The sequence below is a fragment of the Perognathus longimembris genome, chromosome 7 (genome assembly GCF_023159225.1).
Source record: "Perognathus longimembris pacificus isolate PPM17 chromosome 7, ASM2315922v1, whole genome shotgun sequence".
Taxonomy (NCBI): Eukaryota; Metazoa; Chordata; class Mammalia; order Rodentia; family Heteromyidae; genus Perognathus; species Perognathus longimembris.
Window position 1 is genome coordinate 66,115,827 of NC_063167.1, and position 70,722 is coordinate 66,186,548.

The window sequence follows — 70,722 nt, forward strand, 5'->3', positions numbered from 1 at the left end:
AATAGATTGCTAAGAATTCTCAGATGTTTTTTCCTCATCAATTTAACTTCATTAGATAAGTCCCAACATTTGAGTGGTGATCAGAAAGTCAAGCACATTGGGTCAATGCACTTGAATTCTGAAATACATCTATAGCACATCAAAAGGAGTTCAGGATGGCAGTCAGGAGCAGCAAGACAATCTGATAATGGGACTTGGTTATCGGTGTCATAAGTAAGCAAATACAGCCAGTCATATACGTAGGAGTTAAGCCCATTCCATGTTGTGAATTTTGGGTCATGTCTCACTCCCATCTTGTCCCAGAGTATCTGACACTGTGAAGATAAGGCCAGTTAGTAGAAGACTATATGCAAAAACACCTTGAGTAAATGCTGCAGCTGATGTAGTAAAATTAGATTCTCCCCCAGGGCTTTTCCTGGAATAAGTGTTGCTGGAGATTGAAGGACATGTACTGTAAGTATGTCCAGATGCTAGAGAAAGTGAGCTCTTGTTAGAGAGTAAGCTTAAGATCTTGTGTTGGCTTCTTGGGCTGGCACCCCTGCCCAGTATAAAGGTGTAGCAAATGTGGACAGAAAGTATACAAGGCAAGCACTCTTGCCACTAGGCCATATCCCCAGCCCAGACAGAAAGTACCCACATACTAGTGAAGAGCCTAAAGAACTCACACCTTATTTGCATTATCCTCACATCCTTTTTGTATTATCTGTGAATTAATGCTTGACCACTTTTTCCTCTTCCAGGCAAAAGTCCCAGACTGTGGATACTGGGTCACTAAGGGATGCCTTCGGACATTTGGTGAAGGAGAGCGGCCCACATTTGACAATGACTGGCCTTCCGAAGGCTCTTTTCAGATTTGTATCCTGCCTGCTCCATCGTTTTGGTCATAATTGGCCCTAGTGATCCTGACTGGTCAGGATCCATCATCCATCCATACATCACAGTCTGGATTGATGTAGTGGTTGACAATCCTCCCTGGATTAAGAAATTTCTAAAAGGATTTAGGGCTCCTAAACCAATTTTGGCCCTATCAGACCCCCTAAGGGGAACGTAAGCAAAAGCTTCCTCCAGTCCTCCAGGCTACTAAGGACCCAGTGGAAGACTTCCTCTTTGTACCCCCTCCTTATCCCCATCCCTGGTCCTTGAGCCTACTCCCCCTCCTCCTCTATCTCCCAACCAGTGGGGCATTCCTCTTGTCAGCACCACCACCACCCCCCCCCGCCCCCGCCCAATACTCATAGTGGCTTTAGTTATGCAAAGCCTAGTCTTTGGACCCTCCACCAGCTCCCTGCACCAGGGGGAGGCCCTGGCCGAAGATACATGTCCCCTATTCTACCTCTGACTTTTACAATCGGAGGCATCATACTCCTGCTTTTTTGAACAGCCTCAGGCTGTGATCCAGCTTTGAGAGTCCATTTTCCTTACTCACCCACCTACTTGGGATGATTGCCAGCAGCTCCTGCAGACCGTTTACCACCGAGGAACAGGATTAGGTCAAACAAGGAGCCCAGAAATCTGTTCTTGACACTGATGGTTGCCCTTCTTCAGATCCTGAATGCCTAGCCTAGGTGGTCCCTTTGACTTGACCTAACTTGGACTACAATGAGGACTAAGGTCAGGAGGTGATCTCCAGTTCCCACCAGGCTCGTAATAGGCATTAGGCAAGCTACCTGCAAGCCAACCAGTATGACCAAGGTAGGAGAAGTTCTTTTGAGACCACATGCGTTCCCCCTCAGCATTCTTTGAATGCCTCATGGAGGCCTACCAGGTCCATATCCCTCTAGACCCAGAGTTAGCTGAGAATTGAAGGCTTGTAAATATGGCTTTTGTTAACCAGTTGGCACCTGATATTAGAAGGAAACTACAGAAATTGGAGGCTTTTGAGAAAAAGTAATGTCACAATTGATGAAGTAGCACAGAAAGATTTTGTAAATCACAAGGAAGTAGAGATTGAAAAGAGAAAGGAAGAATGAAGACAGGTAGAAAAGGCCCAAGAAAAGAGGATCATGAGGACTGTCCTAGCAGTTATTGAGGCAAAGGAGAGAGAGGGGACAGGAAGGTTACTGGAGGAGGGAAAGGCAAGAATATGGCTCCAACACTGGGGATAGGCCGACTCCTCCTAGAATTCCTTTGGAGAAAGATCAATATGCTTACTGTAGGGAACTAGGCCATTGGGAGTGAGAATGCCCACAGTGAAAGGAACATTCACAGACAAGACCTAAAAAGGTCATTCTGAACTTTAAGGATTGGTGAGGCCAGGGTTCTAACCCCCCCCTCAGAGCCCATGGTAAAACTCGGGGGGGGGCGGGGAAGACATTGAATTTTTAATAGATACCAGTGCTACCTATTCAGTTTTGAAGGAAACGGAGGCAGGCATTTCTAAGGGAAAAGACCCAAATCCAGGGAACAATAGGAAAAGTTGACTCCTATCCTTGGACTACTGCACAAATGGTAGACATAGGTCAGTGAACAGTTAGCCACTCTTTTTTGGTCATTCCCAATTGCCCATACCCATTAATGGGGCAAGACCTGCTTTATCCAGTCAGCTAAGCTTTGAAGGGAACTCTGTCTCTTAGACACAGGTGACAGGCTATTTTGCTCATTCTCAGTGAGCATGCTCATTTCAAAGTCAACTCATCTGGTTGACTGACACAGAACAGCCCCAACTAGGACAGGATTTGGCCGTAGTTGTACTGACATCCCTTCAGTGTCACATTGAAGAGAGAGAGGAAAACAGAACTGAATTCAATATATGTTTTAAATCAACCACCATATGGACCAAAGTCATTTAGTAACAGGGTGATGAGAAACTGAAGTAGGTTTAGATAAGATCAGCCTGATCCCAGTCACTAAACTTAGGACCACAAATGGAGAAGTTCACAGTGGCTCCATAGTAAAGAAGCAGACACAAACGAAAGGCCAGCCTCCCTACCAACTGATCGTAAATGCAGAAGCACACAGGAAAATTACCCCAAACAAGTCAGCATGTCACAGACTACAAAGTTACAGATATCCAGCTGCTTCTGCTTCTGCAAAATGTTTTTCCCTACCCGGCTTCCATGCCGCTCCCCATGGCCCCAGCCAGCACGGCCTGGGCAGGACTCGGGGCCTAGCTTGATCCTGACTCCCAGGCCTGTCCCAGGGCACCCCCAACCCGTCTCCCCGGCCCACTTTACCGAGCTCTGTCACCCCTTGCAATCCTCCCGCAAATTTCCATACCCCTGCAACTGCAAGGCCACAGCAGACAGCCTGGCGACCCTGGTCCCAGGGAAGATGGTGGTTACTACCTTGCTGAAGAGTGGCAGACGGACCTCAGTGTGGAGTCTCCTCACTCACCCTGTCAGTTTCATTCCCTCCTGCCAGAGGCAGGAAAGTGTCGCGAGGGTTGGAACTCCGTCTTTCCCTGGGCCCACCTATATCCCACTGTCAACTTTGTCCCACCCAGTTCCGCCATGCCAAGTCTGCTTCAGGCTTCGGGTGGGCAGAGCTCGGTGCTCCCGAAGGCGGTGGGTAGCTGAGGCAGTCGCAGTGGTGGTCGCAATGGGGAAGTCAGATTTTCTTACTCCCAACAACCATCGCCAACAGAATCAAATTCAAAGGACTTCAGAAGTTGTGCTGGTATTGCCACATGTGACAGAAGCAGTGTCAGGATGAGAATGGCTTCGAGCGTCATTGTAGGTCTGAGTCTCAGAGACAACTGTTGCTGGCTTCGGAAAATCCTCAACAGTTGATGGATTTTTCAGAGGAGTTCAGAAACGACTTTCTAGAACTTCTCAGGAGACACTTTGGTACTAAGTGCACAACAACATCGTCTACAATGAGTACGTCAGCCACCGCAAGCACATCCCCATGAACTCCACTCAGTAGGAAGCGCTGACTGACTTTACCAAGTGGCTGGGCAGGGAAGGCTTGTGCAAAATGGATGAGACACCGAAAGGCTGGTACATTCAGTACATAGACAGGGACCCAGAGACTATTCGGCGGCAACTGGAGCTCGACGATGAAGAACACACGGCCAGTTTATTGAAGAGCAAGTGAGAGGAGGTGTGGAAGAGAAAGAGCAGGAGACCCCCGTTTTCACGGAATTAAGCTGAAAAAAAAATGAGAAAGTTACATTTAATCCGAATAAAGGAGCATGTAGCTCAGCGGGAACATCTTCCAAAACAAGTAACTTGGGGCCGAGTGCCCAAAAAACCCTGGGATGTTTAGCCTCCATCAAAGGAAAAGACTCCTCCTAGAGCTCAGCTCAGGCTAAAGAAAAATCTGCACTGGATGAAATCATGGAGATTAAAGAGGAAAAGAAAAGAATTTCCCTCACTGACCACTGGCTGCAGTCTGAAATTATTGTAAAGATTATAACCAAAAATCTTGGGGATAAATATCATAAGAAAAAGGGAACTGTCACGGATGTAATTGACAAATATAAGGCTGTTGTAAGATTTATTGATTGTAGAGATAAGCTGAACCTTAACCAGACTCATTTATAGACAGTAATTCCGGCATCAGGAAAAAGAATTCTAGTTTTAAATGGGTAGCAATGAAGACACCCTGGAATCCATCAATGAGAAGACCTTTTCAGCCACCATCACTATTGAAATTGGGCCTTTAAAAGGATGGAGAGTTGAAGGAATTCTTTATGAAGACATATCTAAACTTGCCTGGTTGAAAATTGTTAATACATTAAAATGACTCTGAAGCGCCAATTTGATGTTTGCCAAAGCATTGTGAGACTCTACTGTGTTAGGGTATTTCTTTTGCATAAAACATGTTTTTATTTAAGTATTACTGTATATTTGTGTAAAGTTATGGCAAAATTTAACTGTCTCCCAAAGTACCAAAACTGTAATTTTTTTCTTGTTGCTTTTCTTTGTAATATTTCTGTAATGATTTTTTCTTCATTAAAGAATGTTGTGAAGTGTTATATAACACACTTTAGAATCATAGAATTGGATGATTTTTAAGTATATTTTAGTAGTAAAATAGCAAGGTTGAATTATAAAAGTTCTTAAGTCCCCCAAAAAGTTGACTAGAAACTTTTCATTCCTCTCTCCACTTTGTAAAAGCCTTGCCTCCCCCCACTTCCCTGCCCATGGTGCAACTTCCATATACCCTCTTAGCTAGCATGCCTCTTGTAACTTGACCTCTTGCATGGCCTCATTAAAATCCTGTAGCCTCAATGATGATTGAGGTCTAGAATTTCAAGTGTGAGCTCTGTGTCCACTGGTATTAACTTGAGTTCTCCATCTGAATGTCACTGGTTTCTTCGTCTGTCACTGAATATACTTTTCTCTAGCAACTTTACAGTGCTTCCCTCTGCTCTGTTCTGAGTCCAGCCATCATCCACCCTCACATTCTGGGGACGAATTATGCCAGCTTGCCCACATAACCCCACATTTGTGCTGGTTGCCCTAGGATTAGTATCCTTTCTTTTTACATGTCCTGATTTGGACACTCCCAGTTATTGTGATAGCCAAAGAGATAGGCCACTTTCACTTCATTCTGAATCTGCCTTGGAAAGCAAATTAACTAGTGGATTCCAGCTACAGCCAGTTTGGAATCTGCCAGGATCAGGAATATGCACACCTCAAGAGATGATCTTGAGGTCAGTGATTACACAGAACACAAAGGCTGGCCAGTTCTGCCCCATACAGTGTTATTCCATGTACCAGAGGCCCTATGTGTTTGCTTTTCTCCCCCAGAGCTGTACTGAAGTCTCCGCGTGTTCCTGCCAGACTTGAGTGACCTACTCTTACCCACCTATCCTCAGTCCCTTTATTCTTGAACCTAGTAGTCTCACCATCCACATTTTTCAACTTTCTCCATCATGATAGATGAAAGACCAGTAGCCAGAGCTATTGTTAATGTTGGTGAAGATTCTTGGCCTATGGGAAGAAGCCAATAGTACCAGGTGACAAGCTGTTATATCTGTCATCTTTTACCTTTTGTTCCTCTAGTATTTGATAAAACTACCCTGTTAATATCCCACAAATGGAATTAAACTAAAAATGTTTCTGTACAGCAAAGGACATAGTTACTCACCTAGAAAGATAGCCAACAGCCTGAGAGAAAGTTACCAGCAATACATCAATGGCCTAATATCCAAAATATATAAGGAACTCAAGGAACTAACTGCTTCCAATTACTAAGTGAGCAAAGGAGCTAAGGAGAGACTTCTCAAAAGAGGTTAAGAACAGCATGAGAAAATGAGGAGAGGAAATGCTCATCATTCCTGGACATAAAGGAAATGCAAATCAAAACAATTCTGAGATTCTGTCTCACCTCAGAATGGCCAACATTGTGAATTTGAACAAGTGTTGGTACGCTGTGGGGGAAAAGGAAGCCTATTGCACTGTTGGTGGAATGTAAACTAGTACAAGCACTCTGGACATCAGTCTGGAGGTTCCTCAATAAACAAAACATACATCTTCTTATGACCCAGTCATACCACTCCTGGGTGTCTACCTAGATCATCACAAGCCAGGATACCATACAGACACTTGCACATTCATGTTCATTACTGCACTATTCAAAATAGCCAAGTTGTAGGGCATCTGATCTGTTTCCACAATAGATGAGTGGATCCAAAAACTCTGGTATCTACACACAGTGGAATTTTATACAACCATTAGAAATAATAAAATGCCATTTTCAGGGAAATGGATGGACCTAGAACAAGTCATGCTAAGTGAAGTAAGCAAAGCTCAGACTGATGCTGCATGTTCTCTCATATGGAGAAGCTAGACCTAAAATACATGGGAACATACTTATGTAGGTCTCTAGGAATTCACACAGTGAGACCAAAGGAGGATGCTTTTAGAGGAACAGAAAGGCCACAATGCCTATGTGTGGCTGGCCATACCAAATACTTATTGAAATGAACTCCAGAATTAGAGAATGTTAAAAAAATATGTATGCCATTGTCACTGGAACATTTAGATGTGTAGTTGTAAGGGCTCTTGGTGATGCTTCCCAAAGCTGAATTACTCAGCTTTCCCATAGGTAGCTAAAGCCCACCGAGTTGAACATCTTGCTACTATAAAACCATAAGAATTCAGAAATCCATGGTGTGGCTGCTAATTATGGGATCTTCTTTTCAATAGGTCTTCATGACTAGCAGGTCCCTGGTGTTTCACATCCATGTCAACCCACAGTATCACACTGTCTTGTGATAAAAACCTTATGTGTTCATGGGAAATCCATTTTCAGGAATGAAGCAGAAGAGAAGGTGAGGGCATGCTTTCCTCCGCACAATACACAGGTTTTAGTAGGAGGCTTCTCTAAGTGGTTCAGGTGCTGTGCTAGCCCTGTCTGCTACAGTGGCCATGTTACTTCTGACATTCCCTCCCAGGTTCCTCCAGAAAAATTCTGAAAGGACAGTCATCTCCCCATGCCCACTTCTGGGATACCTCTTCTGAAGAAGGTATGGTGCTGCTACACTGAAGTAGCTTCTACTATTTATATGGGTTTTCAGTTTTTACAGATTGACCTCTAGCTCTTTAAAGCTTAGTTGCCTATCACCCGCAGTAAGTTCCTTCTATTCAACTAGTTTGCCTCACCCCACTCTCCCAACTGGACCTGAGTTGCTCAGCTGTTGGTTTATTTGTAACAATAAGCCATTACATTGTTATCTCTTTTGATTGGCAGGGATTAATATTCAGGGCACAGGACACTTGGAGGCATCTTAATAAGTGTACCATTAATCATAAATAGCAAGTAACCTATCTAGGACACCAAGCAGATTAATCTGTTAGACATAACAAGAAGTGAGTTTATCCCCCTGACAAGGGGACACTTGCTACTAAAAACAAGGAGGTCGGAAGTCAAACATACAGACACATCATCCTACTGTAATTCTTTCTCCAGCAGCTTTTCCCAAGTGCCCAGGAATGGTATTCTCAGTAAAAGAGGTTCCATTACTTGTTAAGCTCTAGAAATTACTCTTGATCCTCAAGCCAGTTTCTAGTCTCAACAATTAGTAGGTATGAAGAAAACAAACTCCTGAAGGCTAAGGCATGGCTCTAATGCTCACGCCTATTGCAATTGTTCCTCCCAGAAATTAGATTACACATTGCTATTTACTCCAGTTAGCAGCCAGAAAACTCATTAACCCAAAACCTATGACTTTACTCATTCTAGTAATCACTATTTGCTGGCTAACTCAGCATTATTTTAGGCTTCCATATAAATCTTGCACACACAAGAAAGAATTGCTCTGGTGGTTGCCTTTTCTATGGCACAGGAATAAGATGGATTGAGACACATACTTACAATGTTAAGGACATAGCCTCTTCCTTTGACTAGAATCTCCAGTTGTGCTTAGCTACGCTTCTATCCACACAGACAATATCACTAAGAAAGTGGGTCATCAAGTGCAGTTTTGGGGGTTTTTTGTTTGTTTTATTTACAGTGAAGAGCCATGAGTAATATTCTGTTTGTCTGAAGGCATTGTTTCTTCTTTCATCTGGCCTATGTAGTTTCCTGTTCTCATCGCTACTGCTAAACATACAGTTCTTGAGATAGTTCTCCCACAAAGGACTCTTCCCAGGCAATTGTGGGCCTCTGGAGTTCCTTGTCTTTAAGCCAGGAGAAATACTTCATTCTGTATTTAAGGTGCTTGATTGTTCCTCAAGCCTTTGTATCCTAAGAAACAGTAAGAAAATAGCAAGTAGCAGCAGGACCTCTGCGGCTCCTTCAGGGACTGGATTCCAAGACTTCTCGCTTGAAGCTCCAGATTATTCTACTTCTCACTGTTTTAGTACATCATAGGTAAGACCCGGCAAGAGGCCAGAGATGGCAACATCACAGCAGTGGTTGCTCTTAGATGCTTTTAACTGCTTAGGATTGAACATCTCAAGAAGAAAGACTTGTGAAGAAAAGTGGGCACAGTAGAATGGATAGGTTGTATGAGGTCAGAAAACCCAGATTTATGGTCTGTGAGGACATGTGTGCTTTAAGACTACGGGCAAAATGTCTGTAAACGGGGCTTTCACTGTCCCTACAAGCACAGTGCTGTGCTTTGCTGGAGCTCTTGGTACGATACCTGCATTTCAGGAGCATCCACTTGTACAGGGCACCTCAGCATAACCATCGCTTCTTCACACACTTATGGCAATCGTAATCTGCTCTGCTCCTTCCCTCTCATCTCTACCCATGAGTTGTGTAGTTCACTTTCATCAGCTCAATGCTGCACTTTTTCCCTTGAGTTCTGAAACCTCCCCTCCTCCCAAGAGGGCAATACCTTAGACATCCTCCAGAAGGGTAACTGGAACAAAAACCCATAATTGAGATTTTTAAAGGATGGCCTTTTAAAATCCTGTGTGTCTCCCTTTTAATACTCCTATCCTGCCACACACGAAGTCAGATGTGAAGTCCTGAAACTGAACAATCCTCAGAAAGTGAAATTTCTTGGCCAAGTCCAAGAAGCCCTTTATGAGCAGATTATTACAAATGTTACCAAGATAGCTGGTCAAACATTTGCTCCTAATAGTTAACTGTCAGATGTTGGCAAAGCATCCTGCAGAACCAGGACATTGAAAAGAACAAGCTACAAGTTTCACAGCAGTACCCTGTGGACCTGGATTGCTGGCTCAAGAGTTTGTCACCTAAGGAACATGCTGCATACAGAGAGGCAGAGACAACCCATGCTAAGAATGTGGCCATGACATAAGGCCCACGTGCCTAGGTTCACTAGCCAAGCATCTTACAAGGATGTGGCAACCAGTGTCAATGCTCTAGGGGTAGAGTCAGAGTTATTTGTGTCAACTCATTGTTTTCAAAGATGCAGAGAATGAAGGAATATGGAGAAGAGGATGCAGGATGCAACTCTAGAATATAGCCATAGAGACAAAGATGCGGAGTTAGAGAACAGTGGTCACAGTTCATCTTCCTAGGATTTAGATGCCATGCCTTGTGTTCACCTATTAGTGGTTAGGAAACTTCCCAGAAAGCCCAGGTTTCCCTGTCAAAAGAGGAAACTCTCTTCCCACTGAGCTTGGTACCTTCTGGCTTTCTTAACTTCCTCCCCACTCCCTCCCAAATACCAAGAGGTTCAGGCTGGAATAGAATTTGAACAACTACTTTGTTATAAGGTCCATAAATCTGGGAGGGAACTTGAGAGAATGGCTAAGTAGTACTAAAGTGGGGAAATGGAGGTTAATAAAGACATTCCTAGAGAAAGTATAAAAATTAAGGCTTCTAGAACAAGATGATTGAGCTGGTGGCAATGAGGCAGCACTCAGACTCTTTCTAAAGTATTTTTTAAAAAATATCTCATTTCCTACCCTCTAACAGTGGGGATACCCATGAGACTGTGATCCTCGCTTATCTGAAGATTGTCCTTGTGGTCTCTCGCACACTGAGGGGGGAACATTTCAGGGAGGGGAAGGCAGGTCTGGTGCCTTAAGTAAAGGTACAGATTCTTAGTAATTTCTCCCTGTCTAGAGTTGGAATTCTCACAACTGGAAATGGGCAGTCACTCAGGATACCTATTTCCATATGCATGTTTTTAGTCAAAAAAATTTCCTCACTCATTTCAAAAATGGATTTAATAAAATGGGGCTCAGAGTTAGCTCAGTGGTAGACTAGCTTGCCTAGTATGTATGAGGCTCTGGTTTCCATCCCTAGGCATAAAAAAATGAAAAGAATTTCATTTCAGTGAGCTCCTGCATGGAAGCAATGACTTAGGAGTTTGGGCACTGTGTCTCCAAGTGGTACCTGAATTAATTTCAGGCAAATTCCAAGTCCTTCCTGCCCGTCTAGGTAAGTTAACCTAACATATACTTTCCAGAAAACGTAATGTAGAACGATAAATTCTACTACTCTGATCAGATTTCAATTCATGCACCAGCACCATGAGGAAATTTGGTTTACTAGCATCTTTGAAAAAATAGGCTAGTAACTTAAACGTTACCCTCAGTATAACTATTTTGGTGGTTTATTCTCATGAACATTAGCATAGTAGCAGCACCCCTTTTGGAGAAAATCATCCAGTTTCAGTGTTCAACTTATTCACAAAGTTCTTTTAGTTTTTTAAGTGAGAAAACAAGAACTGTACATACTATTGTGGCGATGACATTTTATGACCTGGTATAGATCATCTTCTCAACATTTATCATTTTGTGGTGATACCGCCAAAGTGTTTCCTTCTTTTTGGAGTATCAATTGTTAAATAGCTTAGTGATTACAACGGTTGTTGTTTTCCCATTTCTTCTGCTACAAAACATGGATGAAATACCCAGAACAATACTAAGGGAAACCAATGATACGAATTTGTTTGATGAAATCATTTCATCAAATAGAGACTTGACAGGATTTTCATTCAGAAGAAAATGGATCACAAAGTAAAGAATGACTAGTGGTAGAAGTCTCAATATGGGACTTTGCAGGCCTCAGTGAAACTCGGATCAAGTGTCCTGGGGCTCAAGGCCATTGGTCCCACATTACTACCAGTAGACAAGTCTTATGAAATGAATGTGGCTTGTGTAAATGTGATTGCTCATACAGAAGAATGCTGTATATACCCAGAGAGACAGACACGTTCCAGAAAACCTACTCAGTAGCTACATCTTCAGATTCTGGTACCAGAACCTCTCATCCAGGAGTTTGGTAAATTCCCAAGGTTCTACATAGTCCTTAGACAGGCTAATGGTCTTGTGTAACTGTTCAACGATACATAATCAGGATTAGAGTGGCTATGTCATTACCCACACCTGACAGGCATCTTTGGTAGTTAAGTCCAGCTTGACTTAAAGCTCAGTCACACCTGAGGACAAATGTTCACAAGTTCTAAAGGAATCTTCTGGAATGATCATCCCAGAATCTTGAGTTTCATCATCCCACCCAATGAATTCATTCTTGCCATCAATTCTTGCCACTATTGAAATCTGTAATATGGAGGTCAGACTGGCTCCATCTCAAGAGTTAGAGAGCAGAAGCTGACCCCAGCTCTACTAAGACCTCCCCTGCCCCTGAGCTCCAGGGTTGAGGATCCTGCCTGTGTCTGCTCAGAATCCTTGGAAGATCCCCATAGCTGTAAACAATAGTACCCCCGGCCCCATGGGGAAGGGCATCCCCCTGCATTGTGTGTCCCGCCAAATCAGCTCACCAATTCTAACTAGAATTGGTTGGGTCACAGATACTATGAAGCGGATTGTAACTACATTGTCCACCTGCGTGTGACCTGGCACGCTCAGTAAGTGTTGTAACCTCATTGGTCACCTGTGTGTGGCAAGCTTGACCATGTAGTATTTCTAGCATCTTGTTTTGATGGGCATGCCTGGATTCCTACAGGAAGTGAAGTCCCATCCCCAGGTAATGGGAGTTCCTGAATCCCAAGAGAGGGGCAGGCACATGGCCTATAGTTTACTGAACCTGTCTGTCAAGTGCTTGGAACTGGGAGCTTCCTCTGACCCAGCCCCCTGACCTGACCCTATTGAGGTTCAGCTCAGCTCAGGCACCATTACACCATGCCACAAGTGTCTGGTCTCTCTCACCCCCATGGTGTCCCAAGTCAGCTCTCCATTGGAACTGAATCGGTTTGTTGGTACTTAGAAATCTTCCGGAAGTAAGTCTCTGTGCCGCTGTCTTTTTTGTGTATTATGTTTTTCTAAAACCTGGGACAGGTCCATCTGGAACTTTCCCAATAAATCCATCTTTTTACTTGAGACTGAGTAGTGGACTCTTGGAGGGATGGGGAACCCCATTACAACATCTACTTTGGGTGAAATGTACCATGAGGACAAATGTTGAGCCACAAGTACACATTTCCATTTTGTCAGGTGCCCCACACAAGTTTCACCTCCATTATTGCTAAATGACCAAGAAACCAAAGAAGCAAGCTGTAGCCTAATGACCTTGTACAACACTGCACTTGAAGATAAACCCATCCTTTCCATCAGCAAATACTAGCTGAAGCTATGGCTCTGCTTTAAGTCTATCCAGGAGAGGAGAGCTTTCTTCCAGGACATGAAGTAGTAAATGCTGTCCATTGGCCCCATCTTCAAGAGAAGTTCAGGATTGTAAGACTCAGAACCTCCAAAACATATGTTGAACATGGCAAAAGCATAAAGCATTCTCAAGTTGCCTTCCAAAAGTTGGTTAAGTATGAGTGCAAATCCATGGGAGAATCTTGCATATGGCAAGATTTCATATATCTTGACAGATAGTCCAAAGAGGGAGAAATGAGTCAAATCTTTGACTTCACCTTGCATCTATTATGGGAGTCTACTTATCTTTCAAGGTAGGTCACTGGCCAAGATGATAATTCCTGGTAAAACAATTATGGTAGCCTTTGGAGAAGGATTAAAATTAGCTGTGTTTGAGTCCAATATCAGTGGGCAGAGCTGTACAGAGACCTTGGATATCCTGATGCCAGAAGTAATGCAGGAGCATACTGCAGGAAGAAGAGAATAGCTCTTTTCTGATACAGATACACTACAGCCCTGACCAAGAGCCACTCAAGAGGGTTAAAGACAGAGTGTAGCACTGTGGCTGCATTCTTTCTCTAACTATATCTCTTAATTGCAGAGCCTGAGCACTTACTCTCCATGGACCAGATCCTTCACGTTGGGTTGAAGAAAGTGCTCCTTTGAATCAGGAATGGTAACACATGAGACTTTAAGCCCAAGAACCCCACGTACTTTCTGCTCAAAGGAACCATAGCAGATGGGTGTTCATGTCAGGTTTGAGCAGGATGCACAGTCTGGGTTACCCATCAATGACAATTTTGCCCATGGCAGGCTGGTCAGCACTAGCTCCACATTCCCTAGAATCCCACCCTCATCTTGGCCATTCATTTCCTCCGTGTATCAGCACAAGCACAGCTCTGAACATAGGAGCCCCATACCAGCCTAAAACCCAGAAGACTAGGCATTCATTCCTGAACAGTGGCAACAATGGCAAGCATTTAAAGGACAATGCTGCCTTCATCCGTGCTGTGTCACTTCCAAGGAAACCTGTTTCAGTTCAGTGGGAGCATGTAGCCTAAACAATTACAATAGTGTCATGCAGATTTCTCCTCCAAGTCTGAAGCTATGTCAGAGACAAGCCTGACATAGGTATTAGGAGTCATCTCTGTCAAGTATGAGACCTCAGCCAATATGAAAGCATGGTCTCCTGCTGCCGTGTTTTAAAGTCTGTCACTGCTTCATCTTGGGGCTGTTAGGGAGCGGAATTTTGTGTCTAACCAAGCAGTTTCTGGCTTCTGTACAAATATGCTTTGCTAAGAAAATTATATTATCACTTACCTACCCTCTCCCCTTGGTAAGTAAGTAGTAACCTCACAAGCTAATCAATAAGCTCGCATTCTGCTCAACCGGCCCCCGCAGCTGGACATCCTGGTCTGAACAAACAACATGTGTTAACTCAGATAAGGGTCATTCCCTCATACCAAGGGCCGAAGAGAAGCAACTCAGCATGTACTCCCTGCTAAGGGATGATTGGCTAAAATGTAAAGGAATTGGCTGCCTGCGTGCAGACCTAGTTGTAATACTTTGAATTTACTGGCTGAAAAAGTGCGGGTTCTGTTGTAACGGACTGTAAGGTTCTATAAAAAGTCACCCCCAAGACTGCTCGGGGCTCTCAGCCACTGACCCGAACCTTGCGGATCTCGAGGTCATGTGTACCTGCGAGCCCGGGCATGCCTGAATAAAACCCTCTTGCTTCTTGCATCCAGTGGTCCATGTTTGTGTCCTTGGGTGCGGGTCTCTGAGGGTCTTTCAGGGCCAAACTTCTTGTGGCTACTGAGTAAACACACATGGCACAAATACCAATTCAAGTATGTTCCTTTGAACATTGTTCTCAAACCAGAGGTCAGAAAGTGAGTCCTTAAAACTGTATTGCAGGCCTGGTGTCTCCTGCCCATTCACTGTTCAGAACTTCTGTCTCCATTGCTCTAGTAATAGAGCTAGTTGCAGGCTGCTGACAGCTCTCAGATACTAGGATCCTTTCCCTCTTCCTCTCAGCGTTTCCCCTAATACTTCACTGCATGCTTAGTTTTCACATCAGGCAGGACCTTGATTATGGCATGCCCTAAGTTTATAGAATTTCTTATACACCAGAAGCTTCAGTGATCCTAAGATTTCAGAAAAGCTTTTTTTTTTGAGGGTGGAACTGGTCTCACCCGCCCAGAGGGTGGGCAGAAGAATTTATTACAGTGACAAAGGCGGAAGGGGAGGCACTTGGGGTGACTGGTTAACTGAGCTGGGCTGCCCATCAGGTGATGTCATGAAACTTCCTCTGTGGGCGGGGACCACAATCCCCCAAGGGCCAGGCCTCCGCCATTAGACATGTGGCCAAATCCGAGAGGTGGGGACTGCTTGCTTCTCTTCCAGTTGAGGTGGGAAGGTGGGAGGGGCTCCCTCCCACACTGCCCCAGGTTTAGGGGAAGGGCAGTGTCTTGGATCTCTGTCGCCCCTGCCCCCTCAGAAAAGTTTTCCAAACCTGTTTTGACTATGCAGTAACTCTGACATTAGCTAAAACTATATGTGAAACTGTGCCAAAATGCCTCATTTACCTAGGAGTTGCAAGAAAATCCATCAGCTTCCAGCAAATCAAACCCAGCAAGGACACACATACCATAATGCCCATGTGGAATTTATTCCAGGAATACCTAACAGATTGCACATCACTTTGCTAGATTCAAGGACGGCAAGGGCTGGGTTTGATATTTATGCAGTAGTTGAGTACAAAGTGGGAATACAAAAAAAACCCTTAGCTTGTAGAACCTTGCCACTCAGCTACAAAATATTGGTTGTAATATCTTTGTCGCCGTAGGATTACACAATGAGACAACACTGTATCTCACCATTTCTTTTTCTTTTTTTTTTTTTTGCCAGTCCTGGGCCTTGGACTCAGGGCCTGAGCACTGTCCCTGGCTTCTTCCCGCTCAAGGCTAGCACTCTGCCACTTGAGCCACAGCACCGCTTCTGGCCGTTTTCTGTATATGTGGTGCTGGGGAATCGAACCTAGGGCCTCGTGTATCCGAGGCAGGCACTCTTGCCACTAGGCCATATCCCCAGCCCGTATCTCACCATTTCTACCTGTCCCATGAGAGGCCAAAGCCATTCCAAGAGGTCACCAAATAAGTTATGTAAAATTAATATTTACATGTACAAAATGTCTATATACCTATTTCCACGGGGAAAAGAGGCTGCAAGGATTACAAGAGAGCTCTTTACACCCATACTGAAGTCTGTAAATAGCTCTGTTGTAATAGTTACAGCATTCAAATAGCCAATGTAACCTCTTCCATGAATGAAGTTCTTGAAACAAGGCTTAGAAGTGGCTTCTCAAAATCCAGGTCATTTTTAGTGAACAAGTTATATCAGAATGCTTCAGATGTCTGTTGTCATGAGATCTGTGACATCCAGACTGTAATGGACACCGGCCCACATACAAAGCCACATTGGGGATGGAGGAAATGCCAGAAATAGACTTAAAAGTAAATTAGCGAGTTATCCGGAGGAAAGACGCCCTGGGTAGGAGCCAGGGAGGCTTGGTCACCAAAAAAAGTCACCTTGGAAAGTCTCTCCTCGAGGCTCCATGGCCAAAATGAATTAAACTCGTTAGTAAAATGAATCCCTAACATCCAGTCAGCCTCTTGGCAGCGCTGAGGGCCACAGGCTCGTGGTTCCTGCTTCTGAGGTGCAAGCTCCCAGTTGGTGGCAGACCCGGAGGTCTTTCAGGAACTCGGAGGGGGGAACGAGGGCCTCTCCTAATGGCCTGAGAGCAGCGCCTGGCACTCCGAGGGCACAGGGTGCATGTCTGCTGACTGAGTCAATGACAGTCTGCGGGGACCATGCACCTTTCCATAGGCTCACAGTTCCAGTCCAGCCCGGCGGGCTATCGCACTCACCGGGCGTCAAAGTTTCCTTATGCCCACCACAAGCCTCCCCTTCCTACTGCCACCGCCTCGGCAGCTCCAGGGGCTCCGGCAAGTATAACTTGCCATAGTACTACTAGCCTTTTTAGCTGCCACCGGCCGCATGCCACAAGCACTGCAGCTCCCAGGCTCAGAACCCCTCAGGAAAGGCAGCAAAGGAAATTTCATGCCAAAGGGCGTAACCCCGCCCACAGGCGTCGCGTCACCACCCCAGCTCGCCCCGCCCACCCAAGGGCGCTTAACTACTCCTGGCATTGTGCAGAGACCCGCATTGATTCGCTTGGCTTGCCACACAACTCACAGAAGTTCTCAGCAGCAGTTCCAGGTTCCCAGAGGCCACCTAAGCAGGGTAGATTCTTCCCTTCCTCCCTCGCGTTTTCTTTTTTTAACTTGGAAGTGGGACTGAAAGCGTTCTGAAATGGCGAACCGTACTGTGAAGGATGCTCATAGCATCCATGGCACCAACCCTCAGTATCTGGTGGAGAAGATCATTCGGACGCGAATCTACGAGTCTAAGTACTGGAAAGAAGAGTGCTTTGGGCTTACAGCTGAACTTGTAGTGGATAAAGCCATGGAGTTGAGGTTTGTCGGTGGCGTCTTAGGTGGAAACATAAAACCAACTCCCTTTCTGTGTTTAACCTTGAAGATGCTTCAGATTCAACCTGAGAAGGATATCATTGTTGAATTTATTAAAAATGAAGATTTCAAGTATGTTCGTATGTTGGGGGCACTTTACATGAGGCTGACGGGCACCGCAATTGATTGCTACAAGTATTTGGAGCCTTTGTACAATGACTATCGAAAAATCAAAAGCCAGAACCGAAATGGAGAATTTGAACTAATGCATGTAGATGAGTTCATTGATGAACTACTGCACAGTGAGAGAGTCTGTGATATTATTCTTCCTCGGCTACAGAAACGCTATGTGCTTGAGGAGGCTGAGCAGCTGGAACCTCGAGTGAGTCTTCTAGAAGACATGGATGATGTGCAATCCAGTGAAGAGGAGGAAGAAGAAGATGAGAAGCTGGAAAGAGTGCCATCACCTGATCACCGTCGGAGAAGTTACCGAGACCTAGACAAGCCCCGGCATGCTCCTAGACTGTGCTACAGGAGGAGCAGGAGTCAGTCACCCAGAAGGCGGAGTCCATCACTCAAAAGAAGAAGCCCCTCTCCTTGCCAAGAAAGACATCGGAGAAAGAGTCCAAGACGTCACCGAAGCAGGTCCCGAGATCGTAGGCACAGATCTCGCCCCAAATCTCCTGGTCATCACCGTAGTCACAGACATAGGAGCCACTCAAAGTCTCCAGAAAGGTCCAAGAAGAGCCATAGGAAGAGCAGGAGGGGGAATGAGTAATGGACTCAGTTCGGTTTTAATCCAATGGGCTCCTGTGGATATGAGTTGATCTGTGAAAATGGAAAGATCAAGATCTACTCTCCAGGCAGCTATAAGAATTTTGGTTTTCTCTTACCAAGTTTTTGGTTTTTGTATTTTCTTCAGTGAAAGAGGTGCTGAGTTTTATTATCTCTTTTTCAACAGTAATCAGTCTTTGAGGGATGTTTCCTTAAGGTCAGTCTTTGACCAAACCAACTAGGACTATATTCAAACTTGGGATGATAGGAAGGATTTGGAGATTGGAGGTATGAATGAGAAGTAACGGATGTGGCCAACCAGTGGTCCTTTCCCTGTTTGCTATTAAACTGAAGTGCCAGACTTTGAAGTCAGGCCCCACTTTACCACGTGAACCCCACTTTACCACGCAAACCCCACTTTACCATGTGAACCTGAGATAAGCAGGCCCTGTGAACAAATCCAGGACAAGCTTATTAGGGCCCAGCCGGTCAAGAACTCTAACAACTGGGAATGCTTAACTAACTGCTCCTAGAATGCCTCGAGCCCTGAGCCAATCAGATTTGTTCCCGTAATCTTGCTTGCTTTAACACCTGATTGCTGTAACTTGGTCTTTTGCCTTTATAAGCCCTGTGTAATCGTAGCTCTGGGCTGCCTGCTAACCTCCGCTGTGTCGGTGGGTAGGACAAGGCCTGGGCTGCGGCCCCGCTTAAATAAAGTCTTGCATTGCTATTGCATTTCGGAATGTCTGAGTCTCAGTGGTCTTCTTGGTGGTGGTCTCGCGACTTGGCACGACAAAAGTATTTGCCATTTTTCAGTAACAACAAAAAGTTAGCGATTTTAACACCAGGTTACTGGAATTCAGTAAACAGCAGTAAAACTCAGGAAGAGCCCAGAAGCTTGGAATATGCTCTCATCAGTATCAGTTAAACCCAAAATTGGGAATCACTAACTACCAGCTTTGCTGCTGTACACCTGCTTGCTTTCATGTACATTGCTGTCTGCATGTGGTTTTTGTCTTTTTTTCAGCCCTGCTGAAGCTCAGATTTCTCCACAATCCTGATGGTGGGGAACAGATACTGTGCAGCTGAAGACTCCTAGTCTGATTGTTAGTAACTTTGTCATGGGCTCAAATCCCACCTGGGTGGCTGGGATACTACACCTTCCCCTGTTCAGTTTCAGCCATGATTTCCTGGAAAATCAAACTGACCAGAAAAGTTATGTATGACCTCAGAAGAAGCATGAAGGCCACATAGTACTTTGCTCCAGAGGAGCATTTCCACTGAGTCTACAGCTACCTTGCTAGAAAGTGAACAAGGCTGAGAGTGGGTGAGCAGAGCTTGCAACAGTTTCCTGGAAACATACAAACTGATATAAAAAGCAACAGATTAAATTCTCCCTTAAAAAAATCCTATGTCTCCCTCTGTGGGACGTGCCCGGACATGTTACTTCAGAAAGAGGAAGTCAACTAGCTGGCCCCACCTGTTTCTCAGTCCTGGGGCCACGTGTGTCTAAGATGGTGCCTGACAGCGAACCCGGAGACGGTTCTGTGGGCTGTGACAAAAAATCTGGCTGCCTGTATGATTGGTCCCCGGCTAGGAACAGCTCATGCTTCCCCTTACAGTCCCTAGATAGGAAGGGGAAGGGTGTGTGTGCACCTGTCAGTCTTTAATCTGATTGGCTCCTGTGCCTTATAAGTTACTTGTGCTCCTCTCAATAAACAAGAACTTGCACTAACTTGACTCCCAGATACTTCTGATTGTCCTCTGGTGAGGGAGGGCTGGGTGCAGGCGGTCTGTCCGCCCTTTCCTTTCTTGGCTCATCTGCTCGGGGTGTGCCTTCCCCATCTCTCCCACAGGTCAGGGGAGCGTGGCGGGCTAATAACCCCAACATCCTTCCACTAGGACATCCTAATAGATGTCAGACAAAACCCTTGATGGCAATAGTCTACCAATTTTAAGCTCATTAGATCATTGTGCCTGCTTCCTGAGTTTCCTGCAGTCAGAGAGACGAGTTGCCTTCACCCACCTCTAACAAGGTTTCAGTAGAATCCAGCTTTCTCTGCTCAGGAAAGTGAAGTCCTATAACACAGCTGAACTCCCTTAACTCTTGTTCTGTGAAAATCAATCCCCTACAGACCACTTTGTACTAACTCTGCTTTCAAGCAAGCCAAGATTACCAAGTCTGAACACTCAGAATTGGTGGCACCAAGCATCTTAGTGCTGGAGGTAAAGAGTGGTGATAACTCCTAGGCAGTGACATGCGGTGGCATCATGATACCATGGTACCACTGAAGAGGAAACACTTGGGCAATGGGATATACATTCATATAATACATGAACATCCATGTCCAATGGTAATCATGTTTTGTGGAGTACTTGCTATGGAAATTAGTGCTGACGTGCAGCAAAGGTTGAGTGCCCAATGGACTCAAGACAACCACATTTGCCAGAAGGTCTCCAAACTAGCCTTAAGTACTAACAAGTCTTAAAGCTAAAGGGTTTTAGATTCTAGATTTCAAACATAGCAGAGTTACAATAAAAAGACCAAATAGAGGGCGAGGAGGTCTCCATGATAAAGTCAGCGACCCAATAAGAAGGATTAATATTCAGACATAAAGTCAGAGTTAGTCTGTGCAGATGAACATACAACTCTTTTCACTAAAAGCACCCAGAAATAGCAAAAGCTAGCCCCTACCTTCTACAAATGGAGAGATATTGCTCATTGTTTGAGGGAATGCTAAACTCTTGAGGTAGAAAATTAAGATGCTTGTCATCAACAACTTTCCTCTTTTTACTGAGGTTAAATGTCTAGGGTCCATTCCCAGTGCAGCTTGAAGAGGAAAATAGAACACCAGATTCAAAAGGCTCAAGAAAAAGGTCATGTGACCTAACATAACCAGGGAAGGACACTTTGATGTTGGATCCCATGGTTAAGGATTTCATATTCTGGAAAAGACTCCTGGAAATGGCGCAGACTCTTTTGAGCTTGGCTTGCATCACATTTTCTTTAGTGAAGCAGGCTCGAGGGAGTAAGGAACACGAGTGAAACATCAGTTACAACCTCAGCACTGGCCATCCTCTGTAGGCCAAGAATGACATTAGGAGATGCTATTGAGCCAGGCTTCCTGGTGTCCATAGCAATGAGAGATCAAGATGCCTAGGACAACCTCTAGAGGTTAGGTGAATGTTATTATCATAAGACAGTAAAACTCATGGAGCCACCAGTGTGTCTTGACCACAGGGGGCCTCTGATGGCTCATGTGCCCAGTTATCTTCCTAGGGATAAGAAGGGATGCTAACTGTATTGGTTGACTTCTAGACTAGGGCATGTACAAAATCAAGAATAGGAAGGATGGAGACAACACATTGATGAGAAAATTCTCTCTCATGTGACTTCATCTACACCAGATCTCAGAACTTGTAAGAGCCTGTTCCAAGAATCTAAAATTTGTTGAATTCTTAGGGATACTACTCACTATACACCTGTAGACAAACTCTTTATACTCCTAAGCTTTCAGGATGTCAGTGGTCATTTATTACACAAACTCATATGAAGAGACCTTATTAGTCCCACAGGATAAGGGGCATAAAGTCACTGTTCAAAGCTGTCATTTCAGGAGATCCAAAAGGCAGAGTTGTGATAATACCAAGAATTATCTGAACCAAGTTTTCAAATAATTACAGAAAACCATTGCTCTCTATGTGGTTATCTCCAAATTGTAGCTGCTTTTATAGGAATCTTTACTACCAAATACTACACATGTGCTCTGAAGAGTCAGAACATATGTTCTCTTCCATCCTCCATTATAAAACAGAAAGAGTTTATATCTCCATGGAAGAGAGTTCAGTATCCCAGGTTTGCGAAGGTTAAACACTTGTTTGGGTGCTGTTTGGACTATACAGGTTGTGGATTGCTTTCATATACCATGGGACAATACCAATCTAATTGTTTCTTACTGGTGATTCCACATTAATTGGATCTGGTGAAAAAAGTGGGGGAAGGAACAGCAAGTTCTTTGGCTGTCCTAGAAAAATATATACATGCCAATTGTAACAGGGACACCGAAATATTCTCACACTTGCTTTATCCCAATTAACTCAATTTTATGGGACAAGCATTGTTTTCAGTTACACTGACTTGTTAGAGGACGATTTTCCCTTTCTTTTCATTATCCAAACCACCTTTCTCTATTTCCCCACCTGAGGGAACACTTTTTTACATCTTTTGTAGGGGCATCACACTCTTTACAACCACAGGACTAGAGGAACTTTTCACTACAACAAGAAAACGGGTCTGGAGACTAATGCCATAGTGAAGAAGTCCCAACTCATGCCTCAGCATAGACATCTAGAAACTTCTACAGCTGGACTTTTGTTTGAAAGTCTGTCCCGTTCCCACCACTGAAGGATGTACTTCAAGATAGTAGTGTGCATTATTTTCCTCATGTTGTACAGCAAGATAAACCTTTCTAAAACCCTGTTCTTGTTACTCATAAATCGAGTACAGGAGACTAAAACCCCCATTAGCAAATGGAGAGGAGAAAACCTAAGCATGCAGTGCTCTCATATGAGGATTTCCAGGTTGTAGTCTCACGGCAATGGGGACGTCTCCAAGGCAGAAAGCAAAGTTCTGCATCTTGCTTCCCTCCTCCCCTGCTATGGAAAAAGGAATATGAAATGTGGTGGTATGTTCATTTGATGCAGACAAGACAGCTAACCCTTGGAAAAATCATTGCTCCAGCACATCTAGGTTATGCTGAAGGCCTTTTGTATTAATGATACTCCTCCTAACCAAAGAAAAATAGAGCTGCAGAATACTCAGGCTGTAATATGAGACATTTCACCACTGTGTCTATGTAATTCAAGAAAATCAGTGATGTCCTGAGCCATACCAAGGAGACATTAACAAGCGATGAGCAAGTCATGCTCTTTGCCTTGTTTGTGAGCCCTATGTCTGATAGACTCAGTGCCTCTCTTTGGATCACAAGTGGATATGACTAGAACTGGCCCCCAAGTGAGGGACAGAGTCATGAAAGAAGGGTGAGCTCAACAGTATCATTCAAAATGGACACAGTATATCCAGGATGGAGAATAAAGTAGTCCAGAGAGCAAATATAAGCAAGTGAGGGCAGATATCACCTGCCTTCTCCCACTATCACTTCATTCCTATCACAGAGAAACATTTTCCACATTTAACCAAGGAGAGAAAATAGCTCATTATCTAATTCAGAGGTTTCAGCTTAGTAAAGACACTGTTGTGACATTACAGTCCCACAGAGAGCAACCTAGATTCCTGACTGCTAAGAGAAGTTAGGAAGCTCTGTCCTAATGTCTAGTTGATTTTGGAAGAGATGACTCAAGTCACTTAAAAATTTGTAGGTAATTAGCTTTGTATCTGGCCATATGCCTGACAGGAAGGAGATTGATGCTTAGATGCAGAGAGATCTCTCAAGAGACATGGGGTAGTTATATTAAGGCGTTACAAAAATTGAGCTGTATGCCAGGACTCAAGACACCCAGGAGCAACAGATTCTTGTCCATCTAAAGTCCAAATCTTTGGATACATAATGATTCAGATGGCTGTTCAGGGTGGCATGAATGAGAGGCCACACAGACTCAGCAACACGAACTTTCTCACCCAGACCTGTCCATCTGCCTAATCTACACACACCACAATTTGCATCTTGATAATGAACTTGATTATCATTCAAGATAATTTGACCAGGCGTTTTGGGGACAAGTTCAATAGCAGATTCTTTTTTACCCTTGAGGGAAGAGCTATTTGTCTGCATTAGAGATTTGTGCAGAGTTCTGCCTTGGTACTCTTGCCAATAAACTCAGCTAAAGAGCATCTTTTTAAGTTGTCTGTCTCAGACTAAGAAATCCATGTGATTGTGACTCATCAGATGGTGTTTGACTAAGGGAGCTGCTGTTCCTACCAGATTACCAGAAATAGGTAAACAAGTTGGTTAGATGTTATAGTTCTCTTAAAACATACCAACAAGCCAACCTTGGTAATCCTGTGATATTGGCACAGTCCTTAAAGGTACACGTGGCTGTCCTACTGTCCAGCCCTCAAATGGTCATTATAGAAAGTGTAGATATCATTTGTCTTCCTGGATGACCCAAAGTTCTAATTCCTTGTAGGGGAAGAATGTCTCTACTAGGATCTGAACTTATGGTGAGAATTGCAGGCAAAGGAAGATTGGCAGGAATAACTCTTTACTATAGTAGGCTTGCCACTGTATCATGGCAATAGGTCAGAAAAAACACATGAAACACTTGGGGGTGGGTCCTCACATTGGACAACTGGGTAGATGATGCTCATTACCTACTCAGTCAACTTTAGCATTGTCAGAAGCCTGTAGCATATGCCATTGGGTTACCTCCATAGGCAACTAACCCAGACCAGCAGAACTTCTGACAGAAGATAAATGGAAAGGTAGCATAGGTTGAAAATGAGTATTAACTATCACAAGATTAAATTTCATCAGCAAGCAATGTTTATGTGTACCGTTCACCACTCTTGTGGCATTTTTTGGTTTTCCCATTTCCATGTTCTAGACTCAAGCATGTGACAGGTCATTCCAGTCTCAAACTACAGTTGTCTAGTGATACTAAATAAATTGAAGTCCATGGACCTTCACAACCCCATTTCCAATTTTATTTTAGAAAAATGAATGTCAGCTTCCTAGGTCTGTTTCCTAGGTCTATTAGGTTACAAAATGTAATACTGAAATATATAAGAATTAAAACAAAAAACAAAGCATAGGTTTTTGACGTGATGTTTAATCAAGTTCACGTGGAAGCGTTAGTACCACCATAATGGTTTAGCAATGGGATTCTGATGACTTTAGATTTTGTTTACTGTGTGCTGCTTAAGTCATTCTTTATACAACACTTTCTCTTACTTGCTTTTCCTTCAGATTGGTCTGAGGTAGAATCATCATTGGTCCCATTCTCATCTTAGATGAAAAGTTGAATGTTTTATTCTTTTCTTCTGACCTAACTTCTTGGGCATAGATCTTCCAACAAACACTGTCGTTTAAGGCATTACCTTCAAGTGTTTGGATAAATCAAAACTAAGCCCAAATCAGAATAAAATGGAGTTAAACAGTTTTAGTTAATAGGCTTCTACATGTGGGAGACTGAAGTCAGATGCCCAGATAAAAATGATATAGTCCACAACATTCCTATCCTTAGAACTATTTGACCTCAATTCTGACTTATAAGCCCTTCAGTTTACCTTAACATTTTTACCTCAGGTTCAAAACTAGCCAGGCTTCCTTCATGTAGGGTTTCCAGAAATGGAGGAAAATGTTCTACAATATTCAGACCATGATCAGTAAAGGGGACTCCCCTACCTTGAACAACAGAGTGACAGTATTCTACCTATATCTTCTCAGATCCATCTGTCATTTCAACATGACTCAGATTTCCATACATATCATATTCTACTACCCTGGAAGCCAGTTAAACTCAGCCCATGGAAACTTCAAAATAAATTTCAGTAAAGTCCATTGACCACAGCGCTACCCATTTCTCTTAACTTCAATTTCTTGAGGCGAGAAATAACGTTTCCTTATCTGGTTGTAGGCTCTAGATTTTTTTCTGTGGATTGATTTAAGCTGTTAGCTTATCTGCAGAAAAAATTCAGTCCAAGCTGCTTAGTTAAGTGTCAAGAGATACTTGGATACCAATATAAGGAAGCAACTATTGTTTATTCAAGAGTCCCAAGTCCACTGGGAGCTAACATCAGCCCCAGATATCAATCAGTACATGGAGGTATTCAGGAGGCCTAGATAGGAACCAACTCAAAGCACTTACTATTTAGCTATGGATGTCAAAGGAGAATTCTGGGTGTCATGGCCAACATTTGTTCACCTGAGTCATGTGTGTGCTCACTACTAATAGCTCAGTTGTTCAGCCTGGGCCATCGAATCAATCAAGTAGCATTCTGCCTGTGGGAGAAATGTCCTGCTTATAGTTGCCTTGTTCCTAGGCATGCGGGGGCACTTGCTTATTCTTTTTGGCTAACCGCATTAATGGCAAGCTCATGAAGTCATTCTTCCACCCACCCTACCCAGGTCTAACAGTCCCATCATTCATAAAGCACCTGTTCCAAAAAGATGAAAGCATACTTTATTATGTGGTACTTTTAAATGGGTTTTGGCCAATGAAATCAGAAACACCCAAATCATCCCCTAGGAATTTTACTTAGAGGATTTCCATTTTGGGCTATTCCAAATTCCACAAATGACAAAGCCATAAAGAATTTAACTACTAACTTTGATACATAGAACTTACAAGTCAATTAGCTGGAGAAGCTAGATTGTAAAGACTGACTCAGGACATCTGATCTTGGGATTTTTTGAGGCCTTAACTGCTATGGGAATATAGCACAGAGAGCCACAATTCATAGAAAAGAATAGGCCACAAGTACATGGAATGCTAAACAAAGCTACACAATGAAGGATGTGGCTGAAGCCTAGAGGGAAGCAGATAATGAAGCTGACAAGGAGCAATTACTTGATACCTTGTAGTATCTTGGCCTGGTAATGGAGTCCTTCTGCTACCCAACAGCAAGCAAAAGCTTTTTCTCTTTTCTTTTTTTTTTTTTTTGCCTAGTCCTGGGGCTCGGACTCCGTATGAGCACTGCTCAAGGCTAGCACTCCACCACTTGAGCCACAGCGCCACTTCTGGCTAATTTCTATATATGTGGTACTGAGGAATTGAACCCAGGACTTCATGTATAGGACGCAACACTCTTGCCACTAGGCCATATTCCCAGCCCAAGCAAAAGCTTTCTTAAGCAGACCTCAGACCTGCATAACCATTCCACCCCCAGCCCACCCCTGCTGATTCTGAGAACCATTCCATTTAGAAGACAGCATTGCAGCCAGCCTGGGATGGCATAATTTTTAAAAAACGAGATCAGTAATACCAATTCTAGTGTAATAGGCTTATTAGTTTCATTTTGTTGCTATCAAGTACATGCACATCCCCAGCACCACAGAATTTTGCTGTGTTGTAAGTCTAATAAAATATGGCATGCTTTTGACAGTAGAGCCAGTCATGTCATCAAAATACACTTTACAGGTTTGCCTTCATTTTCAACCCCATTTCCATCGGGGAGAGATTAATCCAAATCAGTGTCTTATGTACCACAACCTCCACAAGGAATTACATAATTTGTACCATTGAAGCTCAAAGGACATGTTGAATTCCAAGCAAAATGACCTTTATATGCATTTCATTAAGCCTAAATTTGGAAGTACCTCTTACTTTGCATAAACTAGCCCTTCACCACAGAGCTTATACATTTCCTCATGAAACTTGCAGCCACCCTGGTGAGAAGCTGGTCATTACTCTTGACCACATGCCTATCCATCTATAGGTTCTTTACATCAATCCTGACAAGTTATTCCGACACTGCCACTGTGTTTGTGCCCCAAAGCTAGTGTTTGAGACCTTTCCAAAATGAATATTGAACATGTGTCCAAGACTTTAAGAACTCCTTCCTTCAACTTTAGAAGATACCCAAACAGCTTGGTTGGTTGCTATCTAGTAATAGCCCCAACTTAATCCTTTGCTCAGTTGATTAGGGCTGCTTTTCTTATGGTAGTTTATATACAAGGGAGCTTTCTGCATCAGAAGGTTACAGTCCTCCAGTGGGTCTTAAAAATCCCAGGCAGCCATGGGGCTGCTCCTGTGTGCTTCTGGCAGGAATGTGGGCATAAGGGCAGGGCTTTTTATGGTCCTTATGTGAATAAATTATGAGCTTTTTCAGTTCCTGCGACTTTCAGCTTGTTCACACTTGTAGATGACTTGGGGAAATCTGTATGCTCTTGCAGAACTCTATGCTAGGGCCCCAAATTTCCACTTGGCTAGAGAAAGCTGGGGCAGTTATTGTTTGGCTGCCATCTTGCTTTTTCCTCTAATATCGCTAGTAAGCAATGAGCATAGAAGTTCATATATACAATCAAAAAAGAGGAAAGATTCAGCCTTCTTGTTATATGAGAATTTATTTCCTTCCTTTGCAAATACTGAATGTTGCTTCACTGGGAGTTGGTACTCCATTTTGTTTAGGCACTCATCTACTAATGACATCGTTACATTTTTTTTTTTTTTTTGGCTAGTCTGGGGCTTGGACTCAGGGCCTGAGCACTGTCCCTGGCTCCTTTTTGCTCAAGGCTAGTACTCTGCCACTTGAGCCACAGCGCCACTTCTGGCCATTTTGTGCATATGTGGTGCTGGGGAATCGAACCCAGGGCCTCATGTATATGAGGCAGGCACTCTTGCCACTAGGCCATATCCCCAGCCCACACATCGTTACATTTTTAAAGGCCATCAAGTTACCCTATAATAGAAAACAGCACTTCAAATATTTCTCCACTTTATTTTTCTAAATTTTTGCAATAAAATTTCTTTCCTAATATATTTTTGGGGAGATGTTTAACCTAGTATTAGAATTCCTCAAAATAAGTATAGAAAGTGCCCTCTTTGTATCAGTAGGATAAACAGTATACAAGCAGACATACAAGTATAAGTAGTTTGCTGCTTTAAGTAGCAGCAATGGGTCAAATTCACAAGTATTAACTCTTGGCTATAATAATTTCTATACCATGTCTACCAGCTTCCGAGTTTCTATACATTAAGACACCCCAGAACTCTAAAATCCCACAAAACCTCCTTGAAACCTACTTAACATGGAATGGGTAGGCATTATTACCCACCTGAGTGCAAGTTAGTACTACAGGCCATAGTTACTATTCAATGTCCACATAAATTCATTAGCTGCAGTAGATTATGTGCCATACTTTAAGTTGCCTGGAATCTTGAGGTTTTGCTAAGATAGGCTTCAACAGTAAGAAGCTAAAAAGCAGATCTCATTCCTCTAAGGTTCTGTCTTAGGGCTTTGAGGCTGGAAAACTACAATCAAATGAGTCACAAATTATTGAAGCAAATACTTAAGAGAGTCACACTTAAAATCTGTCTGCATTCATCAAGTTAAGCCAGAGTTTTGTTGCAACAGACATGTCATGAGTACCGGCAGGAGACTACTAGAACTCATATATAGCATTGAATACAACACTTATCAATGACCTATTTGTATAAGGATTCGTAAGGCATGTGGAAAAGTTAAAAGTTAAAGCAAATCATCTTAAGAATGGTCCAGGAAGGATGGCAAGGCTGATGCTTCTATTCTGGTGGCAGGTAATTAAGCATCCATTCGAGATTAACATTCTCATGTGCTTCCCCTAGGTAATACTGCATGCAACGACAACATCTGTTCTCTACTTGCATATGTACAAACCTAGTCCATAGGTTTTTCCTAATGTATGCCAAACCAGAAAATGGGAGATATGCAAAATGGCAGATATGCAACAGAGATAGTTCATTGGACCCACTGATCAAGCGTACTGATTTAGGCCAGAAACTTCACATGAAGCAGCTTGTAGGAGTTCACAAAATTACAGGGGATTTCAAACTTGTTTCATTGGTGTTCACAGTACATTCATAGCTCATCCCATTACAACCATTACGGTCTGTGAAGCTTCTCTGGTTGATCTGTCTTAAACTAGAGCAGATGAAAGGACCTGTAATGCCCAACAATGCTCCCCCACCCTCTGACAGGAACCTATATCCATTTCCTTGGGTGACTGCACAAGTGCAGAAGGGAATAGACTTGTAGAGAGTCTGGACTACCGCTGTTGTCAAGGGGATCTCAAGCTAGTAATCCCCTTGATAGAATGAGAACAAAAGGTGTTTATAGCAAGTAATGAGGGCCGTCTTAGTGGCTCTACATTTATCTATAAGATCTCTGTGGTCATTTTCCTAGTCCCCAAGTACCTGATCAGGATGAAAGTACACTTTGAGAACTTTCAAAGCCCTTAACCAAATAAAAGTCAACATGGTAGGAATACCAAGCAGAATCCCCTTAGCATTTTCCTCTTTCCTTCCACAGCCAAGAATACGTCTGATGGTATTCACATGGAATATCGAAAATAGCACAGGTGCCTAGCCTCTGACTTAAGAGTGTCTCCTTCAAAAAGTGAGAGGAAATTTCTTCATGTGCTATAACAAACTTAAGCCAACCAGAAGTCATAGAGGCTGGGCCAACTGTGGTATCTTTTTAAGTACTCTCCAGCCAAGTTAGGTACTTGGAAACTATTGGCCAGGAGAATACATTCCTCAGTCCGATCAGGGAGACTTTGATCCATTAACCTTGGAGTAGTTTCATCACCTATCCTTGAGTTCTGTAAGATTATGATGGCAGAGCCATTAAAGCTGAGATGACTTTTATGGCCTTAGGATTCTACCAATTCCCATTCAAGTAGACTGGGTCTAAGCAATGTGCCTTCGTAGAGGCCATCCTTTGGTTTACAGACGTGTCTAGTTCTAGAAAAGTCTTCCCTTTGATAATGTTCTTCAATTCCCCTTCACTGTGTCCACATTTGATTTGATTTGCTTATATTTAACACCATTATTCAGTGTCCTTCTGGGTCTGTCTTTGCTATTTTGTTGGAATAAATTCCATACACCTGCTGTGGTTTGGGGCCTAAGCCTTGTGCTAGCTGCATTCAGGGCCTTAGTGACTTGTCACTGATGGGTCTAAGATTCCATTTGAACCTTCCCCCACCCCCGGTGCACACTGGCCATAGCCCTCTCTACCTGGCTCTGGGGCTTAAATGCCAGCAGCTTACCTCTAATTGAGCATGGCCAGTAAACGACCTAGGGAGCCAATCTAAATTGCCACTTACAGTACCTTTAACCTATCATTATTTGGGATTTATACAATTATGAGCCCTCAGAAAAACGGTGTATTCAGGACTTCTGCCACTCTCACCCTCCTATCTGCTCCTTGGCAAGTCTACCCACATTCCCCTCCCCTCTCTGGCCACATCCCTGGCCCTTCTCCCCTCCTTTGGGAATCCACCCACACTCCCATCCCTCTCTGGTGGCTCTGCCCACAGCTCCCTCTTCCTTCCCCGCCCCTCCCCAGCAACTGTGCCCACATCTACTCCCTCCCCGGCGATTGCACTGACATGTCACAAACATCTCAACTTGCATCTGCCAGCTATTCACAACTCAAGCATGCTGAGAACGACCACCACTGGATAAGACCATATCCAAAAAAGCCAGATTGGCTGCCCATGGTGCTCCAGAGAGGAAAGGGCCCAGTCCTTCAGAAGATATTGGACATGATCTAGTCAGGGTATACTTGGAACACTTCCCAAGATAGATTAGTTCTGCACTCAAGTTCATTATAGCATGAAGTGCTCACCACACAAAGATCAAGTAGTGAGGTGGTTTATAGGCAGTATGAATAGGCAAGTTCGAACACCAACCTATAGTGTCTCTACCTCAATATCTTCATACAAAAGCTCCCATGAAATGCAGAATACACATTCCTGAGCGATAACTCATTTGAGTTGTACAAGGAATAAAATAATCAAGGACCCAAAGACATGTATCACTTCTATATTGAACCTGAAACATGACCCACAGTGAGCTTCAAGGGCAAAAATCCTCGCTTAAGTTTTGAAGGTTTTAGAAGTCAAGAAATACAGAGCCTATGTAGGTGGTAACCTCTTCAAGCCAATCTGATGGGTTTGGCTCCTGGCCTATGCTGCCTCTTTTTAGAAAGTATTCCTATAAATGGGAGATTTCCATTATTAGGAAGCCAAAGTTGTCATTTTTACCTTCCAGCCTCTCTTTACTCTGAATGCTAACTTCCTGTTTCTTCTAAGCCATGAGAAAGTGCATGGCATTCCAGCTAGGTCTGTCTTTGGAACAGCTGTTGGACTGGCTTTATTTTTTCCTCTTTGGATGGTTTTCAGCTAGCCTACTTTCCAAGTTCTACAGAGTAATGGCGAAAGGCATTTCTGGTCAGGAGAGGAAAGTGGATGACCCCATGAGACCCTACGAAGCAGCTTTGAGGTGGAAGCTCAGGACCAAGAGACATCTGCTCAAAAGTGAAGTGCTAGTTCATAGGCTAGTCTCTATCCTCCCTCACCACTTATTCAAAACATAAGGGTTGACTCAGCGAATTTGACAGGTTGGGGAATCTTGTTCAAGAGCTTCCCAGCATCTTCCTCCCCCTCATGGCCCCCTCAAAATAAAAATCCCTGTATTCTCAGGCTCTGAGTTAAGACAGGAGTCAGGTCATACTTCATTCTCTTAAAAAAAAAAAAAAAACAACATTTAACTGTAGTGCAAAAAGTGTCTACCTATAAAGAGGCTAAGAAACTATGTCAGCTCCCCAGAGGAGACAAATCTGCAGGTGACCAGGTCAAGGAATGTGCAACTTCCTACAGACTTAAAAGCATTTTGAACTGAGAAGAATGGAGCATTCATTCCTGATGATAAAGTCCTAGTCACTGAAGAGGCATGCCCTCCTTACCCAGTGTACCCAAATGCTCGTAGAACTGGAGAGGAACCACTCCAGAGCTTAGAGAACCAACACAAGGTGACTGCTGCTCAGAAAAAAATCAGAAACCATCTCTACTTTCTACATGCAACTAAGGCAGAAGTGTGAAGATCACCAGCAGACACTAGATACAGTACTGAAGACCCATAAGGTCCAAAGGGAGAAGACACTTTAGCAGCCATTTACAAGAGGGTTTAGACACTCCTACAGGGCTCTGCAAACCCCAGCCCAGCTGTGCGCAATGCTCAGACAAAACAAGGCTGAGTGGAGCTAATGGGCATCCTCAAGCAGGCACACCACTGTCCTACCTTTCCCTAAGGTCATCATTTGGCTCTCTAGTTCAGCAAGATTATCTAGGAGGTTGATAGGTAAGCTGTTGGTCTACCCAATTTTCTGAAAGACCCTGGATCTTTCCCGTACACAATAGACACACATCTATAGATTAGGTATGGAGGTTTAAAAACTAGCTCGAGTTTTTCGAATGTAAATCAGAGGCTGCATGTAGATAAACTTATCAATGACTCAAGCATTTCTACTGGCTCACAGATTCTAGCCATTGCTTCTAGTGCTGGCAAGCTACAGTTCTCATACTATTGGACTTGTTTTCAGGACAGACATGCTACGAACACCCCAGTTTGGAGGAATGAAGCTGTCAAGTTGATTCAGCTTTCCTGCTATAGGCACAGCATTTGTAAACACTAAGGAACTTCTAGGCTCTTTCTATGCAGGGAGCAGGAAGACAAAGACTAGTTTAACTTGAAGCCAAAAGATCGGGAGTCAGCTTCCTGGCTTCCTGAAGGCAAACAGCTTGGCTCTGGATGTGCACCTCAGCCTTATTTGTCTTGCTATAGGAGAAACCAACAATGGAGCTAGCTGATCATGGACTGAAGCCTCTGAAAAATGCCAGCGTTGAGAACAGAAGCAATCTTGGCACTGCCCAGTTATCCCAGAAGCACATTTCAACTTATATCTGCTGTTAGTGACAAACTTCCGACAATCTGATTTCAGATGAGCCACCTAACATGGAAGCACTAAATAAAAAGTGACAGGACATCAACATCACCACACAGCCAAGACACTGAATAGTGGCAAATCTCAATATATTGAGCTCATGGTAGAGCAACTGACCAGGTGGAGGCCCTTGTTGGACCTTAACACCCAATAATGTCAACTTCACACTCGAGTTAGCACAGAACTCTGCCACCCAGCTGAAACTGGTTCCTAACATGTAGCTCCTGAGGGGCCTTTCACATTCAGCTAATCAAAGGTCAGCCATTGCTAGCTGCCTCTGTCAGCTTGTCCATCTGCTTCTCTCCAGACCAAGAGATTCATTTGAGGTTTATAGTCATGTTCATATGTCATGGGTGTCTTCCTGCCCTTCATCATGGACTTTGACAGCCCCACAGTCTTGTAGTAGGACCTGAGTACAAAGATGCATCAAGGGGCAACTATAGACCTAGCCACAATCATTCCTCAACTGATTCAGTCTTTGTTTTTTGCTATTCCTGGGGCTTGAACTCAAGACAGGGCCTGAGCACTGTCCCTTGTTTCATTTTGGTCAAGGCTAGCACTCTACTTGAACCACAGTGCCACTTCAGGCTTTTTCTGTAAGTGTCGCTAAGTAATCGAACCCTGAGCTTCATGTATATGAGGCAAGCACTTTACCACTAGGCCATATTCCCTGCCCTCAGGTTCAGTCTTTAGAGACAGCTGGAGTTCCTTTCTGGAAGATGGGCTCAGGTTCTGACCCTGTAATATTCCTTTATCATACTTTTGGGCTCTGAACAAAAAAATCTTTTCATCCATTGTTTTAGTATATTGAAGCAACTGATCAGGACATAGGCTTATAATTCAGATGGGAGTTCTACCTGGACAGGTAAGCTAGGAAGATAGACAAGTGAGGTACCACCCATGACTTATAAAGGAGGGCAACAAAGGAAGGCAGGCTACATAAAGTTAAAACATGTAGGTTCAAATTATGTACTTGTTACAACTAGAAGCTACATGCTCTAAGAGCGCAAGTGATGCATAAGACTGAAATAGAACCCAAGTTTAGATTCTGAGTTTAGAAGTGACTCAGCCAGCAACTCGTGTTCACTGAACAAGTGATGAGCAGGGCTGTATAGCCAGCCTAATGCAATCCCCAAACTCAAGGCTAAACCTGTGTCCAAGCATCAGTAACTCACTCAGGCTCATAGAGTTAGTGACAGGCTGATCCAGCTGAGCTCAAGCCCATATCCACAGCAACCTTCTCATCCTAAGCATTTTCTTTCAGGTGGTTGCTATTTGATGTCATGGGGCTGCTGCTCCTACATTAAACAGAGCTCCTACCTCCTTTAGGGGGCAGAATTTGTAACTCCTGAAGCCCTGGAAGCTACCTTCACAAAGGCTAAAAGATCATCACCAGGCTGAGAACTGCTTCATCTGGGCAGACTCCACACATTCATTATCTTTGCCCAGTTTTCAAAGTAAGGGCAGAGCTTCTTACTCCCTTTTCCCGGTTCAGGGAGAGTTATCTTCAGGCCTATGCCTTTGTTGGCCTGAGGGCCAACTACATGTCGGCTGTGGGCTGTCAGCTCCCTAGAGCACCTTGATCAGGTCCCACTAAGCCTGTTTCTAGAGCTGTGTGCATTGTTTGAATCCAGGATTTCAGACCAGTCAGCATTTTGATCCCTTCTGTATCTGGGTTTGTCTCTACCTGCACTTCAAGGTAAGTTCCTGGAGATTTCCATACAGCACCTACTCATACATCTTGAAAAGATTAAAACTCAATAGCCACAGGCCAAGCTTATTTACAGTATTGAAAATGCACAAGTTGAAGCTGTGCTATGATATGAGCTCTTAGGTTCCTCTTCCTTGGGTGAGAAAAGAAATGAAATCAGAGCAAAAAGAGCTTGTCAGAGCCTTGGTTTTTTTTTTTTTTTTTTTTTTTTTTTGCCAGTCCTGGGCCTTGGACTCAGGGCCTGAGCACTGTCCCTGGCTTCTTCCCGCTCAAGGCTAGCACTCTGCCACTTGAGCCACAGCGCCGCTTCTGGCCGTTTTCTGTATATGTGGTGCTGGGGAATCGAACCTAGGGCCTCGTGTATCCGAGGCAGGCACTCTTACCGCTAGGCTATATCCCCAGCCCCGAGCCTTGGTTCTTAAAGAAGTTTCAGACAGTCCACTCTTGAGGACTTGAGTTAACACACCTGTAAGAGAAAGCACATCTGCTGCCCCAATTCAACACAGAAACTTGTATTTTCTCCCTCTAGAGACAAAACACATGGGTTGCTCTCATTTCCTCTCCAGAGACTTTGCTAGATTGAGTTCACATTGCTGATGGATTTTTGCCATAGCACACCTGCTCCCGTTTGTTTATTCCCAGAGACAGTGAGACTTAAGAGACCTACAGAGAAAAGCAGCACCACCATCATGGTAATCGAGTCTTAGAACCCAGAGCAGTGCTTTTTTCAGTATAGGCAGTGATGAGTGAGAGCACATCTATAGATGAAGCTTATTAATGAGGAATCAGAAACTTGCAGCCTACTAGTAAGCTGGAACACAAGAGCTATCCTCAGACCCCATGAAGTCCAATTCAGGCTCATTTGTACAAGACTAGTTTTGCAGAGCTAGCCTCTCCGTCCCCAGCACCAATAAGGTTAGTGAATTACTACAAGACTCAGACAGAAGTCATTCCTGGATAGTTTTTCCAAAGGACTAAAGCTTTTCTTCTACTATAGAAGAGCTGTAGGCACTTTTTCTAATTAAGAGAAGAAAACCAATGCAGAGATTTTTTTCTAACATCACCAAGCAAGCAGAGGAAAGGGAGGAGGACAGGACTCTAATAGGCGATTATGAAGGCCCCTACCTCAATCAGCCAACTGGCCAGCTGAGACCCACTAGCCACACATATATGAGGCAAGCAGAAGGAATGTACTTCTCAGAGTATGAGTCCTTAAAGTTTACATAGGAAAAAGCTAGCTTTTAACGACAACCCCCCTCTTCCTTCCCATTCTTTTCTCCCTCTGTTTCATAGAAATTTTGCACCCACCACTCTCCCAATTCCACCCATCTTCCTCCCTTCCCCTCCTTTTCAAAGGCCACAAACAGCCCTAAGAATCGAAGGAGTAAAATACTCTTTCTGCCTTGCTCCCTAGGTTTTATAGACTGGAGGTTAGGACCCCACCCTCCTCTCCCAAGGCATTCTGGGTGACTTCTCATTGGCTCTCTCCTCTCCCATCAAGCGCTAACTCCCACCTTCCCTAGATTTATTTCCTGGTCTGTCAACCAATGGCAGTAAAAAAAAATGAAGACTTTTAGTGCCAGGTGTTTCTAGCTTGACCCCCGCCCCCAAGCCAAAACGGGTGGCTGCTCACTGCTCAAAGTGATATAATAGGAAAACAAGGGTCAGCCTGTTTATGGAAAGAATATATAACTATCTCTGTGTTCAGTTAGCTTTCTTGTAGTTAAGAATCACCTGAGGTGGCTGTAACCTCCCCTCCCTGGTCATCCGGGTTCTTCCCAGGAATTGATGACTAAATCTTAGTCTGTGGTTTCAAGAAAGATCTTCAACACTTGTTTCTTCAGGGAGGTTGGTGTAAAGCTAACATACTGAGTTTCAAAAGTTTTCATCTATGAAATTACTTTTGTTAAGCTGCTATGTGTATCCCAATATTCTCATTCTCAGTTCTTTTCTGGATTTGAGCAGAAGCCCTCCTTTCTCATCCTCCACCCCCTTCCCCCACAAACACTATGTAGGTTCAACAGGGAAGGCTCCCTAGTGCTTATTTGCACAGCAAACTAGCAGCTGACTTCTACAGAAGAAGGAACCCCAGGTGTGCATCACATACTCTATCCACAGTCTCACCTGGATTATTAGCTTAGCTTCAGGTCTTCACTAGCCTGGGAAGGTGAAAGGGCAGGAAACTTAGAGAACAGGGATGTGGGGTGAGAAAGTTTCAGGACCTGGGAGGAAAAGGGTGACCTAGGAGTCACCACTATGGGGATACTCAAGATAGCAGGAAAGTGGCTTGTGACGCCCCGTGATCTATGGCAAGGGAACCTGCTGATTTCCACCTGGAAATTTCATGAAAGGACAAATATTAAACGTGGGGTGTTGATTGCTTTTTTCTGTGTGTGGTAGTAGTTTGAAAGTCGATTCTACAAGCATCACTTGCTTCCTAACCCAGATCACTGCCAATTAACATCTCTCCCGGTTTCCTTCATGTGTCTGACTTCTTGTGTTTAGTCCCCAGGTTTCCCCAACCAAAATTGTCACAGAGAATTAGTATTAGTATTTTTCTCTAACCATTACTTGAGACTCAGTTTCTGTAGAAGCCTGCTCTGATTTCTCAGTGTGATTGCTCCTGCTCACCAAGCAGGTGTGAAGCATGTTCCAAACAGCAATGATTGGCCACAGGATCGTCTATCACACCCTGAGAAGGAAATTTTGCTCAGCTTTGCTCCATGCACCCTCTCCTGACATCTGCTCTATCTGCCTGACATATAGTTGTTGTCACATTTGTCTGTGACCCTATCTTGTAAGTTTCTAGAGGGGTGGGAGGATAACTTCAACTCCAGAATGTGGTAATGTATTATAGGCTTCTCGAATCCATGGATGCTTTGATGAAAGGAGGAAGAGAAGGAAGAAGTGGTGAAGGAGGAAGAGGAAGATGGCTACAAAAAAATCAGATTCTTCTTCCTTCAGGGCTTTATCTGGAGCCTCAAGTTGCATCTGTTGATGTGGTAATAAATTCTGGAAGTCCTGAGGCTTTAAAAATGCTTCCAACTTCACAAAGCTGCCTGAAAGATCAAGAAAATCCAAGCGATAAGGGGAAAGAGCTTTGGGGCATGAGCTAAGTCTCTTCTTGCCTGAGTGTGTGAATCCTTACCTGGCATCATTATGTTTAAACCTTGAGTCCTTGGGAGCTGGAATCATACAGTGTGTAAACATGCTGAACACACATTTTCTGTGTTTATATTAGGTCTTGTGGCCTGCTACCTATATAACCTTATATGACCTTGTACAAGTAATGCAGTGTCTCTAGCCTTCAGATTCTCTACAGGCCAATGGGGGGATAATTAGTGATGATAAAAGGCCTTGTCTACCACAGTTATTACCATAAGGTTTAGATGAGTTAACTTGTAGAACACAGAACAGTGACTGGCCCTTAGTATTAAGTTATGGTTAGCTGTCATAAACCATTTTGGCTACACTATTCTTGATGAAATGATATGTAGCTTAATAAGGTTTCACTTAACTGTAAGTGGGAAATGTAAATTCAACACAGATGTGACCAAACTGGTAGAATGACGTTACTTTATTGGTGATAAGCAGATCTGGTAATTTTACTATGCTGTCCACTTTGGGGCAGAATTCACATCCTTTGTCCCTAACATCTTTTTTCTTCTTTGCTTTTTCTCTTCTTTACACCTCTGCTCCTCCTGGTTCCTTGTGCAGGTAGAGGTTATTTTAGCAATGGAAATTATTACCACAAGTCATAAACATCACAGTAATGTTTGAACTTGTGATCTTTTGTGGCATCGTCCATTCCTAAAATAAGATTATTACACAGGCTCTCAAAAGCCACTGTTCAGATTGCACAATTGTCACTCACTGTGCAAATGGGGTTCTGGTACAATTTAACCCTTTTCTCAGAAAATGTGGCAAGATGTCAGTAATTATGGCAGTTTCTTTTCTTCCCGATTGTTCTCAGCTTCATGTTTTGTTAAATGATAACCCTTAACCTTATCTATAATTTTGCATAAAAAGTATATTCCTATTTCAAGGCACATTTAAAAACACAAAATGAAACTCAACTTACTCTTATGCAAGCAACTCAAAGTGAAAGCTGAGCAAGGTTGTTTGGAAATACAAATAATGCTGAGGTCAGCAGCTTTTTCTTTTGATGAATAAAATCCATTGTTTACATTAGAAACCAAAACCACTACAACAGAGACCATAGAATCCTGTCTTCTTTATCAGCCTGAACTTGGGGGACTCATGATTTCTTGGATTTTGCCTCACACTTGAGCCACATTTCCAGCCCTGCTCTTTGCTGTTTAACTACAGATGGAGTCTTCTAGTTTATTCTGGCTAGGATGGCCTCAAACTGTGATCCTATAGCTGTCTGCCTCCTGAGTATCTAGGATTACAGATAAGAGCCACTAACGCACAGTAACAGAATTCTTTCTAAACTTATAGCATGCTTATGTGTTGATCCTTTCTGTACCCTTTGGGTGGTTAATGAGTATAAAATCCCCTAATTTAGAAAGTCGCTTGAAGAGTGGATAACCAAGTACAGGAAGCCCTGGTCTCTGAGCGAACATATAGTGAGAGTTAATTAGCATAGGAATAGTTAGAAACAGTAACTGCAGAACACTCAGAGTATGACATTGCAGGAGAAGGAGAAGGAGTGTCGGGCCCAGTAGCTTTGGCCAGCTGGGCCTTTTTGCAGGAACTGGAACTGCTTGCTGCCTTACTCATGACAGCTCTAGAGACTATTTTTTCCTTTTCTCACCTTGTGGAACCTCAAGTTTTGCCATAGAATCTCGAGCTCCCATTCCCACTGTTTCAGAGAACCTCCCAAGGCTGCAGATAGATTTGGTAAAAGTTCTTAGCTCCTCTAAGGAAGCCCTCATCTATGACACAGTGTAATGCGAGGAATTCATCATTGTACCATAAAACCTATGGTCAAGTATTTGGCTTTTGGAATTGAAAATTCATGGTATCTACTAACCAGATGTAATAACATTGACTAAAGGACCCTAAATCTTTTAACTTGTTGTTTCGATTTTTCAGCACAAGTGGATTCAAAGGACCAAGATGAAGTGGGAGATCCTCTGTGGGTGGAGTCAGGGACAGAGAGAAATAGAGCTCAGCTTGGTTCAGGAGCCCCACAAGGGGAGTCGGTGCAAAGAGGCATGAACACCAGAGAGATTGGGAGTCAGTGCCCATCACATAGAAAACCCCTGGAAGCTGGGATTCGTTTATCCTTGTCAAGAAGTCTAGGAAGTAGATATTGGGAAGGAAGATGGACTGGGGAGGAGGGATGCAGTCTGGCAAAGGTGGCTGCCACAGGGGCCAATATGGCAATCCCCCTTCTCCACCTCCCTCCTCGCCACAGCCACCACCATGGCTCCCAGGGCCTCCCTACCGTGACCGCAGGGGGTATGCCAAAGGAAATTCATCTAGTACATTAAACATAATGACAACAATTAAATCCACAAAGGAGGATATTCTTAAGAGAGTTGTATAAGGGCTCAATAGCTATGTGCATATGATCATATAAAATGATACATATCAAAATGAACTGAAAGAAATAGAAACAGAGGTTTTCTATTGTGCTGTTTGCAGTTCTTTTTTTTTTTTTCTTTTGTCTTTGGTTTATTCCCTTTTGTCATTGTTCTTGACTTCTGTACACTTGGTCTTGTATGCAAGTTTATCTGATTTGGGGAGGCGAAGGGGAAGCACAGAATTGGGAGAAAGGGTGAACAAATTCAGTTGTAATGCTCACTAGACACTGTGTTGGAAATGAATTCCTTTCTCCTCCATTTCCTAACATGTAGTTTCATTTTTACAATCTCAAGAAGGGATTTGTGATAGCATAGTGTAAGGACCACACAAGAGGGACACTCCGTTCAGTTGAAGATGGTTTGAAACAGGAGAACATATGTTAAACTATGTCATTTAAAGAAATGGATAGACTATGTGACAGTCCTAGAATCCAAAAATAACATATCCCAAAGACACAAGTGACATTCTTTCTGTTTAGATCATCAGAGTCTTCAGCAAAACAGCTTAGGAGCATCCAAAATCTCCGAGTTGGCCCTGATGAGAATAATTTCTTCTAATTCACTAACTTTATAAACATAGGGTTAGGATTTTGAAACCACTTTTCATTTTCATTGAGATATTTAATTGTTATCCTATGTACTTTTTGTTTTTGATATTTTAACTCAATTTTTATTGTTATTATTAAGGAGTACAAAGGGATTACAGGTCCATAATTCAGGTTATGAGTACAATGGTTCAGTTGTTATGTCACCCCTTTCTTCATTTTCCTACCACTTTTTTTCTCTGGTCCCAACTCACATCATTCAGTTTTAGTATAATGTATATTAAATACAATGGCTGCATTTTGTCACCATCTCTCCATTCCTGTATTCCCTTATTGTTTTGAATTTTTTTTAATATCATGATAACTTGAAAACTAAGACTCGGACAAATGAATGACCTTATTTTTCATTTCCTAATACAAATCATGAGTCTACTTGATTGTGTAGCTTATCCCTTTTGCAATGGCACCAGCTACCTTACCAAAACGATTGGGCACTGTTGTAAGAAACACATCACCAATCCCATCAAAGAACCCTGCACCCCATGACTTTTCTTCCTTGGTTTTTTCAATCTCCTTTTTCAGTTGATGTATCTCTGTATTCATATCTTCATATTTCTTATTGAATCCTTCTTTAAGCATTTCTTCTTGGACCTACAGAATGAAAAAGTAAGCCCTGAAAATAAAACTTACTGAGTATCAAAAGTTTGCGCTTAGCAACCCTAGGACCAAGTAACCCTAGGACCTAGCAACCCTAAGACCTGTCTCTCCCTCTCCCCCTCCAACAGTGCTCTTTGATACATTTGTCTAATGCTTCCTCATGATTCCTGGGTAGTAAGAACATATGTGCTCCTAGCTCCCTGTGATTCTCTCAGGAGGGTGGGAGGCACTGGGCAAAGGCAAGCTCGAAATTATCCTTGTGATAGGTCTCACACCCCATCCAGACTCACCTTCAGCTTGTGTTCCAGCTTCTTTTTCTGATCTCTTATCAGATTCTCTCTTTCACTTTCCATCTTTGCCTGTAGTTGGGCCACATTCTCCTTGAAGCTTTTCTCTTGGGCTTCCATCCTTTCCTGCTGTTCCTTCTGTTTCTGTCTTAGCAGTTCCTGCTCCTTTTCAGCTGCCTCCTTTGCAGCCCTCTCAGCTATCCCACATTAGATTTAGAGAAGAAAGACAACAAGAGTCAAGCCATAACCCTAAACCTTCTGGGCTCAGAGACAAAATTGTCTCTGAATTCTTCCCACGACCAAACCCAAGCAATGTCAGGATGATATGGAAATGTGCTGCCACACTGGCTGAGTATAACTAGAACTGACTTTTTATTTTTCTGCTTTAGCATCATGTGCACTCCCATGTAGAACAGGAAGCTCCTTCCATAAAGACCTTCATGTCCATTGTTAGGGTTGTCAGGAACCAACCCCCTTTCCTGAAAGCTGTGTCATCCCCAGTACCTGCTATGGCCTTCTGTACGTCAGTGAGAGCTTTGTCTGACTGTAGGATTGATTTTTCTATAGCATCCTGGGACTGCAGGAAGTTCTGGAAGACCTCATTTGCCTAGGACACCAACAAATAAGTGGAATATGTCAAACAGTGAAAGTCAATTCCCTTGTTGCAGAAATTATTACTCTCTAAATCCTGTAAAATTTCAACTGTCTTCAAGATTCCTCTGCTTTTGTTCCTTTTTAAAAAATTATTTATTTACTTTTAACGTGATATACAGAGGGGATACAGTTTCATATGTAAGGCAGTGAGCACATTTCTTATCAAACTTGCTACCTCCTTCCCCATTTTCCTCATTTTTCTGTTCCTTCTTGAACCATAATAGCAAATCCAATCTCTCTTGGAGTACCTCAAAACTTTTTATAGCAGGGCTGGGAATATGGCCTAGTGGCAAGAGTGCTTGCCTCGTATACATGAGGCCCTGGGTTCAATTCCCCAGCACCACATATACAGAAAATGGCCAGAAGTGGCGCTGTGGCTCAAGTGGCAGAGTGCTATCCTTGAGCAAAAAGAAGCCAGGGACAGTGCTCAGGCCCTGAGTCCAAGCCCCAGGACTGGCAAAAAAAAAAAAAAAAAACCTTTTTATAGCAGCCTCTGTCCTAGCTCTCTAGCCTTCCCCTCCAACCCCCACCTCTTTTTTTTGTTGTTGTTCATTGTGGGTCTTGAACTAAGGGCCTGGGCGCTGTCCCTGAGCTTTTGTGCTCAAGGCTAACATCCTACCACTTTGAGCCATGTTACCACTTCTGGTCTTCTGATGGTTAGTTGGAAATAAAAGTCTCATGACCTGCTGGATTTGAACTGTGATCCTCAGATCACAGCCTCGTGAGCAACTCGGATGACAGGCATGAGCCACCAGCACTCAGCTTCCAGCCTTTTTTTTTTTTTCCTTTTTAAACAGAGAAGTCTATTGCTATTCTAGCTTATCAATGAGATTTACATGTACCTAAAACTTGTACCCCCTGGCTGGGTACTGGTGGCTCATGCCCTACAAATCCTAACTACTACTGAGATACAGGGAATCTTCATTTGAAACAAGCCCAGGCAGAAACATCTGGGAGACTCTACCTCCAAAATAACCAGCACAGGACCAAACTAGAAGCATGGGTCAAATGGGAGTATACCAGCCAAGAAAGCAAGCTGAGCAAGTAGTAATCCCTGGGTTCAAAACCCAGTACTGCCTAAAACAAATAATATATCCCTACATTCTATTCTTCAGCTGGGATACCTGTATTCTTTTTATAACCTACATGGAATCCTCTGGTAATTCATCCTGACCCTCCCTCTGCTCTTGAAGAAAGCTTTCCCAAGCTAACTCTGGAGTTGTGTGTGGCTGTCCTATGCAAGTGTCCTACCAGGTTCCCCAATGACAGACTCAAGGAATTTGCAATTTGTTAGTTTGCTGTGCCTCACATTTCTCAGCTTGGATAAATCTTGGATAAAAATAGTACTAATTTATCACATTGTTCTTGAAATTAAATTATAATTTTCCAAGTATCACAAAAGTACTGGTTACTGAGTATTCATGCCTGCCGGGCCAGCCGGCAGGGGAACAGAAATCCTGACTGAGGGGCGGCAGGGATACGGAAAAGGAAAAATAAGGCAAGAGAAAAAAGACAAGAGACAAAGATGGGGTACGGGAGGTCTGCAGCCATAAGGTTGAACCTCAAGACTGCAGCAACAGTTTATTCTTAACTTCCAGCTTATATGCAGTTTTGGAACCAGGGAATAGCATAGGGTTGTTAAAATTCCAGAACACAAAGAGGCTTTGAAGTTTACAACATTTGATTACAGTAAACACAAGGTAACAAAGCAATTCCGGACAGTGGCTGTGGACTTTGCCTTTAGCATATCCTGGAGGTAACAGCACAGCCAGAGGTGATAATGAACCTAGGTGCAAGTTTGGCTCCCGACATCTTGGCGACATAGGCACAGCCAGAGGTCAGGATGAGCTTAGCTGCTAGCTTGGCTCCCGACATTCATGATATTAAATAGGGTGTTGAGGCATAGTGGTGCACAAATCTAATCATATCACTGGGAAGGCTGAGGTGGAAATAATGTGAGTTGGGAGGCTTACCTACATGAAACACCCTGACTTAAATCAAAGAAAAATAAAAACAAAACTCCAATGAAACATAAAATATGATTTTGAATATGTTTGAGCATTATTAACATTAATATTGCAACCATATTAATCCCACCATTGTTTTTACTTAATGTTCATCCCAGGATGGGATACTTTATCTTGTGAAATTCAATTTACTACTTGTACTGAGGCAAGACTATTAGTTTCTTGTGAAAATAACAAAGGAGTGTCTTTAATTTTTAAATCTCATCAACTTCACAAAGATACAATCACATTGTTTGATCTATAAAAATTATCCTACTCTATCTGGGATTATTGGTGTTATGTCCTATTTTTAGGAAAGAATGTTTCATTAAGAACAAGTCATTGTGATAATACTTAGAAAACATTTTGTTTTTAATTTTAACATAATAAAGTATGACTATGTTTGTAAAAAGTAATTGTGGATATGGAAGGAAAATACAGACATTCTTCTCACAAATGATTCTGTATTCTTTAGTAGTGAGATTCTCTGTCTCACTGCAATTTATCCCCCTGGTCCTTATTCCTTACCTTTACTCCTTTCCGGGGCACTGCCTCATAGTAAAGCCCAACCTTCATCTTGCTTTCTAAGTACAGACTGTGTCCTCCAGGGGCAGAGAAAGTTCCATTGGAAATGCATTTCATTAAATGCTCAGAAACTTTCTTCAGCTGGGTCTGGCAGTATTTGACAGATGCTTCTTCATTCTGCAGGATGAACTCTTCCTTCTTTCTCTCTATGCTGCTCTGTTAAGGCCATGGGAAGACAGTACAAAGGAGGTATTAGAACGAAAGTCTATGGTGATCTTCATGGAAAAAGTAAGGTGAAGGCTCAGAGCACACTGGGACATGGGAAGGAGCCCCTGCCACTTCTGAAAACTAAGTAATATTAGAAAGTCCCTGAACATTTTGGGAACCAGGCTCATTCTCTGTAAATGATGGAATTTATGACAGGACCTGCACAATTCTTTCAACCGTGAAGTGATTAATAGCAATAAAACCACAAGATAAGCAAAATTGCAAGTGGAATATGGCTAGGAGAGTTATCTGAGGATTTGTGTTGTAAGGATGAAAATGTTAAAAAGTATGCAATTAACACTGAAGTTTCTCATCTGTTCAGGTGTTTGGAACCATTAATTAATTCTTACAATGAGCATATGAAAGCATGAAGTTATATGCCCCCAGCAAAAAAAAAAAAAAAGTTTTGGTTGTGCTTTTATCCCGACAGCAACTTCATTGCAGAAACTGAGGTCGTGATCTCAGATAGACCTTGGGCGCCCTATGCCAAGTACTGGGGGCTCATCCAACATCATACACTATACTTACAACATACATAAATGACTATCCATGTACATTTGTCTTGTTTTAATTCTGGTCTTGGGGCTTGAACTCAGGGTGTAGACTCTGTTCCTAAGCTTTATGCTCAAAGCTGTTTGAGCCACAGCTCTACTTCTGGACTTGTGCTGTTTAATTGAAGATAAGAATTTCAAAGACTTTCCTGCTCAGATTGGCTTTGAACCATGATCCTCAGATCTCAGCCTTCTGAGCAGCTAGGATTACGGTATGAGCCACTGGTGCCTGGCTTTTTAAATTGCCAATCATATTGTAATTTATTATACAAGAATAAAAGATAAATGTCTGTTGTCCATCAGCTTGTAGGAATCCTAGCACTCATAAAATTCCAGGCACCTAATAGTAAAGTTAGGAAACGGTCCATAGGATTAAAATGATGAATATTGAGCATCATTCCAAAAGGGGAAGAAGTCAAGAAAGATAGAACAGAAGAATACATCTATCGTACCATCAGATTCTTTTGAAATTCTTGTTTGTCATCCTTGAAGGAGAGTTCCATGAAGACTGTGATGGCTTCTCTCTCACAGGCCACATGCACATCCAACAGCTCCTGGAGCGTGTCAGTGGGGAGCCTCAATTGTTTCACCATGAGCTGGCTGTAGTGATCAGCTGCCTTCTGTATAGCTGCTGAGTTCTCCTGTTGAGCTAGGGTGGTCACAGCATTCTCCAAACATGGCACTGCTCCACTGTTGATAGCACTCACATAAGTCTCCACCAGAGTCCCCAGCCCTGCAAAATCCATATAATTTAAGGATAAATTAGCATTCTGAAAAACATCCAAACTTAAAACAACTTTCAGATTTTTGATGATATTATGATTGAAACTCAGGGCCTTGAGCTTACTAAACAGGTGCTAAACCAACAGAACCATGCCACCAACCCTTTTTGCTTTTTTGCCAGTTATGGGGCTTGAACTCAAGGTCTGGGCACTGTTCCTGAGCTTCTTTTGCTGAAAGCTAGTGCTCTACCCCTTGAGCCACAGTGCCATGTCTGGCCTTTTCTGTTTATGTGGTACTGAGGAATCAAAGCCAGGTTTTCATGAATGCTAGGTAAGCACTCTAGCACTAAGCCACATTCTCAGCCCACCTTTTGCTTTGAAGTTGCTTCAAGCATCGCATCTTTTATGTATACCTGCACTAACATGGATTGTGAGCCTCCTATTTATGCTTTCTGCATAGCTGTCTTAACAGGCAGAAGCTACCATGCCCAGTTACTGATCGAGATAGTTTCTTGCTAATTTTTCACCACAGATAACCTCAGTTTATTATCTGGTATAAAATTTCTTTATCTTAGTTGACAAAGGCTACTTCTTCTGGTAGCACTGTCTTTTCCTATTCATTCTTTTCTTTCATGCTCTTTACTTGTACATTACAATTAAAGTCACTGAGAACCACCATTATGATCAATGTTCAAATCTAACTTTTGAGACCCAATTATAAGTAATAATGAAAATCTGCATATGCTGTGAACAAGAATTTCATAACAAAACTTAGCATTATGGGTACATATTGTCCATATCCTGAAGCCACTTCTATAGCTAGGATTTAATTGAATTTTGGTTTTAAACCTGGATGCATCTTTAGGAGCTTGACATCTTATTTACCTCTTAACTCATTTAAATTCACAAAACATTTTTCTATCTATATAGAAGAACACTTAACCTGAGCTAAGTGATACTTAACTCAAGTTACTTAACCTGAAACACAGGTATTACTCCTTAGGATCAGTAGGCCCTAATATCATCAGTGGAATAGTTTCTCAAGATACATTCCATCTCTATAAAGCTTCATGTAGAACGACAATAGTTAGTGGAGATGAAATTATAAACATAGCATGAACTAATTTCCTACCTTCTTAATATATTCAAAAATGTAATCAAAGCTTTACTTCAGGGAATTAAAAATAGAGATAAGTCCAGAAGCTAAGAAGACTCACGTTTTCCAGTGACAATAATTCCCTCTCTCACAGTCTTGGGTTTTGCATTTGTAAAGATGTAGGAACAGAATTTTTTGGATTGCATTTGGAAATTACAGTCCAGCTGGTCTTCTGGCAAGTCTTCAATATGAACTAAGAGATCTTTTTCTTTTGTAGGTCGATCAAAGACAAAACATTTACGTTTTGGAAAGAAATGCCTGATACACTCCCTAGGCAAGTTGGCATTTTGGATTTTCAAACTCATGCCTATAACAATGAAAGGAAAATGTTGGTCATTGGAAAGGCATCCATCAGGCCAGGGGCTGAGTATTTTCATTCCACAGATTTTATATTACTGATTTGAAATCTCCTTCAGTAATCCCATGATACTGCTTTGCAAACCAACCTTGTGCACAAAGGCAAAAGGAAACATGTAATTTTGAAGATTAAGCAATGTATCTATCCATAAATGGGGGAAAATTATTAGTCTCCCTAATTCTAGTGAAACTCTCATGCATTAAGAGTTTAATAAATGTTTATTGGGTGATTAGTACAACAAAATGGTTAGAAGCAGTTTTCTGATTTTATTGTATCTTTGTCAGAAATGAAATCTAAAAAAAACTTAAAATAAAATTATACCAGGAAAAGATAAGATGCTACTGGAAAAAAAATATTAGAGAGAGAATAGGTAACATTCAGGCCAGAACAGAAAATCTGTTACAAATATCAACCAAATAGAAATACATAGCACAAATTTCTTAAAGACTACTTCCACTGAAAATTTTGAGGAGTACAGTTAACTTAGAGGTAATGTGGATATGTCTTCATTATCTCTAAATTACTCTGTGAAGTTTCACAGAGACAATGTGAACAACTAGTGTGTAAGAATTGATGGATAAATGTTGAAAGAGAATAAAATGGTATCTAAAATATCTATAATGTCTTTTCTTTTCATATATTGTCTTTTCAAGTGCCCCCCAACACTTCACTTTGATAATATAGTATTTTTAACAAGTCTGAAATATTTAATTCATTAAGTATAAGGTTACAAATGAAGAAAATGATGATATAAAAAAGGCAAATAAAAGACTGAGTCTTTCTCAAAAGAAATATCAGGGTTTTTCTTAAGTATTTACTGCATAATAGTCTTCCATTGAGGAATGTGAATGAGTCAGATATTACTAAAATATACTGTGGAAAATAATTTAAAAATTGACCCATTTATTAAATATAATTCCATGCTTACCAAATTTTAATTTTTTTTTACATGAAGCACCTACTTTAAAAAATTTAATATGTGTGCCTTTTAATATTATAGGATGGATTATAGTCAAGGTAATTTTTGGCATGGTGTTAATTCATCTTAAATAATTTGATGCAGTATTTGTGCCCTTTTTAGTGATTTTATATTCCGCTTGAAGATTTTCAAATGATAAATCTTGAATAGCATAGAAGTGCCTGTGGGTTTATTAATTGTTCAGATGAAAAACCAAAACATTTCTAAAACATGCATTGTGAAATATTTTATTTGTATATGGGTCTGTTTATGAAATATTTTGCCAGAACACGATGTTATAAATGTTCAGGAACAACACACTGTTGTTTTTATTTTTAAACTTCGATTTCTATGACATGCAAGCTATGAGAGTTGATACAACTCTGTAAAGCTTTTCTTGCACGTGCTGTTTCATAAAATGCTCTCAAAATGTATTTAACTTTTTTTAAATATGAGAATTCTTGTCATATACAATGCTAGAGGACTATAAAGAAAGTGGAAATAGAGTCATTCTTTTAAAAAAAAATCTTTGAGTAACTATTACCAGTCACCTTTCAACAATTAGTATATCATATTAAGGCACAATCCAATCTCAAGTAAACATATACATTCAATGCTGATTGAAAGGGCTTAGAATATCCTACAGCTCTACTGAACCTTTCCCCTCCCAGACCTCACTCAATTACCTGAAATAAGCTTTAAGGCATTCTCCAGATAGTCATCCTCTGTGATGGGCTTGTCATCTAACTTCAGCTCCAGAATGAAATCCCGAACAGTCCAGACAAAGTCTGGAAAGAAACTCACAAATTCATCAGAGTCATCAATTTCATCAGATGACTTTGTAGTGGATTTTGCCCTGATTAGCTCTGTTAGTTCAGTTACATAGCTGGGGTCTTAGCTAAGGAATGAAGAGCACCATACACCACAAATTTCAGATCTTGCCTACAAACCTACTGATAACCTTCCATTTTGTGCTATGTACCCTCCTCAACCAGGAGAACTGAGTCACTTAAAGAAACAGGGTCGGGGCTGGGAATATGGCCCAGTGGCAAGAGTGCTTGCCTGCTATACATGAAGCCCATGATTCCTCAGCACCACATATATAGAAAATGGCCAGAAGTGGCGCTGTGGCTCAAGGGGCAGAGTGCTACCCTTGAGCAAAAAGAAGCCAGGGACAGTGCTCAGGCCCTGAGTTCAAGGCCCAGGGCTGGCCAAAAAAAGAGAAAAGAAACCGGGTCAGTTGCCATCTTCCTAAACTCAATACAACATGACTATTGTTTTCCAGGAAGGATACTGCAGTTGCTCCAGGGCCTGCTGGTTGATGGTGCCTACACTGTTGTAGACAAAGGTGCTGCTGAGTAGAACGGACAAGGCAAAGATCCATGAGTCATTCTTAGGGTCACTCTAGAAAGCACATGAGAGCAAGGGACATAGAAGTCTACTTGTGACAGTCTTTCATTTATTGTTCATTTCACACTTCAGTTGAAATAAAGCAGAATACAAAGATCAAATTTGTTTTGTTTTTTAACTATCTTGTTTACACTTCCTTTCATTATTAACAGTGATCTTCTTTGGGCCTTGGTTTCCTTAGTCAGAATGAATGATGATATTGTTAATGTGTATACAATATTTTCTACACCAACTATATACAATAGGTGACAGCAATATTAAAAACAACCATCATAAGTATTGTATATAAGTAAATGCTATATGCGTATATATCCAAGATTATCATCCCTGCCAATAATACACTAAAATTTTATTGTGTGAGGGAAATCAACAATTTTAATAAATAGGAACAAATACTTTACAGCTTTAAACATGTGAGTGTGTCACTGGGATGGTAGTTGATTCAACGTGCCTCATTTACTTAAAAATGATAGAATGCATAGTTAGAGACTAAAAGATCATATACATGGTAGCAGTGAGCATGTGTAACAGGCTGAAAGGTAAAGCCAGAAACAAGATTCAGGATAAGATGAGATGGGCCATGAAGTATAGGAAAATAGAATTAAGTGCTTAATTCCCACAAGTTATGGAGGCAGTGAGTAATTCTAAACAAAAGCAATTTATACTGTGGCATTAGACTCAAAGTCCTATTGACCTCATAGGTAACCACTGAGATGTCCTTACCTCTAGGAAATGTTCTCTGACCCATATACCTAGCTTATATGGCCACTTCTGGGCATCTGTAGCACCTTGTGCTGCTTATACAAAATGTATATTGGCTCCTGAATTAGGCTCCTGTATTAGGCCCTTATCTTTTACTGCTGGATCCATAGAATATAGGATAGGGACTTAGCATTATCTCTTTAATGGATATTTACTAAATTGTATCATACTCCCAGTTGCAAAGAATATTTTACCATAACAGAGACTACAAACTGAAAGAACTCACAATATCTAAAGATGGAACAAAGCAAAAGCAAGGTATAAGGGACCAGAGTCTAGCTCAGTGGTAAGTACAAAAACTAGTATGCAACACTCTTTTTTGTTCAGTCCCCAATATTTTCTACAAAAGCATAAATCAAAACATAAAATAGACCTTCTTTTATGCTGATATGAATGACTTAATAAGTGAACAGTTGACAGAGTAGAGGAAAACTCTTCCTTACAGAAGAATCTCCAATAATATCTATGCTATCTCTGTTAGGGGTAGGTAGGGTTACTACCATCTCACATTAAGATCTCTATACTAGACTGAGGTGGTAGCACAGTGGTAGAGCACTGTCTAGGATGCACAAAACCTTGAATTGGATGCCCAGGAGTAATAAAAGAACAAAGAATGATTCACTTGCAAACAAACAGAGTAAGAGAAAGGAGGAAAGGTTTTCATGTTTGTTTATGTTTTTGAATGATGATAATACATCAAAATATTTTGGTTTATCAGAGTAGTGTCAAGAAACAAATTTAGCTTCCATTCATAACTAGATTTGTAGTTTTCAGGAATTGAATTAAGCAGTGGAAATTTAGAGAGATAAATGGTAAGTTAAGGAACACAACCAAGGGAGAATCCGCCATGATTTTGTTTGTTTGTTTGTTTGTTTTTTTGGCCAGTCCTGGGCCTTGGACTCAGGGCCTGAGCACTGTCCCTGGCTTCTTCCTGCTCAAGGCTAGCACTCTGCCACTTGAGCCACAGCGCCGCTTCTGGCCGTTTTCTGTATATGTGGTGCTGGGGAATCGAACCTAGGGCCTCGTGTATCCGAGGCAGGCACTCTTGCCACTAGGCTATATCCCCAGCCCCAACCCTCCATGATTTTGATTTACCTTCTCCACATCACCCAGGCCTTCAGTGTCCAGAAGGACCAAGGTGAATGTTGGTTGAGTGGGATGAGTCACACACCACATCCAGATGCCCTTTGTTTCAGACCGCACTGTACTTCCCAGATTGAAACCTGCAACCAAAGAGAAGAAAGTAATATAGACGTGTTTAATTTCTGAGAATATAGTACTGTGAGGTTCTGTTCTTTAAGATAATGAGCTAGGAGGAAAGTTGAAAATGTGAGGAAGAGAGCCTTCATAGCCAGAGGATTGATAGATCTAGGGACAGATTCTCTGGAAATCAAGAAGGAGCAAATAAAATGACCTTATTGAAGAAAATCACCCACATTGATCAAGACACACTTTATTTATAAACGGCTTTGTTGAATGGCAACTCCTTTGTACAACAACTTAAAGATAGCAAAAATTAAAAATAAAACCAAAAATAACCTGCACTTAACAAAATATGAAATGCAAATGACAATATTTGAAACAAGTTTTCTACCTTATTTATACAGCCTATGGTTTACTATTATAAACATACAATTATAAAGCATAATATATATATATATATATATTTTTTTTTTTTGGCCAGTCCTGGGGCTTGGACTCAGGGCCTGAGCACTGTCCCTGGCTTCTTTTTGCTCAAGGCTAGCACTCTGCCTCTTGAGCCACAGCGCCACTTCTGGCCATTTTCTGTATATGTGGTGCTGGGGAATCGAACCCAGGGCCTCATGTATATGAGGCAGGCACTCTTGCCACTAGGCCATATCCCCAGCCCATAAAGCATAATTTTTAAGAAAATAAATTTTTATTGCTTTCCTTTCATCTTACAACCTCCTTTTATTCCACTTCTATAAATAAAATGTACTGGGTGAAATTTGCATTGGTTCTATGGTCTTAACACAATTATGTGGGAGGGAGGAAGAGAATAATCACAGGAACTGAGTAGCTAAGATTGGCTTACACCAGAATACTATTCCTGCAAGTCACTAAACAGAATAGGAAGATTCTTGTTTTTCACTTGAACAGAGTGAGATCTTATAGCTATATGGATATAAAATTACAAGCTTTCATGACAATTTTTTTTTGTCTGTTGTAGGGCTTGAACTCTGATCCTGGGTGCTGTCCCTGAGCTCTTCAGCTGAAGGCTAGCACTCTACCACTTGAACCACAGAGCCACTTCTGGTTTTCTGGTGATTAGTGGGAGATAAGAGGATCATGAACTTTCCTGCCCCAGCTGGCTTTGAGCCATGATCCTCAGATCTCAGCCTCCTGAGTAGGTAGGATTACAAGCACTAGCCACCAGTGCCAGGCTCATGAAAATCTTAAAAACAAACATCACAAGTTTTGCCCTCAGGGAGAGTCAGATTCTTTCCAGTCATATAACAGGCATGATTACCTTGCATTATCAATGATCCCAACAAGTGGCTCCTGGCTTAAGAAAACTCACCATGGTTCTGTCCAGCCAGGCGATTCATCAGGTAGGATTTTCCTGTACGATACATTCCTACAATGGCCACCACCACCACAGGCTGTGTAATCTTTTCAAGAACCTTGACTGCTTCGGGGTTCACCATCAGCTGCTCTTTCTCATTTTCCACTAGGCAAATGGGAGTCATCATGTTGGATCCTGATGCCATGTTAACCTGCACCCCCCCAAAAAAATAGAAGAAAGAATAAAAGTGTGATAGAACACAAGGTCTAATGGGAACTCCAGGAACATGTACAATCACCTTCTCATTTGTAAAATGTGTGTGTTAAGTTCTTTTTTTTAATTAATTTAGTTTTTTAATTCTATTTTTGTTAACTTTCAGTAGTTGTACAAAGGGGTTTCAATTGAACATTTCAGGGCTGGGGCTATGGCCTAGTGGCAAGAGTGCTTGCCTTGTATACATGAAACCCTGGGTTTGATTCCTCAGCACCACATATATAGAAAAGGCCAAAAGTGGCTCTGTGGCTCAAGTGGCAGAGTGCTAGCCTTGAACAAAAAGAAGCCAGGGACAGTGCTCAGGCCCCAAGTCCAAGGCCCAGGACTATCAATAAAGAAAAAAAAAGATTCAGTTGAACATTTCAGTTTGTGAGTACAATGCATCTTGACTAATGTCACCCCTTCCATCATTCTTTCCCATGTCTCCCAACTCCACCCATCCCCTCAATTTTGAACATGACACCTCTTGGTCAAAATATCCCATGGTCATAAGTAACTTCCCATCGGTAAGGGAAAGACTAGGTTATCTCTTTTTCAAGGACATCTTTTGTATGATTGATCATTGCATAATAAATCTGCTCCCACTGCACTTGATAAAATTGTTTCTCCTATTCAGCCTATTCACAAAGAAGGCTGATAACATTTAGTCTCTCTAGTAAGCTGTTATTTGTATAGATGAATAGAAGTGTTTTAATACAGTACAAAAAAGAAGAACAGGAATTGGAAGGTAAACGGTGCTCAGAGTAATCCCGAGGATCTCAAAATCTTATAGTATGCTGGTTTATATAGACAAGATATCATTATGGCAGCATAAGAATGGAAGTACCATGATAGTTATATGAACAAGACAATGCTATAAATGAATCCTGTGTAAAACTTTATAACCAGTTTCCCTCCTTTCTTCCTTCATTCATCCTCTCCCTTCTTTGGTTTTAAAAAAACCAGAATATTTGATTCTCTGGGGGTAAATGGATCCCAAATCAATTTTGTGAGTGGCTAAACTACATCAGAAAAGACACAGCCTTCTTTTGTCTTTCCTCACTATTCTCAGTAGATTGACAATTTTTCATGGTGTGCTCACCTCACTGGTGACCAGTTTCTTAATCAGAAACCTTAGATAGTAAAATGGTGTGTTTTCTGTGTAAATTGTGTAAACGTTGAAGGAATTTGAAAATTAATTGGGCGTTGGTCATGCCTATAGTCCTTTCTACTAAGGAGACTTAGGTCTAAGGATTGAGGTTTGAAGCTACCCTGACAGACAAATTCAAGAGACTCTTAACCTCCAATTAACTGCCTCAAAAGGCTGGAAGTAGGGGTGTGGCTCAAGTGGTAAAGTACCAAGTAGGAATGTAAGGCCTTGAGTTCAAGCCCTAGATCTAGCACACAAAAAATAAAAGTTATAAGGAAGAATTTTAAGAAATCTTTAAATTAAGAATTATTTAGTATTTTTCCTTTTTTAGTCATTCTGGAGATTGAACCAAGAGCCTCATGTGTACAAGAGCTCTGCAACTCAGCTAAACCACAAACCTCTAATGTGTTGAGTGCTTTTGACAATGTAATTTATTTCGACAAGACCAGATTTAATATTTAATTACTTCATTGATATTTATCAATATCTATAACACATTTATAGAAGAGCAAGATAGATTTTGTTCCCAGTTTAGTAATGGAATAATCTATTTTATAAATATTTAGTCTTTGCTTTTGTTTTTTCATCTGTGATATGGAAGGATAATACTTTGTGCATCCTTTTCCCCCCTGCCCTGTGCTGGTCCTGGGGCTTAACCTCAGGGCCTGGGTACTGTCCTTGAGATTTTTTTGCTCAAAGATAACACTTCCTTCTGAGCATTCCACTTCTGTTTCGTGGTTAATTGAAGAGTCTCATGAACTTTCTTGCCTAGTCTGACTTTGAACCACTGTCCTCACACTTCAGCCTCCTGAATAGCCAGGATTTTAGAGAATAAGGTGGAAATCTATATTTTAAAAATAGCTGAGAATTTACCACATAAGTAGAAATATTTGATTGACATGGAGTCTAAAAAAAAGCAACTTGCATTCCTTTCTCTACTATATTTAGAGGGAATCTTCTTATTATAGTTAAAAACATTTAAATTAAGATTTTTCTTAATGTATTTGTGGTGAAAGTCAAGTTTTTTCCTGAACATGTTAGTGGAACATAAGGTCAGTTCTTCCATTTATTTTTAATTGCTCCTGTGCTGGAAATAAACATTATTTCTTCACTTTTGTACTTGATGAGAAATCAGAATAGAAACTACTTCTTAGCAGTATAGTCTTTTAATTTTATTTTCTATTCATATATATACATATATATACACACACACACGTGTGTGTATGTAAATAAAAAAATGACTTTATTATCGTTTCTGGTTCTCTTGTGTTGGGGATTAAACCTAGGGCCTTGTACTTGCTAGCCACTGAGCTACACTCCCACCTCCAGGATAGTCTTTTTAATCCCATTTTTTATACCCTGACTTGTTTTTCTTTGTCTACTACTGGCTAGAGCAATCTGGAAGCCTGCTATTTTAAAATACACATTTCTACTCTGACAAGTTTGTGATCACTCTGCATCCTACTTTACTTTGCTTTCTTGCCTTAATTTTTGCCATTCTTTCAGAGAAATCATTTATAAAAATTGTCCTGCCTTATAGGTACTATATCATGAAAAGAATCAGCATTTTTTGGTGGCCTAGGAAATAAAATGAACAAATATAGGGAATTTTCTAAGTGTTCAGCGATGTGGCACACAAAACTACATCTAGAAATGGTTGTAAAAACATCTGCATGGATTCATCTTGTTTGTATATAGTTAAAGAGGTTCTCCCCACCCCCTTAGTTTTTAAAGTTAAGATGTGCAGTGTTTTCCTTTATGTAGTGATCAACATTTCTATTTTGCATTTTAAAAAAATGGTCTAACTTTTGAAGTAAGAAAAGTCGTGTTTATTCTGAAGCAATAACTTTAAAGTGTTACCTCTTTTTCTTGTTTCATATTCAGTGATATAATTTAGTGGGCTAATCAGTTCAGATATACTCAGCAATGAAAAGAGGATTTAATTTTAAGTCTGAAATGTTTAAATTGTTTTCTGACATATATGGAACATTTTGTAGTTTGTTGTAAATGAATCTGCCTACTTAATTAAATATTTGTTAATAATAAATAAGTGTAAATTGAATTGCTTGCTATGCATGTAAACATGAAAATGGTTACATCTTTTTAGAATTAAAAAATTATAAACTACTACGAAAACCAGGTTAAAAAATAAAATTTGTCAGGAAAAAAAGAACCCTGCCCACCAATTGGCTTGTTCATAGACTTATTCTGTAAAACTTCCTTTCTTCTGTAGTTGTCAGAGAATACAAAGAATGTGGTCAACCGTGACCTTTTAATTATCATGCTAGACACAGGAGAAAGTCAAGATTGCTTTTCTTCAAATTTAACTCTTAAGAAAGCACGGGGAAGTGGAGCACTGTAATCCTAACTAGGAAGCTGCCATCTGAAGATCACTGTTTGAAGCCAGCCAAGGCAGGCAAGTCTGTGAGACTCATCTCCAATTAACCCCCTAAAAACCAGAAGTGGTGCTATAGTTCAAAGTGGTAGCACTAGCCTTGAGCACAAAGAACTCAGGGACAGGCCCTGAGTTCACGCCCCATAACTAACAAAAAAGAAAAAGAGGAGTGGTCCTGTGGCTCAAGTGGTAGAGCACAAGCCTTGAGCAAAAGCAGCTCAGGGACAGTGCCCAGTCCCTGAGTTCAAGCCCCAAGACTAGCAGGAAAGAAAAAAAAAGGAAAAAGAAAAAGAAAGAAAGGAAGTAGGGAAGAAAGGAAGGAAGGAAGGAGTAAGGAAGAAAGAGAAATAAGAAAGAAAAGAAAGCACTGGGAAAAGGGTCATCCTCTTTCTTTTTTCTCTTTCATTTTTTCTATCCTTTATTCTTTCATTTCCTTCCTTCCTTCCCTCCTTCCCTCTCTCTCTCCCTTTCCTCCTTCCTTTTCCTCTCCCCTCCTTCCCCTCTCTCCTTTCTTTCTCTTCTCTCCTTTCTTCTTCTCCTTTCTTCTACTCTCTTTTTCTCTCTTCTCTCTTCTTGTTTATCCTCCTCCTCCTCCTTCTCCTCCTTTCTCCCCTTTCCCTGCCTTGACCCCTGTCTTCCCTTCTCTTCATCTCCCCCTTTTCCTCTCTGTCACTCCCCTCTTCTCTCTGCCCTTCCCCTTCTCAGTTCTCCTAACCCTTCTCCTCCTCTCTTCTCTTCTTCCTCCCCTTCCTTCTTCTTCCTCCTCATCTCTGATATCAGTGCAGGACTAAGATGTTGAACATAGAAGCTTTCAACTCCAAGTTAAATGGGAGAAGAAGAAGGTCATGTATAGGATCAGTGGTTTCCAAAAGCTACTGCCTACAAGTTAGACCTAGATACAATTAAATTAAAACTACCTCAAACTGACTTTCCCTAAATAACACAAGCATACTGAAGTCCTTCTTGGATAGCTCACACATTTAAAAGAAATTACCTCTAACAAGTTCATAAAGGAGTTTCAATGTAATGTCAGCCTGTGAATATAATCCACCCTCATCACTGACATCTTTCATGGTTCTCCTCAACCCACCCATCTCCTCAGTTACATGCTACCATTTTCACAAATGTATATTGAATATGACTGCATTTATCCACTCTTCCTCTCTTCATCTACCTCGCCCTGCACCCCTTGATATCACCCTCCCTAACACGTTCCAGCTTCTACAAATTAAGTTAGTTGTTCAAAGGAGTTAAACGGTTCAGGATATACCCCAGGCTGAGACCTTACTGCTGTTTGTAACATTTGACTGGTGAGAGGGAGAAAATCAAGTAGTCCAAGTGGCTCAGCTGCAGGGAATCCATGAACCAGTGTGCATGGGCACCAGAAAGATGCGACGCTAGGCATTTAGGATGCAAATGGACTAGTGAAGACTCCTTTTGCTCTCAACTTTTCCAATTCCAGGCAGCTACCACTAGGGAAACATCTGAGGACTGAGGGTAATGGTGTAATTGGGGCAAGAGAGGGCTGGAAGAAGCAACCCTCCAGCAGTGACTCTGCTGGGGTTTGGACTAGGGTTTGGTTCCTCAGTGCCAGGAGAGAATTAAGGCCACTTGGAGCTGCAGCCCGTGCTGGACACCTGAGGAAAAGCAGCTCTTCCTACATAAGCTTTGCTAGGGTTACCACCCCACAGCTGCCTTGGGACTGAAGGAACCTTAGGAGCTGAACTGCCAGAAGCACTCTGGAGGGTCACAAATCCTGGGGCCTCCCATGTCCTCACACCCACATGCTGCCTTAACAATCCTTACCACTCCAGGATCCCCAGCTAGCAAAATTGCTGGGGACCTAGCTCCTTGTTGCTGATCCTGAAGGGAAATAGCACAAAAAAGACCACTTTTCCCCACAGAACTTACCTGGTGTGGATTCTATAGTCAGGAAACAAGTTCTCAGCTGCCTTTGCTCTGAGTTCTTCCCTCTGGCTAGTTAGGAAAGCACTGCTTTTACAGGCTGAGCATCAAGCCACAGATGGGAGCCCACCCAGTACGTGTTGTGCAAGAGGAACAGTGAAAGTGAAACTGTCTTCATGTCTTGATCAACAGCTTTAGCAGAAAGATTTTCCTGGAAATAGTAATGAGTAATGTCCATAAGTCAGCTTCTTTTCCTGTTAACTAACAAAGCCATTTTTTTTCTATCAAAACATTATTCCAAGGAATTCTTTTGTGAAATTACACAAAAATGGAATTTCTGCCTACTCAGGATGCTTTCCAAAATAAATTTATTTATTGTCTGAAGATAAATTTGGAGACATTCACTGGGCATGAATTAATTTTATTTAGTGTGATTTCATTTATGAAAAATGCCTTTAGGTTCCGCTGCGGTTGAGATGCGTCCTCCCCATCCGCAGAGCTTGGCCTGTGCGGCCGGCGCCCCCGCCCAGCCCTGCCTCAGCCTGCCTCAGGGCCACAGGTACCCAGCCCGGCGTCCACCCGCCCGCCGCGCGAGGGCCCGGAGTGACCTCGGGCCGGCTGGCCGGGCCCTGGCGCCGCGCGCCCGCGCCGCTCCGCAGATCGCCGCAGGGAGCCGGGCCCTGGAGCCGGCGCTGCGGGGGCTCGCGCTCAGGCCCCGCGCATGACCTCCGAGCCCTACGCGGCCTGGGCCCCGCCGAGGCCCCGCAGGCGTGCGTCGCCACTTGTTGGACCAACTTTGCAGCCGTCGGTGGCCGCCAGGGAAGCGCGCGGGGCGCCCCGCGGCGGAGGGGCAGTAGATACACAGCCCCGAAGGACCTGTAGAAATGGCTTGTTCATCTGTAAAATGGAGACACAGTCCTGAGATTTAGCTCAGACCCACATTGGCCTGGGCCTGCTGATTGCCCATGTTGGGGAACCCCAACACCTGTTGCTGTGGAGGAGCAGCTCTGATGATGGTCACACTCATCACGGAGAAGCTGCAGAACCAGAGGCTGGACGACTGCAGCAGCAGGGTCCTTTGGGACTACAGCAGGCTTGTCTCCTGTGGTGTCCTGGAGAAGGCCGTGCTTGAGGTGGAGGCGCCTGTCAAGGGCTGGCAGGCACCATGTCCTTGCAGTCCCCAAGGCCTGTCAGCCGCACTGTCAGATGCACTTGATGAAGCTGACCTGCAGAGAATGTGAGAGCTGTGGTGCAAGCGTACATGTTGCCTGTTGTCCCCCACTCATCCGGATGCAGCGGAGCCTGCCTTGGATTTTCCTCACCAGATTAGCTTCTCCTCCGCTGAACTTGATGTGGGCCTGTTCATTTTTACACCACCATGGAGCAATAGATTTGACAGGTTACCTTCAGGACCCCCTGGCAGGAGGAAGCTGGAAAGCTTGCAGGCCACACAGAGCACAGGGTCTTCATGGGACTGGGACTGGGTGGGGTCCTTGGAGCTTCCCTCCAGTCACCTGAGCCGATGACATTTGGGCTGCTTACACTTGTGTCTACTAGGAATCATGCTGCTATGAACATTCTCACACAGGTTGTTTTTTTTTTTAATTGTCCAGATGATGTACAGAGGGTTACAGTTACACACTTAAGGTAGTGAATACATATACATTTCCTATCATACTTGTCACCCCCTTACTTGCTTTCATCATTTCATTTTAACCTTCCCAATGATGGTCATCGCCATTCTAGGCTACATTGCTTATAAACTCTATGCATACTGACAATAAAACAATTCCTCCCAGGTTAAAAAAAAAAAAAGAAAAGAAAAGAAAAATGCCTTTAAACCCACCATGATTAAATCACAAAGATATGTACTATAAATTTCACAATATTGCTAGCTCATTGAAGGAATTAATGATTCTTTTTATTTCACTGCTTTTGCATGTTATAACTATTTTCTATGAAGAAATTTAGTCATAGAAATAAATATTCCTTCATTTTCAAAAAGGCTATGATTAGCAGGATGCCCATGGCTCATGCCTGTATTCTTAGCAACTCAGGAGGCTGAGATCTGAGGATCACGGTTCAAAGCCAGCCCAAGCAGGAAAGTCCCCAAGAGACTCTTATCTCCAATTAACCACTCAAAAACCATAAGTCATGCTGCGGCTCAATTGGTAGACTGCTAGTCTTGGGCACAAAGGCCCCACAACTGACAAAAAAAAAAAAAAAGCAGTGATTGATGTTAAGAAACAATTTCTTGATAACTTCTATGTATTGACAATTCCTGTGTGTGAATGTGTGTGTGTGTGTGTGTGTGTTTTGTGTGTTGGGACTAGGGATCTTCACTTTTACCACAAAAGCTATGCTTCCATCCTGATTTTTTTCTTCTTATTTTTTGAATATTTTTTATCATCTTTACATAGTTGTATAAAGATGTTGCCATTCACTAAAGCAGTTTATGACTACAGTGCATCTTGATCAATAGGACCCCTTTCAACATTCTCACCCATGCCTGCCACCTAACCTCCTCCCCTTACTCATCCTGTCCCTGTTATTTCTCAGTTCCATGGAGTTTCTTCTTTCCACCCTCCCAGCTCCCAGGGCCAGCCTGAATAACAATCCTACCTAACTGAACACCTACCTGGAACCACAGCTTTGCCACCATGCCCAGTTTATTGTTGTAGATGGATATCTGTTCACTAGCATTTTGCTCAGAATGAAGGAGCTAGAATCTTTTCTGTCAGAGTGGTTGCTTGACAAAAGCACTGTCTCCATCTTACAAGAAGCTACAGTCTTGGATTTAAACCTATTGTCAGGGAAATTTTATTTTTAATATAACTTTTTTGTTATTATTCAAATGTTGTACAGAGGGGTTGCCATTCCAGATATGAAATGTATGAATATGTCAGGCAATGAGTGTATTTCCTTCTTTCTTTTTTATTTTGGACAATGTATTCTTCATCTTCTTGTAAAATGACAAATACCAAGCTAGGCAGAGGTCACTCATGTCTGTAATCCTAGGTACTCAGGAGGCTGAGATCTGAGACTCACAGTTAAAGCCAGCCCAGGCAGGAAAGTCTGTAAGACTTATTTCCAATTAACCATAAAAATCAGTAAGCAGATGTCTGGCTTCAGTGGTAGAGCACCTATCTTGAGTAAAAGAGCTAAGGGACAGTAACCAGAACCCAAGTATAAACCCCAGTACTGGCACATAAATAAGCATGCATACACACACACAACTTGAAAATAAAAAGTACAAATCCCACTATTATTTTATTTATCTTACAGATAAACATTACACTTTATATCTGGACTTTAGTCTCTAATGAGATATTCTCTAACTGTTTTATCATTTTTGAACTAGAAGAGTTCCTACTGCCTTGAAGGAGGTGCTCAGCTCAGTTCAATCATGATTTTTATCTCCTAAGATTCAGAGGCTGATACCTTGAGCTTTCTCCAAAGCTGGTAACAGAAGAGAAAGTATGGAAGCTTAAGAGGTTTGAAGTAGGCACTGCTGGCTCACACTTGCAATCTGAGTGACTCAAGAGTCTGAAATCTGGAAGAGCAGGGTTTCAGCCCAGGTAAAAAGTCTATGAGACCTTACCTACAGTTAATCATCAAAATGATGACTATAGGTGCATGGCTCAAGTGGTAAAACACCAGCTGTGAGGATAAGAGCTGAGTGTGTAAGAGAATCTGAATTCAAGCCATATTACCTTGCAGTTAGGGCATGTAAAAACATTTAACATAATTTGTTAAAAAGAAACAGACCTTAAGAGAGGCGGAGAAGTACTATTGGTTCCAGTCATGGAGATGAGAACACTTTCAAGATGCCACTAGATCTTTGTTCTCAGCCCCTCCACAAACAGTTTGTCCAGAGTGTCAACTCTAAGATGAGCTTTAAATAAACCTTATCACAAACCCCAGAGCATAACCCAACATACAATGTACTCACCTTCTTTGGTGGACTCACCTTCTAGTTTCTAACCTGGATCCACAGAGGTTCTGTCAGGCGGGTTAATGGAAGAGAAGGCAGCTCCATGGGCAGGTAATTTTAATCTGAACAGGGGGCTAACTTTAGAGCCCCTCACACCACAACAGCAAAGGCCCAGGGTCTTAGGAGCACTTATCTTGGCTTGGCTATTTGTTCCCCAAATAGTTTATTTAACCAAGCAAAAGTAAAAGCCACTCAGGAGAGTAAGCAGTGGGGCCAAGAAACTGGTTGTCCCTAAATGTTTGATTTTTCTCCTGTGGACAGAGAGGAGTCCAGGAAGGGAAAGTAGGACACGGGAGCAGGGCATTTTTTGTATCCTGTATGTTTGTGACTTATATATTATAAATCATATTTAAATAAAAAATTAAATAATCAAAAAAGAATACTCCCACCACTCTAAGAAGTTCAGAGAGAAAAACACATTCCCCAAACAAGAACATTTTCCAAGTATTTGCAGATCTCAGAGTCAAACCCACTAATTAGATGATAGCTAGTCATCAGGGCAGTAAAAAATGGATGCTGTGAATGTCCAACTGGTACTAGGAAAGCAACACAAGGGATGACATTCTGTTGCTCATGACAACATTGAAGCAGCCCAATACCATCACCACCCACTCCCACAGGTTTCCAGTGAACCTCTTCGGTCCGAAAAGGAAAGTGTGTGTGTGTGTGTGTGTGTGTGTGTGTGTGTGTGTGTGTGTGTGTGTGTTGTACCAGTGCACAGACTGTGACCTTATGCCCAAGCTCTTTGGGAATAGGCATGAAGGAAGCAGCCCATAGGGGGAATAACCATGTAGGAGATAAGATAGAGGTATCAGCAAATAATTCTAGCCTGACCAGTGAGTAAACCCAGGATTGGAACAAATGATTGAACTTTCCAGAACACCTTTCTGTGCCTTTTTAAGTTGACAGCTCTCTTTATTGAGCTGTAAGATTCCTACAAGCAGGCATGTATCCATTTGTTGTCTGTATTTTAGGATTTGAACAACTTCTGGGACAGCTGATGCTTGTTGAACAGAAACAATGTTAACTTTTGTTGTAACCAGCATTTTACTTTGGTAGGAATTTGCCAAGGTATTTTGTTTTACTTTTTATTTTTATTTACTTTTTTTCTTTTTGCCAGTACTGGGGCTTGAGATCAGAGGACTTTGTGTTCTTAACTGCCTCTTTCACTCATGGCTGGTGTTCTACCACTTGAAACATTCTTCTACTTTTAGCATTTTGCTGGTTAATTTGAGATAAGAATTTTACAGACTTTCTGCCTGGGCTGAGTTCAGACTTCAAACCTAAAATTTTAGTCTTCTGAGTAGCTAGGATTACAGACATAATCCATCAGTGCCAAGTCATTATTTTGGAGTTCTTTGAGATAAAATCTTGCTATGTAGCCCAGGTTTGCTTGGAACTCATGATTCTACCTGCTGGGAGTACAGGCATGTACCACCACATGCAGCTTCCTTATAAATTTTTTAATTTGTTATCATTATTCCAATCCTCAAACAATAACAAAATGGTTTGGTGCTGCAGCCCAGTGGAATAGACTAGAATATCCAGAATAAACTTATATACTCACAACCATCTGACATTTGACAAGGAAATGAAAAATATATGTTGGAAAAAAGACAGCTCCCCAAATTTGGTGTTGAAAAATCTGGATATTCATATGTACAAAACTGAAATATCAATTCAAAAAGGATCAAAGACCGAAAGATAAGACCTGAGACCTTAAAACTGCTATAGAAAAGAGTAGAGAGGGCTGGAATGTGGCTTAGTGGTAGAGTGCTTACCTAGCATGCTTGAAACCCTGGGTTCAATTCCTCAGCACCACATACACAGATAAAGCTGGAAGTGTGCGCTGTGGCTCAAGTGGTAGAGTGATAGCCTTGAACAAAAAGAAGACAGGGGGACAGTGCTCAGGCCCAAGGCCAAGCAAGAAAAGAAGAAAACAGAGAGTAAGAGAAACATTAGTATTTCTTGGCACAGCCAGGAACTTTTGAGTTTGAGGAGCTCAGAAAATTGGAAAGGAAATAGACAAATGGGATGGCATTAAGCTGAAAAGATTCTGCAAGGCAAAAGACATGGTTGCTAAGCTAAAAGGAGCCTAAAATGTGGTATTAAGATCTTTCCCAGCTTTGTCTTTACTGGGAAAAGGGCTTAATATCCAAAATATACAAGGAATTCAAGAAATTAACCCCAAACCAATAACCTAATTAATAAATGGACAAAGGAGCTAAATAGAGGCTTCCTGGGAGTAAGAATGGCCAAAAAACACATGAGAAAATTCTCAGCATCCCTGGTCAAAAAGAAACTGCAAATCAAAACAGCATTGAGATTCCACCTCACTCCAGTAAGACTGGCCATCAGCAAGAATATGAACAAGTGCTGGTGGGAATGTGGGGAAACACTGTTATACTGTTGGTAGTAATGTAAACTAGTGCAACCACTTTGGAAGGTGGTATGGAGATTCCTCAAAAAATGAAACATAGAACTGCAGTATGTTCCATCAATATCACTCTTGTGTATCCATCCAGAATAGTACAAGTCAGGATACACTAAAGTCACTTGCACATCAGTGTTCACTGTTGGACTACACACAATTGCCAATTTATTGGAAATGGCCAGATACCCTACAATGGATGAGTAGATCAAGAAAATGTGGTTTCGGGCTGGGGATATAGCCTAGCGGCAAGAGTGCCTGCCTCGGATACACGAGGCCCTAGGTTCGATTCCCCAGCCCCACATATACAGAAAACGGCCAGAAGCGGCGCTGTGGCTCAAGTGGCAGAGTGCTAGCCTTGAGCGGGAAGAAGCCAGGGACAGTGCTCAGGCCCTGAGTCCAAGGCCCAGGACTGGCAAAAAAAAAAAAAAATGTGGTTTGTACATAGAATGAAATTTTATTCATACATGTGTTTCTCTCACATGCGAGTTAGATTTAAAATATGAATATACATGGTAACATATATAGTGTAATGTGCATATATACACAAATAAATAAGCTTAGGATAAGAAACTAATGTAACTCTTCTAAACAGTTAACAAAATGAATACTAGGAAGCTGAAACATGTTTTGTTTAGAAAGGATGGAAAGTAGAGAGAGGACACACAAATGAAAGGTGAACAAATACAATCATTATATACTCAATGTACTTTATATAAATAAAAGATGAACTACAAAAGTATTTGCATAGGATTGGAAGAGATGGGGAGGAAAATGAAAGAGGTATTGGATTAACGTCTTGCAGCATGATTCTGACTTGTCATCCTGGGTCACCATGTTAGCTGCCTTTTGACTATTCCCACTGGTTAGGCTCTTGTCCTTCCAGACAAAAGCCCTGAGCAAAATTCTGAGATTAAAGAAATGAATGCCTGGAGCCGGTGTTTCTGGGCCCCCTTCAGCTCTGCCAAAAAGTTTGTTTTGTTAGCTGTCAACTCACTTGCTGCTTGTGGGCTTTCAATTCCACCTGTGAATCTCCTCCAAACTCCTTTCCTTATCTCTTGGAGCCATTGATCTCAGATTTTGCTGTCGTGAAAAAGAAAAAAAGACAAATATATTTAGGATTACTAAGTCCTATCTTTCTACCTCCCACTCTCGCTGGTTTTTATGTCAAATTAACAGATACATTTTCTGGTTGTTTGGGTTTTTTTTTTTTTTTCCAGTGACTCATTCGCTACTCAGAGGCAGCCAGTGGAGCAAAGATGTAGCCATATGTGCTCAAGCTTGTAATCTAAGGGTGGCCAGGTGGGTTGTGTTTGAGTTTTACAGCCTTCTTGTCCAGTTTTCATTGTTTCCATTTTTTCTCACCTTTCATCTCCTTTTCCTTTACTGTGAGCATCTGGTCTGTCTGGCAAACAACATTTTTCACATACCAGTTGGACCACAAATATATCTGTAGAACAGTCTCAGCCTAGGAACCCCAAAACTATGAATTAGGCAATGATCATTAACAATGCTGTCATACCTACATTGCTATTTTTCATCCCTCTGTCTTTTCTCCCAAGGAGGTGCTCTCCTGTACCTGAGCTGTGCAACTCTCTCAAACCCCACCTTTGGGGTGGACATGATGCTGGTCTAGAGCCATTTAGAGAACTGAACGTCATTAGTTGCAATGGACCTGCTAACAAGTGGGGAAAATATTGTAACTTGTGCATTTTAAAGACTAATGTGTTTGCTGGGGAAGAGATTATCCTCCTGTGAGACCTCGGCACTGAGATTAACTGAACTTGCACATTTTCATCTTTGTTGCTATGCTGGGGAATAGAAAAGGATGGGGTGTAAAGAAAAAGAAGGAGAATCAATGACACTAAAACTGTTGCAACTATACATGAGCTCAAATGACATACCCTTTTGATTTAGTTTGTATAAATCCATTTTTGTTTTTTCTCAAATTAATTACTGTCTTGTGTAGATACAAAGGTCCTTCTGTTACTGCAATAGAAGTTTCATTAATACAATATAGTTATTCTGTTAGTCAATTTCATGTCATAACATCAGTACAGCCACATAACTCTTCATGAATTCTCATGCAGTGCAATAGAAATTCCTAGGCAGAGACACAAATGACATAAATCTGATCCGTTCATCTGTTGTTCTGTCTTTCCTTTTGTCCTACTGGGAATACCTGTGTTCCTTTCCTGGGTTGCTCTAAGTATAATGCCTTCAGCTCTTCTGTCTTCTGAATGAAAAGTTATAGCCTCCTCGCTTAGAATAAGCCCCCTGTTTCACTGCTGCTTCTAGAGGACCAAAATATTCAGGAAAAAGGCTGAATAATACTCAAAAGATGTTTCCAAATTTTTCTTACAAATATTTTCCTGCTTTGCACACAGCAGGAGCTTCAAAGAGATAAAATATATTTAGTTGTTTGCAAAAGTTCAGTATTTCTGAAAATCATTGTATATGTATATATATGTACATATATATAATCTATAACTCTTTCTAGAAATTAGAGTATGCAAAAATATGTGCTTCTCATTGACCTTAGTCTCAAGGGGGACACTAAAAATTGATATCAGATTCCTAAAATGACTTTCTTAAGATACATTTCCGATTCCAATATAGAGCCTAACCTCATGTCCTCATTTTAAATAAAACCTGTTTTACAATATTCATTGATTTCCCAACTTTAATGTGAGAGTAAAAAAGAATAATTGCTTGGAATGATACTTTTTATTCAATTAATAGTGAACTTATACTTTAGAATGTTGAAATAGTAATTCTGTTTATGTGATTATACAATAATAAATCTATATTGTGCCTGGAACTCAGAGCCTCTTGCTCTCAGTCCATCATTTTTTGGATGATTAATTGTAGATGAAGTTTTGTAGACTTTTCTTCACATTTTTACGTTGAACTTTTAGTCTTCCAGGTCTCAACCTCCTAAGAAGCTCAAATTACAAGCATGAATCACCAGTGCCTAGCTTCTAAATACAACTTTCCAGAGAAATATCATTAGTTTGAGTTTTTTTTCATTTAAGTTTGTTTTATTTAAGTTTAATGTTAATTCCATGCTGTGTTTCAGTAAGAACAATACAGATTCTATATCTGTGGCTCCAGTCAGATATCTAGTAGTACAAATTAGCTTGAAGTTACACATACTGAACAAAAGAGATTGAGCAAGCGAAGGAGAGGGAGGGAAGAAGGGAGGGGAGGAGGAAAGAAGAAGCGATGGCAGGGGAGAGGGAAGGAGAAGAAATAAAGAACTGAACACGCATGCAGGATTCTTCATATCACCTTCAATGCTAACCTGCTTCAGAGGGAGAGAAAAAGTAGGCAAGAATGAGAAGCCACGGATTGGTGAACTGTTACCAGCACTCACTTTTCAGCCAACACTTCAGCAGAGTTTGAAACACTTTCAGCAAAACCATTGTAACAAACTCCCCCCAAAACAATCTTTAACCACCTCAAGTTCACACCCAATTAAATTTAAACATTGGTATAAAATTTGATTTAAACAATTAGAAAATGAAATAATGATTCACATATGCCTCTATAGTGTGATCAATCTCTTTTTTAAGATGCATCACCTAGGAGTCTAATGGCTTTCAAACGTAATTTCCATTTCTAATGATCTTGCCACATCTGGCATGGAGACAATACAGTAATGCTGAAAAAGCCTCTACACAGTCCTGTTAGTGTCTTAAAGAACCTAAAAGCTGGGACCAGTAAAATCCACAGAAATTCACTCTTGCCTTTAAGAACTTTTGAAAACTGTTAAAAAAAATAAAATAAAATAAAAAAACAACCAACAGGGCAGGAACCTAAATTTTGAGACCAAATGTGAAAGTCAGATTTTGTGGTTCTCAGTGACAATGGGAACTTTCCAAGGGAAGGGGTGGGGAGGACTGGGGTAGTCAGAGATGGTTTCTCTTGTTGGCTTTCTCACTGATTTTCATCTTCCACATCCTGCAGCGCTTCCTTATTCTGTTCTTCACTATCCCCCCTGCATGTCTGAAGTCCATAGTCTCAGATTATCACTTAACGACTGCATGGTAAGTGTAGAGTCCTTATAGCTTTCTTCACTCAGAGTATCCAGTTCTGCAGTTGCATCATCAAAAGCTGCTTTTGCCAACCTGCAGGCCCTGTCAGGAGAATTAATAATTTCATAGTAGAATACTGAAAAGTTGAGAGCAAGACCTAAACGAATTGGATGTGTTAGTGGAAGTTCTGTCATTGCAATATCACTAGCAGCTTTATAAGCCACTAAGCTGTTTTCCAC

At 41.9% G+C, this 70,722-nt stretch overlaps 2 protein-coding genes and 2 pseudogenes across 3 annotated transcripts; 2 read left to right on the plus strand and 2 right to left on the minus strand.

Moving 5' to 3' along the window:
* Positions 1-3,537: 3,537 nt before the first annotated feature.
* On the plus strand, positions 3,538-4,686 carry LOC125355723 (annotated as a pseudogene).
* A 12,571-nt stretch (positions 4,687-17,257) lies between these two features.
* Positions 17,258-18,354, plus strand: LOC125354355 (pre-mRNA-splicing factor 38A-like). Its single transcript, XM_048349956.1, has one exon. The coding sequence runs from the start codon at positions 17,295-17,297 to the stop codon at positions 18,228-18,230; it is 936 nt and encodes a 311-aa protein (XP_048205913.1). The 5' UTR covers positions 17,258-17,294; the 3' UTR covers positions 18,231-18,354.
* Positions 18,355-41,674: 23,320 nt separating this feature from the next.
* Positions 41,675-60,158, minus strand: LOC125355381 (guanylate-binding protein 4-like). 2 transcript variants are annotated; one of them, XM_048351723.1, is made up of 11 exons: positions 60,028-60,158; positions 54,335-54,530; positions 52,888-53,015; positions 50,915-51,024; positions 50,307-50,506; positions 48,366-48,611; positions 46,879-47,159; positions 45,612-45,824; positions 42,928-43,030; positions 42,427-42,620; positions 41,675-42,130 (listed from the first exon to the last, which is right to left on the minus strand). In XM_048351723.1, the coding sequence occupies exons 2-11, from the start codon at positions 54,522-54,524 to the stop codon at positions 41,909-41,911; spliced, it is 1,887 nt and encodes a 628-aa protein (XP_048207680.1). In that variant the 5' UTR covers positions 54,525-54,530; positions 60,028-60,158; the 3' UTR covers positions 41,675-41,908. The 2 variants fall into 2 exon arrangements, with proteins under 2 accessions (XP_048207680.1, XP_048207681.1); XM_048351724.1 differs by having other exon boundaries at positions 42,102-42,152.
* Positions 60,159-69,895: 9,737 nt separating this feature from the next.
* The window catches only part of LOC125354356, a 1,319-nt pseudogene continuing 492 nt past the window's right edge, over positions 69,896-70,722 (minus strand).

Excerpts from the sequence above, each read along its gene's own strand:
- LOC125354355 (XM_048349956.1), top strand. The coding sequence starts at position 17,295 with ATGGCGAACCGTACTGTGAAGGATGCTCATAGCATCCATGGCACCAAC.
- LOC125355381 (XM_048351723.1), bottom strand. The coding sequence starts at position 54,524 with ATGGCATCAGGATCCAACATGATGACTCCCATTTGCCTAGTGGAAAAT. Across the intron at positions 53,016-54,334 it reads CCTGGCTGGACAGAACCATG|GTTTCAATCTGGGAAGTACA; the intron begins GTGAGTTTTCTT and ends CTTTGGTTGCAG. Across the intron at positions 43,031-45,611 it reads TGCCCCGGAAAGGAGTAAAG|GCAAATGAGGTCTTCCAGAA; the intron begins GTAAGGAATAAG and ends TTGGTGTCCTAG.